The following is a 69,212-nucleotide window of genomic DNA, read 5'->3' as shown; positions in this document are numbered from 1 at the left end:
CCCCCCATTTACACTCGGCGCTCTGTTTTCAGTCCTCTCCTCCTCGGTGGGCGGCGTCTGCAGCACCACAGCAGACCCTCAAGACGGGTGAGCGGGTCGTGCCCACCAACGCCAGGTGTGCAGGCTCAGAGGCGAAATGCCGAGAAGCCCGTATCGAGCGGGACAACCTAGGGATCTGCGTTTGGGGAGCCCCGTGTCGCCCACACAGTGCTGCGTTGTTTACGCCGGAGATGCCGCCGGGATCGTGTAAAGGGGGGGGTTTGGTTTTTGCAAACCTCACATTTACAGCTAGCAGATTTCTGCAAGGCTCCGACCTCCCTTAGGATTCCTCCTGGCAACGACATGCACCTTCGGCGGGCGCTGAGCCTTAAAAGGCCCGTCTCCATCGCCCGTATGAAATCTCTTTGTGCTCTCACGTAATGCCTCCTGACCTCAGATTCCTCCCGCCGCCGAGCGGGCCAGGACCCTCCGAGGCGATAGCAGAGGCTCTGCGCTGGAGTCCTGCTTTTACCTTATCTTGGTAAACGCGCCTGTTATCTGATGAGCTTGCCTCTACTTGTTCAGCGTTCCGCAGGGAAAATGACCGTAGCCCTTCGAGAGAAGAGGTTTGCTTTGGCAGGTACATGCCATTACCGTCGCGCTCAGCGTTTTGCAAGAGCCGGCATCCAAGAACTGCAGATGCTTTGCAAAAGCACGAAACGTCCTAAACTTCTCCGCCGTACTGGCGCTTACCTATAGCCGTTCCATAGCGGCTCTCGCTTATTTTGCCCCGTGTTTCTAGAGCTCTCAGGCTGCACGTTTAATTCGGGTCCGTGTTTATGTCTTTTTTTTTTTTTTTTTGAAATTCAATCTGTAACAGGCGCTCGGTAAGACGCGGCAGCCCCCACCCCCGCTAAAACCTCTGCAGCCCATTCCGCACCCGCGGCACATTTGGAGGTCGAAGCTGCGCCGATCCCCCTCCTCCCTACCCGGGAGCGCGCTCCCGGCGGTGCCCACCCGCCTCCGCGCTCCCGCTGGGGACACCGGGCACGTCCGACACGGGGAGGGGGGAGAGGGAAAGGATCCCGCCGGGCTACACGTGCAGACGGGGCGGGGGGGGGGGGGCGCGGAAAGCAGCCCCCACCACTCTGCCCCCCGCCCACCCCACGGGGGTGCCCGGCGCGGCGCATCGCAGCCGGGGGGCGGCCGGGGGCGGCCCCGCCTCCCCCCCCCCCCACTTCCCCCCCCCTCCCCCGGCACGTTGCGCGGCGGCGGCGGCGCTGCCGACACGTGAGGCGCATGTGACGGGAGGGGGGAGCGGCGGGGGGGGGGGGGGCCAGCCCGGCGCGCCCGCCCCGGCGGCCGCCAGACGTGCCGGCAGTCACAGGGTAGCGCACGTCGCTCCCGTCCACCCACTCGCCCGCATTTAACCCGGCGCGCCGCCGCCCGCCGCTCCTCAGCCCGCGCGGCGCGGACGCGGCATGAGCAGCCCGCCCTGAGCCGCCTTCCCGCTCCGCACCCGCTCCGCAGCGCTCCGCACCCCACCGCCATGGAGCGGATCCCCAGCGCGCAGCCCCCGCCCGTCTGCCTGGGCAAGCTGCCCGCCCTGGAGAGCGGCGACGTGCCGGGGTAAGCGGCGGCGGCGGCGGACGGCGGACGGCGGCGGGCTCGGGGGGAGGAGTGGCCCCGCCGCGGCCCTCCGGGGGACAGGGATAATTTCGCTGCTTTCGTTTCGCCCGTGCAGGCTGGACTTCGCGCACATGTACCAAGTTTACAAGCCCAGGAGGGGGTTAAAGAGGAGCGAGGATAATAAGGTAAATTGGGGAGGGGGGGAAAAAGGATGTGGGGGGGCGGGCTGCGCGGTAGCCCGCCCGGGCAAGGCGAGTTTTCCCGGCGGAGGCTCCTGCGGGCTGCTCCCTGCTCCGGCGGGGCCGGGGGAGCGGGCGTGGGGCCGTTATCCGGGGGGGCGCACACGGGGACAGAAGCAGCGGGGAGCGACGGCCGTGCGGGGCGCGCCTCCCCCCCCCCCCCCCCCCCCCCCCCCGCAGCCGCGGAGCGCTGACCCGCTGCCGCTGGCTTTGCAGGAGACCTACAAGTTGCCCCACCGGCTGATAGAGAAGAAGAGGCGCGACAGGATTAACGAGTGCATCGCCCAGCTGAAGGACCTGCTGCCGGAGCATCTCAAGCTGACGGTAGGTGGGGGCGGCCCCGGGGACCCGGCGGGGCTGGACGGAGCCGGCGCCTTCCAGCAAAGGCGCCCGCGGCAGCGGTTCCTCCGCGCCTGCCAATTCAGCAGGGATTTGGGTGGGTTTTGGTTGGTTGGTTGGGTTTTTTTACCCCCGTCTTGTGTCCCCTGCCCCGTGGTGGCCGCACGCCCGAGGCGGGCTGCCAGCGCATCCCAAACTTTCCCCGGAGCGGAGTCCTCCAGTGGCTTCGGGAGCTGCCGGGTTCCTGCGGGAGCTGCCCGCGGGGTTCGCCCCCTCCCCGCTGCCGGCCGAGGGGAGCCCCCGGCCGGATTCCCCTGCGCTAAGGTCCCGGTGCCAGCAGGGGCAGCAGAAGAGATAAATGAAATAATTCCCTTTGAGCCGTGCGGCTGGTCCGAAAATACCCGTAGGATTCTGTGATAGCCTTTTCCGCAGCCTGCTTTTTAACTTCTTTTCATGGAATACTGCCCTTCGTAGTCCTGTACTGCTCAGGGATGACTCTTTAAGTCTTTTCTCCAAACTGCATCGGTCCTTCCTCTGTTATTTGGGAAACGTTGGCAGCCCCGTCAGGCTGCTGCGTGCGTGGCCGACCCCGTGGCAGATGCCAACCTGTCCCTTTGCTTGCAGACTCTGGGTCACCTGGAGAAGGCTGTGGTTCTCGAGCTCACCTTGAAGCATGTGAAGGCACTCACCAATCTCATTGAGCAGCAGCAGCAGAAAATCATTGCGTTGCAGAATGGTTTACAAGCGGGTGAGTATTCAGATGGCATCGTGTGAGAACCTGCGTGCGCTTGATGGACTTTCTCTCGGAGTCTTTGAAATGCAGTTGTGACATTTCGTTCCTGAGAAGGGAGGAGGCAGGAAGGAGTTCTTGCTTTTCATCGCTGTCGTTTTCTCTCGCTTTGCTTATGAGCTTTCGCAAAAAAAGACGCGTTTCTCAATACGGCCAATGTAGAGCGCCCTGTGGAGTTGTTTTGAAATTAAATTGGATTTTAAGTAGTTTTATTTGAAGCCCAGATTTGCTGTGAGGTTCTCTCCAAAGCCATTCGAACCTTTCCATTTGTGTTTGTGAGCTTTGGATCAAAGTCAGTTTTGTCTGGGGTGTTTTTCTGAAGGTACGGGTGAATCTGCTTTCTATCCACACCTCTCTATAAACGAGCGAGCCTGTGTTCTGCAGGCGAAGAGGGGACCTGGTGTATCAGCTTATCCTGCTTTAGATGTACTTCCTCCTTCTGTTTCACATGTGGCACTCACGTGAATCTGATAAAGTAAAATTTACTTGTTCTGGAGAGCCTTCCCCTGCTCTGACAGCCACGGGGAGTGCAATAGAGCTTTAAGCTGAAGCAGAACCGTCCCAGGTCGGCGGAGCTGCTGGCAGTGGCCGTGCTCCAGGGGCTCCCTGCCTGGAGGTGAAGGCGAGGTGCAATCCGCCGTCCCCGGGGTGTTTCCCGGAGAAGGCACCACCTTGACTCACTCCTCTCTCTGCTCCTTGCGTCAGCACCTGTTGAAGGTGGCATATACGGTACATAGAGAGCTAAAAATTAAGTTTAAAGGTGTTGCATAAAAGTGGGCGGATGAATGTTCAAATAAAAATGAACGCTCGTGCAGGAATCGGGGGAACGGATGCAAACTTCAGGTTGACCATCAAGTTGCTGTGCCGTAACTGAAGTTTAATGTTGCCTCCAACCCGCCTCGGTGGTGGTAATGGAACGATTTAGCACATTGTTAATTTTTAATTTCTTTCTGTTAATGTTTCCTCAGGTGACCTGTCATCAAGAAACCTTGATTCCAGCCAGGAAATGTTTCGATCCGGTTTCCAGATGTGTGCCAAGGAAATGCTGCAATACCTGGCAAAGCAGGAGAACTGCAAGGACCTGAAGTCGTCCCAGCTGGTCAGCCATCTGCACCGCATGGCCTCCGAGGTGCTCCAGGGCGGAGCCGGCCGCAAATCCGTAGACATCCCTCCTAAAATGGTGGACTTGAAAGAGAAACCTGGCTCCTTGACCAAAGCAGCGGAGGGACATGGGAAAAACTGCGTGCCTGTGATCCAGAGGACATTTGCTCACTCCAGCGGGGAGCAGAGCGGCAGCGACACAGACACGGACAGTGGGTACGGGGGAGAGCTGGAGAAAAGTGACTCCAAATCCGAACAGCAGTATTTCAAAAAGGATACCGAACTCAAGTACGCTGTCCAGGAGAGAATAAGCTCTATTAAGCAAGAGACTGAGGACCCGCCGGCCAAAAGGAGCCGGCTGGAGTCACCGGAGGACGAGGGCCCTTTTGGCAGCGACATGATGGGCTCTTCCAGCAGCTTCCTGGGCCCCCACGCTCACCAGCCTCCCTTGTGCCTGCCCTTCTATTTGATCCCACCATCCGCAACAGCCTATCTGCCCATGCTGGAGAAGTGCTGGTACCCGGCGTCCGTCCCTGTCCTGTACCCCAGCCTGCCAGCCTCGGCCGCGGCACTTACGGGGTTCATGAACCCCGATAAAATCTCCCCACCTCTGCTGATGCCCCAGAGACTCCCTTCTCCCGTACCAGCCCATTCCCCTATCGACTCCTCAGCTCTGCTTCAAGCTTTGAAGCAGATTCCTCCGTTGAACTTGGAAACCAAAGACTAAGCGGTGTGACTTTTTTTCCTTTTTTTTTTTTTTTTTTTTTTTTTTTAGTTTGAGACCGTTTCACTTTTTATATATTGGCTGGACTGAGGTGTGGGGATAAGGTTCACTGCACATAGGAAGCTCAGTCCCCTTTTCTCTGACTTGTCAGGTAGCTTGGAGAAGGATGAAGGATGCGCCCAGGGTAGTGATTCAGAACTACTTCCAAAAGGAAAAAAAAAAAAAAGGGTTTTGTGCTTTACCCCTTACTTTCTTCCCTCTCCACATCTACAGAACAACAGCTGACTCGGTCAGCTGCGACTATATTGCAAAGCTGTGAAAAAAAATTCCAGTAGGCAGACTTGGGTTTAGGGTCTGTAAATATAAAAAAATACGGTACTTTTCATAAGGGCTTTTGAGGCAATGGCCCCACTGCCGGTAGTTTGAGCTGAACCGAGCTGGTGCCCCATCAGTCGCCAGCGTCTGAGTGATGGGCGCAGCCGCCCCGAGCGCGGTGCGGCGGTGGCGGCGGTGCCACCGAGAGCGGAGGAGGAGCAGAGCGGCGGTCACTGCTTGGTCATGCACAGTCAGGTAGACTTGAGACGGGTTTCTCTCCACACCTTTGCTGATATATATATATATATATTTTTTAAGAAATAAAAACGTAGATGCTGCTTGGAAGCTTTACATGGCGTACATCTAATAAATAAATTAACACGCGCCCCTTCCTGTAACTTGAGCTGCTAGTTTGGGCCGGGTAGGGGAGAAAATATCCCGAGGATCACTTTGCTTGTTGCACCTGACTCCGGGCCTCTCTCCCGCTGCTGCTGCTGCTGCAGGGTTCCGCCAGGTCTGGTCTATCGGAAATCAAAAGGGTTTTACGAGTCCCGTCGGCGACGGCCCGGCCGGAGAGCAGCCGCTTCCCGACGCGGGGACGAGTCGAGGGCTCCGTGCAAGAGGGAGCAGTTCAGCCGGAGTCGATGGCATGACGCCCGCTGGATGTGCCCCTGTCAGTGCCTTTGAAAAATGAAAAGGCTGGGATTTTCAAAGGAGTCTAATCCCGGTGGGGTTTGAGCATCTGAATTCCTTTAGTCTCCTTGGCAAACCCTGGCCCACGTTGCTGTAGGAAAGGATGAGGGTTTGGGGGTTGAGACTTGTCCCATTAACTCCCAGACCTGCGGAGGTCCTTCTCCGCAGAGGAACATCTTGTCCAATTTGGCTTTTTTTTTTTAATTAAAACCAAACTTCACTGCAAAATGCAGTGCTGGGGTTTTTTTCCTTACTGGTTTTGAGAACTCGTGTCCAGAAACCCCTTTGTATGGATTTTCATTTCGCCCTCCCATTGCACCAGCTGTTGAGATGCACTATGCTTGATTGCAGATTGTGTTCTGACGTTTATTTTGTTGTTGTTTTTGGGGTTTTTTTTTTTGGTATACAGTTGTTGCCTTTATTTGTAAAATCCCGTTATAAATATATATATATTATATAAATATATTAAAAGGTAAAATGTTTCAGATGTCTATTATTTGTATAACTACTTGAGCATAAAGAAGTGAGAAATATGAATGTATTCTTGTTTCTGGGTTGTCTTTTTTTTTTTTTGAAGAGAAGATTTTTTTGGTTTTCTCTAGGGAGAGGTACAGTGTTTATATTTTGGAGCCTTCTTCAAGGTGGGATATTGTACATATTTTTATCTTGAGTAAATGTTAAGTAGTTGTTTAAAAATACTTAATAAAATAATTCTTTTCCTGTGGAAGATAAGGGTTTGCCTCCTGTGCTTTTAAATGTTTGAGCAGGGTCATTGCGTGCGGTCGGATCCGGCAGTTGATGGTGAGTAGGGCCATCAGTGCAGCTCCGGCCCCGTTACCCGTGTCCCCAGGGACAGTTAGTTAGTTCAACTCCCTTGGCACCTTCCCGACCCGAGGGAGGTGCCAGGACACCCTGCCTGGCTTTTCTGTTTTCTCCTTATTTCACGTCGTGCTCCCTGTGCCTGGCCGTTTGGCTCAGCTGCCCCAAGCTCAGCAGGGAGGAGGAAGAGGAGGAGGAGGCAGCCTCTCGCCTTGGAGGATGCACCTTCTCCGCTGGCTTCGCTGTTATCTGGAGGCAAAACGGGCTTTTTACAAAGAGGGGCTTCTCTTTGCCACTGCCACCCCGGGGGGACGAGGGGCACGAGGGGCGTGCGGGGTGGCTCCTTGCACAAGGGCTGTCTTTCTCCTTTCTGCCAGGGGAAGCCCCGGATGCCTCCGTGATGGGCCCGCTCAGCTGGGAGGGATGGTCAAGGGCTGGATTCTGCCTCTGCCAGGAACAAACCTGTGCCACCCTCCTGCATGCCCCGACGCGCTGCCGTGTGCTCCTGTCACTTTTCTGCTGGGTTGGGACTCACACCGGGTGCTGCGGGCGGTGGCGAGCAGCCCGGTGCCTCTTCTCTCCCGCTGCCGCGGAACGGGCTTGGGGACATGGGATGCACCCCAACACGGGTCTCCGGCAGCAACACACCGTTTCCAGCCTCCGTGCCAAATGGAGGGGACCCCAAACCTCTCCCCAGATGGGTGAAGTGGGGAGATGTGGGAGGACTCGATGTCCCCGCACGGCGTGGATGGGGGTTGGAACTGGACGCTCTTTAAGGTCCCTTCCAACCCAAACCATCCCGTGATTCGACGGGGCCCGGGCACTTCGGTGGGATATTTCTGATTTTTCGCAACGCAAATGACTCACTAAAACGTGGTGAGAGGTGAAATGCCCGAGTGGGACCATCCGGGGCCGCAGCACCCCTGGGACCCCGCTGGAGGAGCAGCTGGTGCCGGGGGCTGCTCTTAGGCTGCGGTTAGCGTTGGCTTCAAGTAGCGTGAGTCGAAGCAATGCCAGGCAAAAATCCAGGGCTGCCTGGATTAAATTATTTGGGGCCTCCATACCCCCTGATGTTTATGTTGTGTTTGTTTTAATTAGGGCTAAATATTGATCTCGCTGAAGATGGCTGTAAGTAACCCCATTCCGGCGTTCCGACGGGATCCCTGGCTCGCTTCCACGGGTCTCGCGCCCCTTCGCTCTCCATCTCCTGACCCACCTCGTCGTAGGGTGGGAGGACCCCCAGAAGCTCCAGATCCTCAGTCACGGAGCAGGGGAAGGAAAAAAAGAATTGTGGGGGGGAAAAAGGAAAAAAAAAAAAGTGGAAGAGAGAAAGTTTCTATAGGAAGCGACGGCTAATTAGGGGCCTTTGGGGATTTTCTCTGCCACCCTGGCCTGGCGCCAGCGGGACAGGTGAGTTCTCCGGGGCGGAGCGGGGTCTGGCAGCCCACGGTCGTGCCCGGCTGGCAGCGGACTTTGAGCAGCCCCCTGCCCTACCACCGTGGTGCCCGCCTGGCACAGCCGACCCGCTCCGAAGGGGAGATGGGGGCAACGCGGGCGACCGAGGGAGGAAGGCGACGGAGGGGCCGACCCCCGGCGCGGTGCCAGGTCACGGCAGCCCGTGCCGCGCCGCGGCGGCGGGTGTGCTGAGTTCCCCGGACTTGTTTTCATGGTCTCACCCAGCTCTGACCTGCCTCGAATGTTGACACAATGTCACGTTTCCGACTGCAGCCTTTCATGTGCAGCCGGAGGCTAAATACGGCTGCTGGTTCCTGGAAAAAGACGTGCCTGGCACCCTTTCAGCAGAAACCCGAGCTCCGTGCAGGCTTGGCACAACAGCTGAATAACATGGCAATAACTCTTTCAGCAGCATTTAAACCCATAAATAGGGCTTCCCGAGCGACTCCTTGAAGTCAGGCAAGGAAGACAGGGCGATTTTTTGAGAAAAAGGTGACAAATAAAGCGGGCGCGCGGGAAAAGTGGGTGCGAGGAGGCAGCGGGGTTGGGAGCGGATGGCAGGAGAGCGTGGGGACGCCGAGCGCGGCGCGGGCAGCGCGAGCGCAGGATTGCCTCAAAAGGAAAGAAACGCTCTTGAGTTTTTGGGTGTCTCAGTCCCGCTTCGTACCAGCCCTGCGGAGGTAGGGCAAGAGCTTCCTGAAAGCCAAGGCCCTTCCTAACCCCGGCGAGGACACGGAGACACACCAGTTTAGCTCTTCGCCACCTGTTTGGAACGCTCCTATAACCCAGTGCTGTGGGACCGGATGGTTTTTACAGGCATGAACCCTGGGAGCTGCTTATTTGCATTATGCATGGACCGGGGCCTAAAATAATCTGCAGTGACGCACATTTTTTGCTGTGATTTTTTTTTTTCCCCCTCTCCTTTTTTTTTTTTTTTTTTTTTTTTTTTCTCTTTTCCAGGACTCCATTTTTCTGAACGTGCCGTGACTTTGAGGACCACGCATGGTTAAGCAGCCCCAGGGCTCCGGCGTCCCTGAATCAGCACGTCCGGCTGCAGACGCCGCCGGAGCGGAGAGGAGGGGGAACGCTCCCCCCGGCCCCGACACGGCCATGGCAGCGGGGAGAAGTGCCCTTCTGCTCTGCCCTGGCTTTCATCTGCAAAGCGTGTAGCTGCAAGTGCCGCGTGTTTACAAATGCAGGCATTGCAAGATCCCTTGAACTGTGTCCTAGTACAAAAGAGGCTTTGAAACAAGAAACACGTTGTCATGGCATGTTCCAGGCCAGCAGCACCAGACTGAACCAGATAATTGCTGTTTCTGCTTTAGCTGCTTCGTCGTGGAAAAAGCAGCGGGTCTTGAGCAAGTCTTTTTTTTTCCCTTTAGCCATTCGGTGTGATGCTCGGGATGGAAGGGGACGGTCGGGAGTGCCCAGGCAGAGGTGGGATGAGCCCAGCGGTGCTGTGCACCGCTCCGGAGCTCCGGCTCCGCAGGGCTGGAGGTGAAACGGCTCTGCTGGGCTCAGCTCACGTAACCACGGCCAGCGGAGCCATGGCACGGGGTGCTCCTGGTTTGTAACCCCGACTCGCAGCGTGCTGCTGGAGCCAGGCGATGCGGCTCTCGCAGCTCCCCCAGCGCTCCGGACCTTTCCCACCACCCTTCTCCGGGTGCTTCACAGCGCTTGAGAACTATCCAAATATTGGCCGTGGCAGCCGGCCAGGTAAAATCTGCTAATTAGCCCCTGTGCTGAATGTGTCCATTACTGCCCCGGGCTCGTCGGCCGGGAAGCAGCACCTCTGCATGGTTAGGGATGGCAGGGGGTGCCAGCACTCCCGTGCCCATGCTGCCAGGGCACCCCACTCCCACGCTAGGCTTTTAAGAAACGGGATAATACATCTACCTGGCATTTTGAAATAATTTATTTCTTATACCTCTCTCTTTCTCCTGGGTGTGTTTTTGCTCCGGGCACGTCACTCCATGGAGCCAGCCCTTGCCATCATGCCCAGTGCCTTTGGAAATGGCAAAAGAGTGAAGCTCTGGGAAGGGCTTTTCACTGCGTGTGCCTCGTTAGAAGCTGGGGGAGGCTGGGTAACACCTCGCAGCTGAGGGAAAACAGAGCAGTTTGGGATGGTTTGCAGGAACCACCACCAGGAATGCCTGAAAATAACCAGGCAGATCCCCCAGCTGACCTCTGGTTTTATTCCGTTCCCCAGGACAGGATGCCACTGTATTGTGTTCTGAACAACAGCTCAGGCCAAAAAACGGTGGCAGCCGTCCGTCGTCGCCAGAGCTGTCACCCAAGAAGGAATAATTAGCTTTCTCTCTGCAATACAGCTTTCCCTTTCCTTCAGCCCGTGGTGCTGCTGGAAGTGTTGCAGCGTTCCCTTCTCCCGCGCGGGGCCCTCCCGGTGGCCTCGCTGCCTGCCTCCTTTTAGCAGCAGCTAGGAAAGAAGGCAAAGATGTATCCTGCTTTGAAAGTACTGATGAATATGCAAACAGGCCTGAAATATTCCTTATCCTTGTCACGGGGCGTGCACCGAGTTCGTATTTGCACTTTTGCCTGAGGATGTACACAACGCGAACGTGGAGCTGAGCAGCTTATGGAAGATTTAACTCTTATTTCTATTCTTGAGCTGAATCATTAATAAGGTTATGCCCACGTTGAGGGCCTTTCCCAGTGCTCTCCGCCCGCTGCGGCCGGGCTTTGGGAACGTGCCGGCAGAGTTTCGCTGCAGCTATCGATCGGTGCGCAGCGGGGGTAATATTTCATCCCGAATGGAAGCCGTCGCCGACGATTATCGCACGATATTAGCGCGTGGCGTGGGGAAATCGCTGTGATTTGAGATGAAATTCGACCTGTGGGCACAAGTGACCATGTTCTAACGTATTCCGGCTGCGCTACGCCGCGCGGGTGGCGCCGGGGCTCAATGAGCTGCTCCTGCCACTGGTACCACGCGGATTGCAAACCCCTGCTCGCCCCTGCCCCGGCTCCCACCGAGCTCGGCCGGAGGTCCGTCGCTGCCGTCGGTGAGTGCTGGACCGGATCCAGGTTTCCCTTCATAGTATGCATTATTTTGTAGGATTGAAGAGGAGCAGGGAGTGGGATTCCTCTCCCTTGCCCATCTCTACCGCTTAGACGTTTGCCTTGGAGCTGGCCAGGACGTGCAGAACCCAGCCTGGTTTCGGTGCCTACCCAGGTTGCAGATGAGCGGGGTTTTCTCCACGGCAGCTCCAAGAGCATCGGCGGTGCCAAAACATCCCATTCTCGAAGGTGACCCAAGGCTGGGGTACTGCTCTGGGGGGTGCAGGTTAAACAGGAGGTGCTGGGCAACCCACCCTTGAAGGGTGGCACGGGGACAACTCGCCGTTGTAAGGCAGGGAACGCCGCACAGTCAAAGCGTTCGACCCCACTGGATCCGCGCAAACGGAGAAGCCCGAGCGTGCCGCCGGAGCCCCGGAGGAGCTGCCCAGGAGTCAGTTGGGGAGGGGGTTTTTGCTGGTTCTTGATTTCAAACAAGTGTTTGACCTCAAAGCCGTACTGGCTGCCGTGGGGCTGAATTCCCCCTGTGGTGTGGGAGGGCTCCGCAGGGCACCCCAGTGCCCGCCAGCGCGGGTCCCGCCACGGCCCTGCCGGCCCCGCGGCTGTGCCAAGACCGAGCCTTCGGGTGGAGGATGAGTCAGGGCCCTGGGCAGGAAGGGCTGCAGAGGGAGGAGATGGCGGTGGTGGTGGTGGTGGTGACCCTCCCCAGTGCTGCTGGGGAACTGAAGCAATCTGTTTATGGTGGAAAAACTGCTCTTTGCAGCAATTCAAACGGAAACTTCCCCGAATGACTGTTGCAGCTTTCCCCTTGAATCACCGCACCTCCCAAGAGCCGCTTTCTAAGACGGTGCCCTCGGGAAGGCTGGCACCGGCTCCCTCCCTGCAGCACGGCCGGTTTCGGTCTCTCCTCAGGCCCCCCCAGGAGGGACAGGTAAGTGACCACCAGCACCGAGGTGTCCCCTGAGCCACACCGCTCAGCTTCGGAGGGTGAAAGGCCGGAGGATGCCGGTCCGTCCTGCTACCCCACGCCAAGTGCTGGGAGGCTCTAGGGGTGATGGGCACCATCCTCGCCCCAGCTCGGGCACCGCTGTGGGGTGGAAGCTCTGAGTCAGCATCCACTGCCATCTCACAAAGACCGTTTGCCCATTTTCCCTGCCCACTGGCCGCCCGTCACCCTTTCCATGGTTTAAATGAGTGTCCAAAGGTCAGGGAGAATTCAGCCTCTGCCCGGTGGCTCGCGGCGCTGAGCGGAGAAGTGAGTGTGTGGTGCCTGACTCAATCCGCTCCCGCGTACGAACCCGTCGGGCGCTTGGCACCCCATGCTGACACGGCCGCTGCGAAGCCTCTGCTGGCAGAGAGCACAGAGCACGCACGTTGCCCGCCGTGCTGTGCCCGCAGCCCGCGTGTCTTGCACGAGGGCCGTCACCCGGCATCCCTGCGGGATGCTCCTGGGCAGGCGGGGTGGCCAGTCCTCGACAGTGGGCAGGGCAGCGGGCAGGGCAGCGGGCACGCCGCCTCCGCCGCCAGGCATTTCCAGGCCAGCGTAACCACAACTGCGTGTAAAGCTCTGAGTCGCAAATCGGGAAAAGATACGAAAGGGACCGGGTGTCGCAAGGGGTGGGCAGCCACGGAGCCAGGCGGGGGGTGGGAAGGGAGGGCAGGCTGTGGCACCCCAGTGACCCACGCTGCCGCCCTCGGAGCAAAGCTGCCGGGGATTTTTCTGTGTTTATTCCTGTCCTCCCCGCAGTGCTCGTCCCCATAGTAACGGAGCAGCCTGACTCCGCGGTGCTCCGTGACATCCCTGGTCCCACGGCAGGAACTGAGGACCTGCGAGACCCGTGCCGTACCCCAACACCTCGGTGGGGCACACAGCCCAGGGACGGCTTTCCTGCACTTCAGAGCATGTCAGCATTTCACCGTGTCTCTGCAGCCCTGGAAAAGCAAACGAGCTGCCAGCCAAGGGCATGGCACAGCCAGGTAGCCAAGGGGCTACCCAGGACCTGGTAGGAGCTTGCCCAGAGTGGGGGACAGCTGGTGGCAGATGCTCATCTCCAGGGCTGGTGGCAGAGGCTCATCCCCAGTGCCCACAGCAAGTGGCCGTGCACCGAGGCTCATTGGGTGTGCTAATGGGAACACCGTGCCGGCGGTCAGCTGGGCACCTGCTCTGGCAAAGCCGGGCACTGCCATGTGTGCGACAGGCACAAGCCCCGGCCGTTGTGTGCCGGTGAGGCATCAACCACAGAGGGGTTTTCCAGCTGCAGCCAGGCTCGGGCAAACACCTGGGCACTTGAGGTCAGGAGGCGTTCGCAACACGAGTGTTTTGAACCCAGGAGGGAGGCAAAGGTGTTTTTAAGGAGACTGGTGAGACCGAGATCTCCGTGCAGATCCCGGAGCCACTCAGAAGATGAGTCAAAAGGTTCCCGAAACAATTACGGCCGCGAGGTGCAGAAGCACCGACACATCCACCCTCGGCACCGCTGCCAGGTTCCCTCGGCCAGCTGCTCGCGCTTTCCGTTTCAGAAGACATATTAGGCAATTTCCCGTGAAAAATGTTTACGGGAATATCGAAATATTCACTTATATAGAATTTGCCCGGCCCTTTGCGCACGGAGCGGTGGCGAGAGTGACCTGAATTGTTATAAATCTATTAAGAAAGCTTGAGATGGAGCTTGCTGCATGTCCTGGAGTCTTGCTGGGGGATGAGGTCTCCCATCCCGGTGCCCGGAGGACCTCGCTCGGAGGGACGTGGCAGCAGGACGAGGCCACCACGGGACCTGCGTCACGTCCCTGGGTACGCCCAGCCCGCAGGCAGCGTGGGCTGAGTTTTCCCTCGTGTGATTTCCCGATGGCCGCAGGAAGAGCATGCACAGACCCGATCTGGATTAAATCAAAGGAATTTTTTTTTCTTTTTTAACATTTGCTGTCTTACTCGCTGACCACCAAACCACATCCTTCGAGCCCGAGCCCAGCGCAGTGAAACTAAAACTAGGCCAGGTTTTTTGGGTTTTTTTTTTTTTCATCTTTTTTTTTTTTTTTTTCTTTTCCCTTAGTGCATCAGTTCGGTGCAAAGCTGGCACACGCCTCTCCTCCAGCCAGCCCCTCACGAGCCCAGTGCATCCCCACAGGACAACCCACTCCCAGTTCTCCCAGAGCAAACCACTTGCAGCTCTACATGAAACCCGGGAACTATCCAGATTATGGCCCCTGAGCACAGCATCAGTGGGGAGCAAACAGAGAGGAATAAGAAGACATGACATCCTGGCAGATCGCGTTGCCGGGACCCAGTAAGACGCAACGTGGGGATTGTACTTATCTCCCACCCGACGGCGTTAAGCAGCCGAGTGTTTTACAGCCGGACCGCGGGATCAGGGCAAACAGGAGGGAACCCGTCGGCAAAGAGCCCCCCTGCTGCTGGCAGGAGCGGTGGCCGTGCTGTGCCACTGGTCCCCGGGCAACATCTCGAAAGCAGGGCTTGCATCAGTCGCGATCCGCCTGCACGGAGAAGTTCTCACGTTCACAGAACAGAGAGCAGCTTTATTGTTTTATTTTGCAAACCAAAACCAGCCGGGAGTTTCTGAAGCGTCTGCCATCCCCGCAGAGAGCTGTTTAGTCATGCCTGGTGTTGTATGCATGTGAGACGGAGCGTAGGGGAGGGAGTCTCTAGGACTTTGCAAAGATTAAAGATTTATGCTGACCCTTGAATCTGATCCAAGGCTACTAATCTCCCCTGATCCTATCGTCTGCGCAGGGTGGATCTATTTCACTTTCCTTTATGGTAGTCCTGACTCACTCCACTCCCACTCCGGGCCAGCCCAGTGGGAATGGGAAGCACTACCACATATTTGTTTGGGTTTGCATTTAAAGCTCTGGACCTGTCGTGGGTGCAGCTCATAAAGGAAACCAGTGTGGATAAGATATGGGTGAGCTGAATGCTTGGAAACCACTCCCAAGCACAAGCCGAAGTGGTTTGAAATCAAGGTGGAGTGATGTACAGGAGGCACAATACTTGGCAGCTACGCCCAACGGGTGAGAAAGGCATTTAAATCCAAGGTGGTGAGGGAGGCAGGGCATCCGACCTGCTTCCGAGGGAGACAGCTCCTGCCTTCCAGGGTCTGTAACCTCTCCAGCAGAGAACTGGGACCCCCTCCATCTGCCCACCCACCCTCTCCGACTCCATGGGCCTGCGGGAAGCCGTGCTGGGGGTACTGCTCAAGTCCCGGCACCGCTCCACCTGGGAAATGGCTTGCTTGTGCTCCATCCCTCTCCTGATGGCTGCTGGGGATTTAGTGTGAAAAACAAAGCGGAGAGGAAAACACAGACCTGATTTTGTTGAGGGCAGAATAAATCTCCTCTGCCCTTGCAGAGAAAGGTGTGGCAGAAAGAGGAATAGGAGCTTCCCACTCTCCCCCCGCTCCCCCCAGCCCTCCTCTGCCTCAGCCCCACGTGTCAGGCTCAGTCTGGAGGCTGGCCAGGGATGCCAGGGCAGCTCGGCCCGCGTGCCAGCCGGGCTGCGGACGGATAACACCGCCGGCGGTGCTGGAGCCATGGGCAGACAAGCAAACAGGATCAGTCATACGGAGCTGGCCCGTGGCTGAACTGACCAGGAGCTGGAGAGCGTGGTGTATCCTATTTCAGATCCCCTGGGACATCCTGTTCTCCTGATAACTGATGATATGTAAATATAGCAAATGCAAAGCGAGGCACTTTCCTACCGTGCCTTGCTCAGGCTGCAGATAGAGAAGGGCTGAAACCTCGCGGCGCAGTTGGAAACACCCATCTGCAACCGCGGAATAGGCATCCCACTTTATTTTTAGTTTAAATTCAAGTTCCTGTTTGTAAGGCCAGAGGGTTACAGGAAAAAAAAAAAACAAACACCAACGATGAAGTGGGATCATTTACTGCTATTTTGCTTTTCACGTGCCCTTCCTTCCTTCCTCCCTCCTGAGAAATAGGATGTAGCACATCGCTATTCCGGGCTGCGATGCTCGCTCCCAGCAACGCTGGTTCCGGCTCCCTCCGGAGGGGCCCATCGCTCCGGGTGCACCAAAAGCCACCGCTCTCCCAGCCACGCCAGTTACTCTGGATTTCTAGTTGCTACATGCAGGTGCTTATCTCATGTAAATGAAACGCCGCGTCTTCACGCCGCCTCGCACTTCCTTTCTCTTCCGTCAGAGTTTTGGGCCGCCCCTGCCCCAGGGGTGAAGGGCAGGTCAAGGGCAGGTGGCGGCACTGGGCATCCCTCCTCATCCCACCAGCCGGACCCCCCGTGGTCCCGGACAGTGGTCAGACCCAGCGGCGGCGGCGTAGACTGAAAGATTTGGTCAGGTCAACCAAACGAGTCTTTTTAACTAGCACTAATTAGTCCGGGGTGGAATTCCCTGCCCCGGCACCCAGGCTGAGCGTTTCTGCTCCGGGCGGGAGTCACCCCGACGCGGGGGAAGGAGGGCTGCAGGGATGCCATTCGGCAGGTGCCCAGGCGTTTTTCTCCTTCCCCTGCCCCAGAAGGGAAAGAAAGGGAACTGGGAGGTGGCAGGAGGGAGGCTGCGGGGTGCTGGTGGGAATTCCCAGCTGAGGGGTTTCAAGAGCGGTGGGAGCTTTGGCGTATGGATTAGGTTGCTTATATCTACTATAGTGTGAAGGAAACAGGCGGTTTTGCTAATTCCCCTGCACTTTAGTTTCATAAAGTAGGATTTGTCTGGTGGGAAAGTGTAATGGTGGGATTTAAGCTGTGTGAGTCTCATGACTGGTGCTCGCCTAGCAGGGTGGGAAGGAGGGACGCACCGCTGGCGTTCTCTCTCTCCCATGCTCTTGTGGTTTTAAACATGATTTCTGAGTGCCCACAGCTTCGGACGAGCTTTGTTTGGGATTAGGTTTATTTTAAAAAAATCCATATGCAGATACTCACGCTCAATTCTGTATCCCAGTTTTTCAGAAACCGGAGTGCCCCATGCCTCGGGAGAGCCAAGACCGCTTGGTTTGTAAGTGCCTTATGTCAGAATTCACATTAACTGGAAAAGGATAAAGAAGGGGATAGAGAGTACACAGAGGGAGAAGGGGCAAATCAATACCTGGCACAGCCTCTGTAGGGAAACTGGATCCTTCTGGTTTTAATGAGAAAAGCCCCAGTGGAAATTCTAAATCTGGATCTGCATCAAATCCTCAAAGTTCAGGGAGTTTAGAACGAGGAGTCTGGTCCAGTCCGTCATGCATCAGAGCTATCTGCAAAAGTCCCAGCCGAACATTTTTTTCCAGTGATGAATTCTGCCAAAGATCTGTGCTTGGATGTGTGGTATTTTTCTTCTTTTTCATCCCTTTTGCTAATTTAATTCCCAGATGCAAATAAAATTTTTCTGTCTCAGACTTTCAAGAGGCGGGATGATGGTTTGCAATGACGAAGCCCTTAGGGCTTTGCCATGCCCTGCGTTGCAGGTCGGGATGTCGGAGGTGCCCACAGCAGCACCCACCAAGGGCAGGGGAGGCCTCAAGATTGGGCTCTGGGTTCCTTTCTTGCCAAATGGAGTCAAAGCTTTCTGATGTGATGATAGTGAGCAAATCGTTACACTGCTCCTGCGCCTCGTTTCCTCATTATCAAAAGAGGATAAAAGAACTGATTACTGGGACACATGGCACAAATACGCCATCGGTGAGGACCCCGAGCAACCAGGCAGTTTTCCGAGGAGCCTTGAAGCAGCAAGGCACAGAAGCCACATGCTGGGCTCTCCCTTATTTTGATTCTTTCTTGTTTTCTCGGTTGTAGAGTAAGAGCTAATCAGAGTGATGCTCTCCAGTAGGCTTTTGTGTATGGCGTTACAGTAAAATCCTAAATTCCCTTTCCTGCTCATGCATATAAAGCAGGAAGAACTAGGTTGGCTGCAGACTATTTCTATTTTCAGATGATTTAGCCAAGGAGAAAATAACTGGATAGCTGGAAGAACGAGCATTTGTTGGGAAACAACCTTGGAGTGCAGCTCTCTGACCGGCGTGCGACATGCCCAGCTTCCTGAGATGACTGTGCTCCATAAAATGCCAACGGGGAACCTAACATCCAGCAGAGACGACAAAGGACAATAAAGACAACCAGAGTACGCAGAATCCAATGTCTCTGCCTCAGTTTCCCCGACTGTATGACGCTTTATGCAGGACTATGAATTTCACTCGTTAAAAAGCAATAAATGAGATGGTCTTGTCCTTCTGGCTTCACGCACGTTACACAGCCGCTGTGGTTGGGAATAATCCCTCTGTTTCCCTCATTTCAGAGTGACAGTTCCCAGGATTCTCTCTCCCCTTGTCGTGACAACACCGGGGAAACAAAATCAGACGTTCACGCCGCGGAGGCCGGGGCTGACACGTGGACATCGCGGCGCGGTGGTGCTCATTCATCTCTCCTTGACGGCTTCCCGCAGGTCAAATCCCTGGCTTTGGATTGATTACATGTAATAAAGCCAGAAGATTCCCGGGTGAGGGCGAGGATACAGGTGCGGGTGAGGCTGAAGGTGAGGGCATGTCTGAAGGCTTTGGGCGAGGGAGACAATTTTGGTGAGGTTGCATCCCCCTCTGCTGGAAAAGCCAAGCAAAGACAGAAGAGCATCCGCTGGCCGGGGGGAAAACGGGTGAGAAAAAGAGGAAATAAACGTGCAAAGAGCAGGTGAGCCCCGGGGTGTGCGGGGGAACAGCGAGGGGCACAGGGTGGGCAGCAGCCCAGGCTGAACCTGGGGGAGGGCTCTTGCTGGGGACAACCAGACCCTCTGCAGAAATGGGGACTGTGTCTTCTTTGTGCCAGGTGCAATCCCACTCCCCGTCATGGGAATGGGCAAGTGGGGCCGGGGCAGCGATGCCAGGGGCTGGCAAACACACACAGCCGCCGGTCAGCAAGAGGGGAGCTGGACGGAGAGGAGCTGGGCACCGGGTGTGCCCACAAGGCTGACCTGCTCAGGGGTCTGGGGCACCGCACTGGGCGGCACGGGGAGGGGGTTTCATTTCCAGGCGCGGCTGTGTGGAGGCATTTTGGCATAAGGGCCTGGCACCCTCTCCCACCTGGCTGCGAGGGCAGGCAGCTCCCCAGTCCCGAGCACTGCTGCTGGAGCTTGGTGTTCCTCCCCAGCAGCCCAGGTGGGCTGGGACGCAGGGCTCGTGGTAGCCCCAAGCAGGGCAGGTGGCTGTGGCAGCAGCAGGGGCTCATCACCACGGCCCCACGGGCACGGTGCCACTGCGGCTCCGTGTGCCCAGTGCCTGGGTGGGTGGCTCATGGCTCAGCCTAACCGAGGACCTCTAAGAAGCTGCTGCCACGGGTTTCCCCTTGGTGTTGGCTTCCCCTAAATTTGGTAGCGCACGTGTCTGCACAGAGCTGGAGGGTCAGGGCTCCGTGCCCTTCTTTCAGAGGCTCACTTGGAGACTGTTTGTGCTTCGACTTCACGCTGGAAGAATGGGTCCGTTTCTTTTTGGATTTAAAATCGGAATTACGGAAAGGGCGAAACGCGGTGACTGAGCTGGCGAGGGCCCTGACTGTGCAATAAATCTGCAAGCATGGGACCGGCTTTCGCGCAGGGGCCTGTGCAAGTGCCAAGGTCTCTGCTAATAAATCTGACTGGAGGACTAGGAGGAAACTTTTTTTTTTTAACTTACTGCTAACAGCAGGCTCTTTTTTAACCATCATTTTTTCCCCACTCCCTTCTGCTGATTCATGCTCCTGCTGCTTCGCCACGGGAGACGCCAGCATTCCTGAAGGTCATCACTTGCATGCAGCAGCTCACGTTGCCAAGTGTTTGCCAGCATCTGCCAGATCGAAATGCTAAAACGACTCCGATCATTTATATTTTCACTGTCAGTGACGGAAAATCTCACAGCTTGCCAGCCTCGTAGCTGCCACGTTTCCAGTCTGCTAGACTCCTAGAAGGTAACGGAGGTGCATGAAAGGCAATGCCTCCCCACAAACCCAGCACCGGGGCATCTCAGCGGCACGAGGATTTTCACCCGGGCTCACCTACGGGCAGTGCTCTTAGGGATGTGGGCAACCTGGGCTCTCTGAGCACGCACCCCTGTGACATACCAGTCTGTCTGTCGGACGGACACGCCAGACGTTGGGAAATGAGATACTTTCTGCTCACGTCAGGTTTCACGCAGGAGTCACACCGCTGCCTGCAGCCCCGGGGTCCCTGGGGAAGCCAGGCTGTGCTTCCCTCACCGGCACCTCCCTCCTGGCTGTGTCGCTCCTCCAAACAGGCAAACAGCTCTAAGAAAATGAGAGTGATATTTTAATTTTCGAGGCATGTCTCCCTCTTAACGGCAAAGAAATATTTCTGGTTTAGCTCAAGCAGTAACAGCACAACAGACTTTTTTCTTTTTCAGGAAAGCTGTGGGGAATACAAAGTGAAATCCTTGCTTCCCTTCTTCAGGTTCTCTAGTGAGTATTTATATCGTGGCAGTACTCAAAAATCTTGCAAAAGAGCAAGCCCTGAGTACAACTACAGGAAGACACAGTGTTTTCAGGCGGTGTGGTAGATTTGGGAACCACCAGAGGGGACTGCTGACCTTATCCTCACATTCACCACCGTATGCCCCTGTGTCTTCTGCTAATACTTTAAGTGGGACTTGAAAATGCAGAGCTGGAAAGGGCCCCCGCCTGCCGGGGCTGCGGAGCGAGACTCCCAGCCAGGGCCAGTTTGTACGCACAGGTCCCCCCCACCTTCCCCAGCTCGGAGCTTCTTCCTCCCTCGACAAGGGAGGATGCCGGACCTGGAAGGCACCCACAGTTTCTAAGATGTTTTACAAACGTCTGGCTCAATCCTTCTCGAAAGAAAAGCATTGTCAAAGCCAACCGATGGCACAAACAGGGCACGTGTATTTGCCTCCTTAAAGTACCAAACATAGAATCACAGAATTATTTTGTTTGGAAAAGACCTGGAAGATAATCAAGTCCAGCTGTTAACCCAGCGCTGCCAAGTCCACCACTGAGCCATGTCCCTAAGCACCACATCTTCACATCTTTCAAATCCCTCCAGGGATGGTGATGCCACCACTTCTCTGGGCAGCCTGTGCCAAGGCTTGACCAGCCTTTTGGTGAAGAAATTTTTCCTGATATGAAATCTAAACCTTCTCTGGTGCAACGTGAAGCCGTTTCCTCTCATCCTGTCACTTGTTACCTGGGAAAAGAGACCGGCACTCATCTCGCTACAACCTCCTTTCAGGTAGTTGTAGGGAACGATGAGGTCTCCCCTGAGTCTGCTTTCCTCCAAATTAAACCCAAGTTCCCTCAGCTGCTCCTCATCAGACTCGTGCTCCAGACCCTTCACATGAACAAGCAGAAATGCAAAACCTCAGAGCAAGATTGCCACTATTATTTCGCCGTGGTTCCTTGCTCAGCAGCAGGGGAAGGTGCCACACAGCAGGGTTCTGTAACTCATCAAATCAATTAGTTTCTTTGTTTGCATCAGCTGGTGGGAGTAGTCTTTAGCCGAAGACAAATGAAAGAAACGTCCAGCAAGATTCTCTGTTTTGAGAGGGGCTGTCCTATTTTCTCATGCCAACGACAGACTCAGAAACCTGTGCACAATTTAGCTCATTATTAGAACTAATTGGTGCCAGGCATTCCATCCTCTTTGATACAGCTAACCATGGGTATGAAATTTTCTGAGTTAATGAACCAAAAAATGGATTAAGAACTTTCACAGTGCCGTGCATATCACAGCTTAATTGGAAGGAGTATTTTCGTCAGATTTTTATGGATACAAAGGAAAGCCATGTTTTGGGGTGGAAAAGCACATGCACAGCCGCCTTCCCTGCCACTGGGGAGCTGGGAAAATTCTAATTTTGGCAGCACAGAGCAGTGTCATTTGACGGCAGGCACCTTCCACAAACGCTCCACAGCAGCCGTGAAGGACAGAAATGGTTTTTTTTTCTCTGTGTGCAGTACTTAACCATTCCTCCTGCATAATGCCCTACGGAGAGAAACCAATTAGTACAGCTCTCCCAGCAAGGTCAGGGGAGCTGCCAGCAGACAAAGGGCCACTCAGGGCAGTGTGGATCCTCCCAATGTGGCCGGCGTAGCTGATGCCAGACTATCGTGCGCCCGTGTGCAGTCCCAGGGGTTTTATAACCATTTCAGTCTAGTTGCTTTTTTGCACCTGTTTGAAACCAGTGAGCAGATTTGTGTGTGTGTCTGTCCCTTTTCTTACCCATTGGCTCAGAAAAATAATGCAGTGGGATTTAGAAAATGTCCTTCTGGCAGTGATGGAGAAGGAGAACCCTTTGCAGGTGTCTCAGGGGTGGCATGTAGCAGTGGGTCGCAGCATCCCCATGACAAAGAGCTCACTGCGATGACTGGGGACCTGAAGGTTACCAGGTGAAACAGAATATCCCCAGATATACACACACTCATGCACCTCTCACTGGTCAGTGCTGGTTTGGCACTGTATAACACTGATTAAATACTCTCTACTGCATTTGTGAAGTCAGTATTCTCCTGAACAGGCATGGAAAAATCTGAAGCTTTTGTCCTCTGCAGCAGTAACACAGTCTTTTTCTTTCATTATCCAAACATTCTAAACTTTTATGTTTCATCCGAGGATACAGCAAAATACCATTTCATGTTATTACAGAACTTCGGTAATTGAGGTCATTTGCAATTTCAACAAATGCCAAACAAACTCTGTACCCATAGTCCTGTTGACTGTTCCACACAGGGAAAATCAAAATTCAAAATATATTTGGAAGGATGTATTGTATCACTGGGTGAACCCAGTGGTTCTCCTCTTGTGTTGTGCAACCTCCAAGCTCCAGAGAATTTCCAGAAAACGTCTAGACACAGAAAGTGATGATCTGATCCTGGTTTTATGCACTCTTTTCTTCTGATGTGGCCATGCACAGACTGGTCCTCCTCAGATGCCAGAAATACCCTGCATCGGTAATTGCATCGCTGTAAGTGCTCTGCACTGCCGCACTAATGAGGGCAAAGATTCCCAGGGTGCGTACACAGACAGCTGATGGCGGAAATGGGAAGCCGAGTCGAAACCTAAAGGTCTGAGAAACCCTGTGTGGAACAGTCAACAGAACTATGTACCCAGCTCAGTGCTCAGCGCTGCCTTTCTGACCACAGTGAAAGGCATGTCGGAGAGTCCCATAATTTGGGGGGAATGCCAAGAGCCTACTATGAACTTAATCAGTTTTATCATTCCTTGGAGTTTAGACACACAGAGCTTTTGTTATGCTACACATTACAGCAGGATTTACTGGGAGAAATATTCATGGTGTTCCAACACGGACATATGAGAACCTGAAATACTCTGCGACTTCACCAGGCTCGAGAGAACGGACGCAGCATCCCCGTTTGCTGGCTCTGGAAGTGGTGGATAGAAAATCACAAGTCTGCTGCCTGAGAACGAGCCACACACGAGGAGAGTCTTCCTCTGTGCAGAATTTGCAGCCCCTGTCGAAAGCGTCTGTGATATCTTTGCAATACAGGCGAGAGGGCATCATGTTGTTGTTGCCAGCTACAAACGTGCTCGGTACCTCTCACACGGTTTTGTTCCAGTGGGTGAATTGGCAAATTGGATTTGCTCCCAGGAGTGAAATACTCATTTATCATTTCATGGAAAACATGACTGCTGTGTAAGATGTGCTGTTGCCTGTTCCATGTCTGTTTGCAGTGAGCTCCAATGTGTACCTTAGGAAGCTTTTATCTCGGAAATAATGATGGACGTGCAGAAGCAACTGACGACACAAGCTGGCTCCTGTGATCTGAGCGCCTCGGCATAGCTTCTGCCTTCCATGAAATCTCAAACAAGTGCAAACCACAATCAGAAAGGGACTATTCTCCCGTGCAATTGTGTAACAAACAACTAGTAAAAAATATTACGGGCTGCCAGGTTCTCGGACGAGGAATGAAATATACGCAACAAGCCGTTATTTTGCCTCCTGCTGCAAGCCCATGAGTGCCCTCATCTTTTCAGATGAGCTCTGTGTCAACAATGATCATTAGTGAGGACTGCACTGGGATACGCCGACATGTTTCTTGCATGTTTTATCCGTCCTCTTCTGCATGTCTGTGCTAAAATCCACGCTTGTGATGTGCAAGTATTATGGCTGGATTCCCCATATTAACGCTGGCAACGCAGGAGTGCAATCCAGAGGAGGAGAGCCATGCAGGACCCGCGTCCCCGGACTGATTCTACCTTGAAAAACGGTTGGTTTTAGCTATTAACGTGTTATTCTCATGTGTTCGGGGTGAACCGTGATCTCGAGGCACTAGAGGGGAGAGCAGAGCCACGCTGCCGCAGGGGAGCCCGGGGAGGGCTGCGCGGCAGCACCTGCCTGCCCAAAATCCATCAGCTGCACACGCTGCTGCTCTTCGTCCAGGAGCAGAAAGACTATCTGCTAGTTGCGTTCGTTACAGCGTGGCCTGTCATGTTAAAAGCAGCTCCTACATGTGATTTTTATCAGCCAGGGACTAGGCTAGCTAAGCTGTAGCATTCCTCTGAAGAAAAGGAAAAGGCCTGCGACTTTCTGCTGGCGCTGGGTTATACCCAGTGCTGTATTTGCTGCTGTTTGCAAATACAAGAGATGCCAAACAATGCCAAAATTCCCAGATACTGATCGTACTGCTTCCTCATGTGCTCTTCTGCATCATCTGAGCTGCCTGGCCTCTCTCTTCATTATTCAGCCTCCGTAAAACTACTTAACCTGCTTTCCCAGCTCCCCTTGGAGCTGGGATCTCCATAACCAGGTAGCTTGGCCAGGGGCGAGGGGAGTACGGAACCCAGTCCATGCTGGTCCTTCCTCTCCCAGCGCAGCGCTGGGGTGGGGAGGACTGGCCTCCGGGTGAGTCCTTCAGCGTTATGGAGGCTGCGGGGTTGGGGCTGGGGTCCCCAACAGCTGTGGAGCGAGTGGGTGTCTGGAGGCGGAAAGTTTTTAGCTTTGCCAGGGCTACTTTGCACTTCAGTTCTCACTAGGGAGGAAAGTTTTGCTCAGCCTGATCGCTGTGCCCTGAAAAATGCTGCAGAATTAACAAAGCACAGCAAACTAATAAAGCATGGCAGAGAGTCCTGACTCTGTTTCCACTCTTTACGCAGCACTGGGTAGTGGCTTAGGTCCTTAGTAAATATTTTGAACATCACTGCAGACAACGGCAGCTTGTTTTCTATTCTGTGACCTATTGACAACCTCCAAATCCTGTTTAATATCCATTAACATCCCTTAATGGAGATGATTCATTTGAGTTGTGAAAGTTTTTCTGCAACATCACATGAAATCCTAAGGAAAAAGATTGCACTTCGGGTGAAGGGAAACATTCTTGTTCCCTGGGCATCTTGCAGACCCTTCACGATTTTTTTTCAGCTACATCTTCATTTGCTGAGCTCACGTCCCTCCTGCCTTGGCCTCACGCTGCAAAAGTCACCATTTACCTACCCGGAGAGCTGGAGCGACACGATTTGTGAAGGATACGAACGCTGGAATCCTTGCCAGTCTCCCTCTGGAGGACAGATATTTAGAGGTGCGGAATTTATTATGTAAATGAAGATGTCTAATGCTGTATCACCCCAATCACCTTGCCTTTTACAAAACATGCAGGCATGCTTGTTGCTTTGCTTTCTCACGCTGCTGTTCTTTGAAGTTGAGGGATTTCTAATCTCCGCCTGCTGTTGGCTTTTAGTTTTGTACAGAACTAGGCTTAACGTGGCCGGGAATGAAAACAACCAGTCCCAGTTACCCGACTGGCACAGCGGCCAAGTCCCCAGTAAACCACCTGGAAAAGCCCGTGCAAAACGCACGGATTCCTGGCAGAAACTTCTAGTGGCTGGCTATGGAAAAAAAAAAAAAAAAGAGGATAAGGAGGTGGCAAAAAAAAAAAAGAGGATAAAGAGGTGGCGTGGTCTGACCCTCAGTTTTCAGTAGTTCTGAGAGCACGTGAGGTTTTACAAGGTACTTCACTTGCTTAAAAAACACTCTGCATTTGTCACGTGAAACTATTAGTTAATATTTCGTAATTCCTAGCGCTCTGCCAGCCCGGGATGCGCCTGCGGGCCGGCTCCCAGCTCCGCGGTGATGACACACCGGCGCTCCCCGAGCCGAGACTAACGGACCGGGAGGTGCACCACGGAGAGCCCCCGCAATCCATCCATGTCCTCCGAACCGGCGCTTCAGCCCACCGCGCAGCCCCGGAGGGGTCCCGCGTTCCCCCCCGCGGGGCGACACAGCGGCGGGGGCGGCCTCGCCGCGGGGCCGGTGGAGGGGGAGGCTGACGGGGTGCGCGCTGAGAGCGCGGCTCCGCCGCCGGGGGATCACCGGCATGGAGCGCGGCGGGAGCCGCGGTACCGAACCGTGCCCGGGCAGCGCTGAGGGGGCGCGGCGCCCGCTCGCCCGCCCCCGCCCAAGATGGTGACGCTGAGAGTGTGTGACCGGACCCCCCTTCCACCGGCTCCCGCCCATGATGGCGGCGCTGAGGGGGTGCGAGCGGACCCCGGCCCCCGCCCAAGATGGCGGCGCTGAGAGTGTGTGACCGGCCGCCGCCGCCGCCGCCGGCTCCCGCCCAAGAAGGCGGGGCCTCAGCGCTCGCGCCAGCCGCTCCGCCCCGCCCTCCCGCCGCCGCCGCCGGTCCTCCCGGGGCGCCGCGCGGGCGGTTGCCGGCAGGGGGCGATGCGAAGCGGCGCGGCGCGGGGGCCGGCGGGCCGCGCCGAGGCGTCATATGACCGCGGCGCGGGGGCGAGCCGGGCCGTGTGGGAACGCGCGGGTGCCCGAGAGCCGCCGCCGCCAGTGCCCGGGCCTGCCAGTGCCTCCGGCCCGCTTGCCGTCACCGCCACCATGCTGGCGCTGCTCTCCCGGCTGCTGGACTGGTTCCGCTCGCTCTTCTGGAAGGAGGAGATGGAGCTCACCCTGGTGGGGCTGCAGTACTCGGGCAAGACCACCTTCGTCAACGTCATCGCGGTGAGCGGGCCGCGCCGGGCCGCGGGGAGGGGGCTCGGCGGCCCGGCGGGACCCGGGGGGGGCGCCGCGGCCTGCGGGGGCCCGGCGGGAGGGGGCTCCGCCGAGGCAGCGGCCGCGCCGGGCCGGGAGCGGCCTGGTGGGCAGCCCCGCTCTGAGCAGCCCGGGGCGGGCGCCGGGCCGGGCTCCCCCGGTGCGCGGTGGTGTCTCGCCCGCGCTGTGAGCTGAGCCGAGCCGCGGGGATGAAGCTGTTCGGCTGGGTGCGTTCTCCCGTTTGTCTCTTTCTCAGTAAACTTCAGTAAATGATTTAAACGTTTCCCACTCGTGAGCCTTCTCTCAGATTTTTGTTCATCCCGACGGCCGGAACCTGAATCAAATAACCTCCTTTCTCTCGAGGTGCGCAGTGAGAAGCACAACTTGCAAGCCTAGCAGCAGCCGGCTGCTGAGCTTGGGCCTACTGATCTGACGATCTGCCTGGAGCAGGTGAAGGAAGGGTGTGGGAATCCTCCCACATGAAGCTTTTCCATTGTTGAACAAGATAAAGAGTGGCTTGCTTAAATTCGGCTTCGGCAGTGTCCTGTTCTGCAGATGCATGGGGCAGAAAACGTTCAAAGAGACGAGCTGGGATTTGGAGGCCCTCGTAGGCAAACCCAAATGGGAAACTGGAGTACCTTTTGGTTTTGCAGGGAGCATGACTGACTTGAGTCTATTGCACTTAGAATGAGAAAGCTGGTGTCTTCAACCTCAGATCAAGCAGATCTTCAAGTGGTTTTTTTTAGATTGCCTCATTAATGCTACTGCATATTTTTATGAATGTATTTATTTAAGTGTCAGTCGAACGATTTACTGGACAGGGAAAGGACTGTACATAATCGTTGTTGCACTGACTAGCTGTCAAAACATAACCAAGTTCTTGTGTAGCTGAGGATGTTAGTACTTCGTGGGCTTCATGATAATCACGTGAAGTGGGTCTGTGCTCGTAAAAGGTAACTCCTCCTCTGCCTAGTTGTGTTAAGTGATTGTCGCTGGACTGACTCAAGAATGCCAGAAGCCTTTTCTTTCACACACGGTAGTGGCTGCCACTACCTCTGGGCTTTGACTTGTGAAAATGGAACTCTGGAGTCGTTGAACAACCTCAGTCTATGGCTGCTGAGCTGGTACTGATTGGTGTGTTCTTGCGACTTTGGACATTGAGGTTACTCTGCAGGTTTTTTGTGTTTTGGAGTCTTGGGTGGTGGTGGCACTTGACAAAGTACTGCCGTGCCCTTCTGTCTGGATAGTACCAGCAGCACATCTCCTTCGGGGAGTCGTCTGCGAATCCGTAGCGCGGATAAGTGGAGTAGTACAGAATTGTTGTAGTGGTTTCATGTCGCTTTAGTCGATCTAAGTTGTCTCCAACGGTAAATGTACTGCTAAGTAAAGCTGATATCTGCATCCAGCTTGCTTTGCTAGGGGTTCAATCTCGCAAGGTTTCAACCACACGTTAGGATCACACCCAGAAATTTATCTGAGTAAGTGTCATTCAAATAGCCTTGCAAAACTGAGTGAAATAAGGAAGTTGTTATGCATAACGACCCAGCCTGGTTAGCTGTTTTATGTTTGGAAGCAGCAAGTCACATTCCTGAAGTTTTAAATTAGGGAATCTAGTGACTCTTTACAAAAAAAAAAAAAAGAGTAAGGAGACTTGCTCAGATGTTTATTATTGATTTAAAAAAAAAATAACAGCATGAGCTTCAGTTATCAGCACAATATTACTTCTTACAGAAGGAGTAGTGCCGTCCATGGCATAAAGAGCTACCTTCTTGTTAGTTGCTTCATTGACTGACTTCAGTTCAGAGCTCGCCTTTGGAAATAAGTGCTGGAGAAGAGCAACTGCTTTCTGCAGACCAGTTAATGGTTTGGATGGATGTAGCTGTCAAGTGTTGGGATTCCATAAGACTAAAATGAAAGGAATGACACAGCAAGATGTTAGTCCTATAGAGTAACTATGAAAGCTGCATACCAGGAGCTTGGTGTGGCTTATAAGGCTGCGTTCGGTCTGACAAACGGCTGTTGCCAGCCTCTTGCCAACAGTGAGTTTAACCTAATATAAATCTCTAATGTAATCTATGCCAATCAAATCAGGCATATGTAACTAGAGGAAGAACTCAAGCCAATTACACAGGAGGCTCCATACAATGCCTCACTGCCACTGAAGTGGAAAGGCCATGAAAGGCAGAGGGTCTAGTTCTAGAATAATCTTTTTCTAGGTTGCTAGCTGGTTTGGGCCATATTTATTCTTCTAGTGTAAACAAGCACTTAGTTTGTAATCAGACCAAGCTTAGTTTGACTAGAAGGTTTAAAAAAACAAGCTTAGCAGTGAAATCTAGTTATAGCTGGATACAACCAATGCAGCTTCTGCTTTGCTGAGGCTCTGTATTAGTCACTGTCTCTAATTAGATATTAAGCGTAAGTTTTCCGTATGCGTGAGTAAACTTGCTCACAAGGGAGGATATAATTTCTTCCTGGTCCTAATTTCCATAATGTAGATGGCCTATGGCTCTCGTTCAGAGAAACTGCATGTCATCCCAGTATTGCATCTTGAATTGTTAGCAGGGCTCGAAATGCCCATTATTTACTGGAGTCTGCAGCATCTTCTGTTGTTTGCATCTCTGCAGCTCCTGTCTGTTGAGCAGGCTTTCATCATGCTCGCTGCCCAAGCTGTGGGTCCCGGCCACGCTGGTGTGGGGACGTACGAGAGGCTCCACGGAGCTCTGCTCCGTGTGATGCAACTGAAACATGACTCAAGTAAACTGACTCCGCTCCCGGCTGCGGGCAGCGCGTGCTGGTGAACGATGGGACACTTGTTCCCTTTCTAAAACGCGCTTCGTGGAAGAGTGGCGTTTCCTACTGCGAAGTCTTGCTTAAAGCCTGGCAGATTGATCCTTGATCCAGGCGTTTGGCACTGGAACACGGAAGCTCGATAGCCTGATTGGCAGCAGGCAGGAGAAGGGAACTGCAGGGGTGGGAAGGAGTCACTTTTTCCTGATAGGAAAACTTGCCAGGTTTAAGAGTTAAACTCAACCTGTTCTGTTTGTGGTGATAGGATAAATAGGATCCATTTTTAGGATTTGTGTCAAAGCCTGAATTAGTATGGTTTGTTTTTTAACTTTGGAATACCTGACAAGCCTTTGAATGAGGCCTCGGTTTCTGTAGAGAGGCAATTTTTGAAATGCCTCTTGATAAAAGATTCCTTTGGCCAGGTGAAAGCTGTGACTTCGTTCTGTCCTCATGACTGTTAGAAGTAACTTTGACTCAGAGCAGTCACACCGGAGAAGTGTGGAAAACAGGTTGTTCCAAGAGCTTTGCTGCTCCTTTAGTGCCTTCTGAAACACGCAGGTAGGTCACAAACAGCCTCTTGTCACTGCAGACACATGGTAGTTAGGTGAGAAGGTTGATACGTTTTTAAGCAAAGTGTTTCTTAATCGCAGAAGTCTCCTGAAATGGATTGCCTCACTTTATTAGGTAATAAAGCTAATATGAGGTGACTCATGCTCCAGTTAATACTTTTTTTTTTTGAGGTCCTGCTTGCTCTACCCCAGGTGGTCTGAAACAGGTGGTTGAGATTGGGATCTGTGTTTTCCTTTGTGGTCTTAAGTTCCTGTGTGGCACTCTTTAAGCAACAGAAGAGCTTTAAGCCGTAACACCTGGAGAAAAACTATGAGGCGTGAAATGTCCAAAGCTCTTACATGACCGACTTCTAGATAAAAATATGCCTTTTTAGGTCTTGTTTCACTGCTATGTGGTAGTTACATGACAAGCAGTCCATGTCCTTTTAAATATTCCATTGAAGTCAGGACTGGGGAAATGAAAATGCGTTTTCCTGTCAGATTAAGCTATTTTGCTCTCTGCAGCAATCATTCATAGAAGTTCTGTTGTAAAGCCTTTCAGGGGGCTGTTAGATCACAAGCGTGGAAGCTTCTAAACTGGAGTTCAAGCTTCGAAATGTGATTGCAGCAAGTAGCTGAAACACTGGACTATTTCAGGAACGAAGCTAGACTACAGAAACTAGAGAACTGATTTGCCCATATATGATGGATGCACTTACTGGTTGAGGCTATGAAAGTTGCAGAGGAGGCTTAGTGTAGGGGTAGCTTTATATAGTGGAAAAATGACTCTGCTTTTTTTTTAAAGATATTTCTGAGATATGCAACTTTTTTTTTATTTTAGTGTGAAAAGAAAAATTTAGGGCTGAACAGCAGAGCTTAAGGTAGGGCGTTAGTTCAGCTGGACTGGAAATATCCTGACTGGAATCTGTACCCCAATGATGTTGTCTCTTAGTCAGCTAAGCTTGTTTGTGATCTGTCCAGATGGATGAAAAAAAATGAGTAAAGATAAAAATCTTTGTTGTGTAGTAACAAAGCATATATGAAGAAGTTTGTCCTGTAACAGTAATGAATCATGTTAGCTTTGTGACATGCAAGCTAAAGGCTGCCCTGACCTTGAAGAATCTCCTTGTGCAGGCTGTGGGGTCCAAATCTGGTAGCTGTGAACTGGTGGTTGAGGACCTGATGGAGGGACAGGTGTGGGCAGGGTGCTTTCTGGTGCCAGCAAGAGAGAGTTACTGCTCTAGCTGGAAGGAAAGAACACCAGTTCTACTGCTGCAGTTTGAGTTCTGCATTTAATGGTTCCTTTAATGTACTGAAATGAATTTTTAAGGAAGATACAGGAAGCAGGAATTCCAGTATTACGCTCAATTACTTGATGAAGCTGCTTAGGTCTTGGTGCCGACAGTCTGGTAAGCATAACTCCCTGGAAGTTGGCAGGCTTCTGGTTGTAGCTTATGGCTAAAGAGAGGCAGAAGTAATAGCCAGAATGTGGTTTGTTCTAGTTTGTTTGGTTTTTTTTTTTGGCTCAAGACAACTGGAATGATAGGTTTAGCAAGCAGCTTGTATTAACTAAGTATTAAAAAAGGCTAAACTTGCATCCTTTGTACGCTTCTGGAATGTTACTTGATGGCGAGTTAAACGCTTGTCTGAAGTCTTCTGATCCTCTTCTCTGGGAAATGAACTGTACCTGTAACTGGGTGCTGCTGGCTCATTCCTGAGGCAAGGAATCTGCGGGTGCTGGTTGGCGAAGCTGCCCCTGGGCACTTGGTGGGCTCAGGGAGAGCAGAGGGGCAGTATGCCAGAGGGATGGGTAAGAGCAGTGCTTCTGAACGGTGGTGTTGGAGAGCACACCAAAGCCAGCATTAGCTGGTGTGAGAGAGGTGGGCCAGCCTTGGATCTGGTAGTGGGATGGAGAGTGCAGTTCATGGATGCTACAGCCTGTGCAGGAGTTAGTGCTAATACTAGATAGAGTGAGCTGAATCCAGACTGATTCGTGCAGGTGGATGTCGACCCTGTTCTGGAATACAGTGCAGGGAACTGCAGTCTGGAAGCAGTTTTGCTCCTCTGAATAATCCTTATCCAACCTAAGTAGTCAGGCAGGTAAATGAGTTCGTGTTGCACTAAAATCATGTGCTTGGGTTCTCCAGAAGCTTGAGAGTATTGAAAAGGGAGCATCTCTTAAACCAGGAGGCTTAAAGACTAGTCCTGCAGGTTCTTTCTGTGTGCAGAAATTCGGTCTGTTTAGTCTCCTTCTTTCTTATCTTTCACATATGGCCTAGAGTTAACTTTGTTTTGTGACCTTCAGCAAACAGTTTGTGTTAATGCTGTATGGTCTGTATGACCTCAGAGCTGTGGCTTAATTCATAATCACTTGTACACAAGACTGATCTTCCAGGGGGCGTGGATGGAGAACAGTGTCTGCCTGTCGGAATATTCCCAAGTGCTGAAAGCAGATGCTATTGCTGGGTTTGTAAGTAACTACTCCTGCTGTCCTTGATGAGTGTTTGAGCAGTGGTGCTGTGCATGACAAGGGCCAAGCACTCTCAGAGCGGGAGTTGAAAATATTTCTGTGCTTATCAAGCCTGTTGTAAAGCTGGTGTCTATTTTAGGTGGAGAAAGCATTGTATTGTGAACACACAGTGATGGGGCTGAGTAATCTGCTCTAGGGGGACAGAGGGAGGTCTGATTCAAACAGAACTGCCTACTAATAAAAGCATGTTCTTCTTGTTCTGCTGTTCCAGTAGCTTTTGCGTATGAATACTCGAAGATGCTGCTGAATTCCTGTCTTTTTTTCCTCTGTAGAGCTAGTAAACAAAAGCCCTCTAAATTCTGGGTTTAGAGAGCTGTTTCTGGGCCAAGGCAGTTGGATACATTAGCAGAACCTGTCAAAGCAGATTTCTGCCTGCTAGCAAAATCCACTACAGTTGGTTTAACCATTTTTCGACTTGTCTTAAAAGATAAGGTGACTGCCAGTAGCTTTCTTTAGGCACACTGACTGTGAACAGAGGAACACCCACACTTCTATCAGAGTAAGGTCTTTCAAATGAAGATCTGAGTCGATCAATATGCTTGAAACCTGCTGTCAGGTGTGCCTCCCAAAGGTGTAAAGTGTCTGCCTCACCTCCGAATCCACAGCCTCCAAACTTCCTACAGAGAGAAAGGATGTGCTTGTGTTTTGGAGGCAGCTCAGTGAAGGCACCTGCTACCCTTTCCTGCTGGTTCTGACAGTTCAGAAAGGATGTCAGTGCTGGTTTGTCTCACCTACAAAACAGAGTACAGAAAGCTGAAACTCAAGTTGTGACTGAGCGACTCTGTAGTGTGGTTTTTAAGCAAGACACAACAAGTTTTTATGCCACCTGGACGTGTGGCGTGGGTAGAGGGTACTTGGAAAGTAGTATAAGGTGCAGCAGCTTTTCTGAAGGCTCTGTAAAAGCTTTCTTGTGGTGGATTACAGAAATGTCTTCAACGTTATGTTAAACACATGGCAAATGAGGTGCTGCTCCAATCTGAAGTAATCTGTATCCTAAAAGAGTGGTGAAAGAGCATGAACTATTGATAGGAACAGCGCTCCAGTGAAGAAGCTGGAAGTATCTGAGTGGGAACAGCTGACAGCATATGGGGTAATACGAAGCAGCACAGAGATAGAGGTTCAGGGAGTGCTTGGGAGACGTTTGGTTAGAAGATGTGGGTGTAAGGTGTGACTGTGGAGGCAGGAACGCAGTGGTTCTTGAGCAGCCCTGTTGTGCTGACCCTTCAAAGGCAAGGCTGGCTTTAGGAATGGAACTAAACTGCAGCAGGCACAGGAAGCACAGTTACCCAGCTGCTGCTGAGCTGCATGTAGTCAAACTGGTTGAAATGGACAACTCGTACGCTGGGCTTTCAGGGCAGGAATGGGAAGCTGAGGAACAGACGTTCCGGTGGTGCACCTGCCTTGCAGAGTTAGCAGAAAGGTTGGAGTAGTTTCTGAAACAGCGCTGCATGAGATTGGAACGTGCTCTTCTGTGTAGCTTAAATGGTTGGAACTTCTTTCAAATGAGAATGCAGAACACCTGCCTAATGAGGTTTAAGCTGTCCATTTTTCAGGTCACCACTGGTTTTACTGTTGCATTCCTTGGATTCAAGGGCTTTGGGTTTTTTTTCACTCCTTTTAGAAGGGCTGTTAGTCTGTATAGCCATGCATCTGGAAAGCAGATCTTAAACTTGAAAAGTCGCCACCTGTTCAGGGGACTGCTGGCTTCAAACCCAAGCAGTGGATGTATTTCTGTTTTGGAGGTCAACAGCAAGATCAACGTGCCATTTAACTGAAGGACTTGGCCAAATAAGACCAAATGAGGCTGCTATTGTCTGTGCATTTTCAGTTGATTTCTAATGTTTATCAGCATTATACTGTAGTCTGTATTGTATGAAGCTTGCAGCTTTGGTTTGCTAGTGGAAGATCACAGGTTTTTGGGGGGAGATGAGGTAGGGGAAGCAAGCTGAATAAAGTGTGGGCTTCTAGGCACAGCAGTGAATGACAGAGCGTTGGTATTACAAACTGATCATTTTCTGGCTGCAGACTCTGAGCAGCATGTACTCAAAGCATGTCAGTCAGACTCTAGTTACTACTTCCAGCTGTGAGCAGCTGGGCCCTGCCTCTGTAGGGTGATGTGGTGTCTGCTTCGTAGATCTTTTAACTTGGACTGGCTTCTCTGGGCAACATCAGGGGAGAGTATCAGCCTTCCTGCTGCTATGATATCGAGCCCTTATTAAACAACTGAATGCGTGCGAGTCAGCCTTTTTTTTCCAAATCTGGTTGACTGTCTGGTTCTATTACACTTAATGGATGTAGTGAGATATATAATGATGGCTGTGGCTGAGATTCAGCTTCTGCCAAATAGCCAAGGGAGCATGGGAGAGATCTGTACTATGGTTGATAAGACTTGTTATGGCTCCTGGGTTAGCTACAGGAGATAGCTGTGACCTTGGCTTTCAAGCTGTTATGGATAAAAGTGTAATAGACGGTGAAACATCTGCCACTAGAGAACCTCTTTAATGCAACGCTGTTTTGAAGCAGTTATGTCAGAGCTTAGAGTAATGCTGAACTTCTGGTGGAAATGGGCTGCAATACTCTCCGGTTGCGTTTTGATTGCCTCTTCCACTGCCAAACAAAGTTGGACACTGTGTAGCCTAGCAGGAAGCAGACCTGTCAGGTCCTTCCACTTTCCAGCCCTTTAAAACTCCTCAGGGAGTTAACCCATACCTGTGGGCTGGAGGCTTACTCCACAAGAGTGATTTATTACTCTAAATGTCCATAGAGTAGCTTGCGTCGGAGGAAAATCTTCTGGGTGTTTCCAGTGTCCAGGTAACTAGGAGGTCCTGACACAGAGCTTGGCTCCAGCAGAAAGAGATGAATGGCTCTTTTCCTATACTTGCCCTGGTCGTCCATCTGTTAAGCTATGCACAGCTTCTCCCCATGTAATTTTGCTTCCCTGACTGCCTCAAGGCTTGAAAAATTATTTAAGTGCTTGTAAGAAATGCCCTGACTGACTTCACACAAGCTTAAATACACAGGAATATAATATCTACGACTTCTTGACTGTAGAGCCTTCAGTTGGAAGGCAAATGGTTAGAAGAAGCTTATGGTATTTTACTATGTAAACTACTTGCATCAGATAAGCACTAAATTTAACTTTCTTTTTTTTTTTTTCCAGTCAGGTCAATTCAGTGAAGATATGATTCCTACTGTGGGCTTCAACATGAGAAAAGTTACGAAGGGTAACGTTACAATAAAGGTATGCTACCATGGTCGACTGTCTCTTTTTAAACCCGTGCAAAGCTGTCTTCAGCTTCTAGTTTAGAATTGGTGTGTTTGCTCTGTTTTGCTCCCACCACTGGGACAAATATAGGAAACCGGAGAGGCTCAGCTAAATCCGTCAAATAGCTGAAGAATACACTTGTTTTTATTTATAGAGTTTCTTAAATGAGAATCTGTGTGTGATTTCCAGGTTCCTGGACTAGTTAAAGCAATGTTGTGATAATGCCGTCTGCCTTCAATCTGAGTTAATTTTCACAAGTTTAGGGCCCAGAGATCCTCCTCTTCTGCTCCTTAATATTGCTGAAGAGAAGGCTTCCTGTGCGAGGGATTATTTCCGTTCTAATGCGTGAGAGGTCCTGCAGCTGGCCTAAGGAGAAGTTAAAAACTGTGTTTTGATTTCTTGTTTTATCTTTGTGTGACATGTTTAAACATAGTGTGTGGCTAAATTGTCTTTTTCCCCTTGCCTTAAGATTTGGGATATAGGAGGGCAACCACGATTCCGAAGCATGTGGGAGCGATATTGCAGAGGAGTTAATGCTATTGTGTAAGTGTCATCTTCCTTCAGTTAGCACTTAACTTCAGATTTGCTTCTCTCTTATGTGTCTGGCCTTTCTAACAGTGCATGCTCGACTCAGTAGTGTTCATTTTAATTTTGAAACTGTACTGCAACCATATTGACCTTTTCTTACTCTTAAGTTCAGGGCTTATTTTCTAATCGGTGTCTGATGTGGAGTGCTAACTATTTCCTGTCTCTACTGGTTGGCAGTGCTGTCTAACTGAAAGAATCCTCTGATCCTCAAGGATTTTTTTTTTTTAAAGAACGAAATTCTTTACTCTGAAGACCTAACTTTGTTTAAAGCCTTGTTGAATGTGCTCAAGACTGACAGTGTAAAGGAAACACTGCTGTTTCTGAAGTAGTCTCACTGACCTGACCTTCAATTCTCTTTAAAGCTACATGGTAGATGCTGCAGATCGTGAAAAAATAGAAGCCTCTCGAAATGAGCTGCACAATCTTCTAGATAAGCCACAGTTACAAGGAATCCCTGTAAGTAATATTGCCTTACACAGTATTAAACTTGTTTGAGGAATGTGCATAACTTCAGCAGCTCTGAATTCTGGCGTGAACTCTGAAGTGAAGCATAAGGCCTAACCTTACTGGTTAATATAAGCATGAACAATACCTGCCCTTAGTGCCTTAGATCAAATTATTGACCTCAGTCAATCCTTGAGTGATCTTATTCTTGTTTAGTGGCCACAAAAAAAAAAACCAACTCAAAAAAAAACCCACCCAGTAGTTTAGAGCAGAGTGTTCCACAGTATGAATTTGTGCTCTCTTCTAGAGTCTGCTGTAGTACAGAAGTATAGAGTGTGTTTGGGGAATATCAGCTGAAAGTTTACTGTGATGGTTCTCAGTTTTATCAGCTGATGTGTTCCCATGCTCGCTTTTTGCACATAACTGTTTGGAACCCCTCTTTCCCTGTGACTAGGTCAGTCTTCCTTCTTGATCTGCTTTAATAGTGAATGTCTTATTCTGTTAGATTTAATAGCCTAGTGCAGACTGCTGCTCAGACTCCCCTGAAATGATCTGTTGGATTTTTCTGAAATAAAAAACAAAACTGCAACCGTCTCTTTCTGCTCTGGATTTCAGGTTCTAGTACTCGGAAATAAGAGAGACCTTCCTAATGCTTTGGATGAGAAACAGCTAATTGAAAAGATGTAAGTGTAACCCTTCCTAAGAAGTGCTACTTTAACTCAGTACATGAATTCACATACGTAGGGATGTTAGATCAAGAAGCTTTTGTTTGCAAGTAGAAAACACAGCAACGGGAGCCAGCTGAAAGGCTATACAGAAACAAGTTGCATGGAGAAGATGAAGGGGAACAGTTTAGATTCTCAGTATAAGAGTCCTTGTTGTAAGTGAAGTGTATGTTGAAATGTTCTCTCTTTCACAGGAACCTTGCTGCTATTCAGGACAGAGAAATCTGCTGCTACTCAATTTCTTGCAAAGAGAAAGATAATATAGGTAACTATTAACCTAAAACGCTGAGCATTACGAAGAGCTATCGGAGGGTGGATTGGGGGATTGTAACTTTTTAAACACAAGCTTCCTGGCTTCAGGAAACTGGTGACAGATCAAAGAACAATGTGTAAGTGCGCAGGTTGAATTTGGTGTAACTCCTGATGGCAGTGAGGAAGCTTGACTGGTAGGAGTTGCAGTTATCAAAACATATGTCAGTCTCCTGTGAAATCTGCTGCCTTTCTTTAGTTAGTTTGCAGCAAACAGCTGACTGGTCTCACTGTTATCTTGGCCTAAATGGTTTTTATACTTATATCAGGTACTCTCACAGTACTTGACAACGCTTGCCATCCTTCTCCTGATGCCTTCTGTGGCATTAACAGAGATTAACACTGGTTCGTTTGTGGGCTAACATGAGTTTGCTGAGAAGGGAAAGGACATAAGCTACAGAGTGTAGCAGAACTGCTTTATATTAAGGACTCAACTTCTTTCCAGGAAACACAAACAGCCTGTGGAAAAATTCTGGCTTGATTTCTTATCCAAGAAGCCCCTGTCACCTTACCAGCAGCTAAAGATTCAAACGTGGTGGATAAGAGAAGCAGATACTCCAATCTATCGTATCTCTCACACAACACTCACAGCGCTGCTGAGCATAACTGATGCTATAGGAGAGGTTCTCCTGGAATTGTTGGGCTGGTATGCTAGTGTGTTTAACTTCCTTAGGAGACTCTCTCTCAAGCATGTAGGAGCTGGACACCTTGTACTGTAGGGCTAGACTCACTTTGTTCTCATCGGGTGAGGAGAGGCAGACTGGCTAAATAGAGCAGTGTTGGCCTAAAACTCATTATGTGAGCCATACCAAAGTATCAGATTAAGGGATGGCTTTTTCCTAGAAGTGTAGTTGTCTGAGGAACCTGGATATCTGGGGCAGTAACTTTAAATGTTACTTTTAAAGGATGCTGGGCGGTTACCAGTTACCAAGGCAGAGACAGCAAGCACTGCAAGAAATCATTCTGTTGATCTCTCTTGGACCGTCCTCTAGAGAAGGGCTGGGTGTTCCCGTCACGTGTTTGAGGACACTGGCATACCAAAGAGATGCCATTTATACGAATAGACACCTAAATGTGGAACTTCTCTTCTCTCTCTCTTCAGATATCACGCTTCAGTGGCTTATTCAGCATTCAAAATCTAGAAGAAGCTGAAGTCTTCCTGGAATCTCCAGTACCAGTTGGCCATAATCTCAATTGTCCACTTCCCTCCATAATGAGATATTACCCAAAACCCCTGTATCAAGAATCTGCCTTTTCACGGTTCATTTCTCATGTGCACTGCTGAAGACTTGTATTCCTATTCTGTCACAAAACAACTAGAGTTGTCATGATAAAGTCAGCACAAATATTTATTTTACAACCATGTATGGCGGGAGGGTTGTGGGGGGGCTTTTTAAAAAAAAAAAATCTCTCTACCATGTTAACTATGATGGTACACTCTGTTCTGGTTTTTCAGGGCCAGGTTTTTATATGATTTTCAGCAAGTGTTTTATTTCTAGCGTTTAGTGGCTTTTGAAGATGCTGATGCTTGACAGCATTAAGATTCTGTAAGATGCCACATACAGTAGTTAGAAAACATTTAAGCGTGAGTTGTGGGATTCTGATTTATCTCACAAATGCATGTGATGTGTGTATGTAAGCAGAGAAATGGAAACTGTTTGCAGAGGGGAGCACAAGGCATAGATCAGCATCACTAATCTCCAGCTGGGATCTTATCCTGTCACTTGAAAAAGAAAACTCTCATGATGAATTAGGAAAGAGTCAGCTCTTTAAAATAATTTTGTTGCTTCTGTTTAACATTTATGTGGGGGATGGGAATGGACTGTTTTGTCAAGCTTTCAAAAATTGGAGTATTCCAGCATGAAAACAAATTGCTAGGAACATCAGACTTTGTTCAATACATTTTTCTATCTACAGATACTAGCGGTCTCTATCTGAAACCAGAACACGCATTCTGAGCAGCTGCATGACACTTAAATTCCTGATGTTTTTGTACAGAGCCAGTTGTTGACCTTCAGCACAATATCCGTGTAGTTGTCCGGTGTCTCTCCTGCTCATGAAATGGCTGGGCACAGTTTCACCTGGTGCTACGGAACATCTGGGCTATTGTGACAACTCTAGACCTGCCTGCTTTCTTGACGTAACCATGTGCAAGCTGCCAGATGCAACGTTCTGCTGTGTCAAAGCACAAGAGAGCCCACGAATTGATCCTGTTTCTTGACTAGCTCCTGCGGTGTAGGGAAGTACGTGTAAACTGAAGATGGTAATGTTTTTGCAGCTTTACTTTCTCAACAAATTCAGTGTATTTAAAGGGACAGACTCGTTAAGACTGGTTTGTTCATGCAGTAATGTCAGTGTAGCTTACTAGCGTATGCAAATACATGGTACACCTGCTTGTGTTGTCTCACACCGTGTGTGATTCTTCACCTAAATGTAGAGTTTGCATTGTGTCGGAGTCTTTGGTTGGAAACACTGTGTAGGTCCATATCAGTTAAAACAAGCCAGTTTTAATTTCGACTGCCATGGCCTTACTGTCCTGTACCAACGATCGCACTGTTGCACAGACACTACATGCTGCCTGCGTTCAGTCTGAACTTGCATTTTAACTTTTTTGTCCCCTTTCAGTTCTCTGAAGCATGATTTCAGTTAATTCATACTCTGGTGCTGTAGAGGAGAGGGTATATTAACTTGCTACTGTAGTCCCTAGTTCACCAGGAACTGCTGCAGTTACCTTTATTTAGCAAATTTGCTTGTGCCTAAAATAAGGAAACTAAACTAGAATGTGTGAATCTCTGTGGGGGACCAGGTCACTGTTTAGTTAACTGGCCTATAGCTAAACTTGATGTGTTTGGTGTTGATATACTTCACTGCTTTCAGCATTTATGGCATCCAAACACTACCAATTGTTAACCTGTGCATTACTCTCTGCATGTGAACAACTTATACAATTACTGAACTTTGTAAATACGTGAATTTTTTTATTTAGGTGGATGCATATGTTGGTTTACTGCTCTTCAGCTTTATTCAATAAACTTATGTTTTGAGGGTTGTATTGACACTTAACTGACTGACTTGAGTTGATGTGGCTTAACTCATGGCAATACGTTATGGGATGTCCGTCTTCTCTCCCACAAGACCACAGTGGGGGAAGAGGGCTCGGTGAATACCTGAGCTTCTTTATGTTCTGTGGTTCAACTATTCAAGTGAAATGCTTATTAAACTACCTTTCAGGCCTGGGGCTTTCTCAGTTTACAGGAGCAAGCTTAGCTAGTCAGTCTCAGCAGACTTCAATGCTTTTTTGTGTTTATGCAAAGCACTAGTCAACTGAAGGGTCTTAAGTAGGGGCAGCCTTCTGGAGCTCTGTTTTCAGGAGGAAAATACGTGTATCTACAAGCTTGTTTCTTGTCACCGAGCATAGAGTAAAACCTTTGCTGTTCTAGCCTAAGTGTCAGGTCTAGCAGTGCCTGATCTTCCGCTGCCAATGAAAGCATAATGATTCTTATCTCTTTGGAAAGTGAGGCTTTTGTTGACTGAGGTCTCGAACAAAGTCTTGGTTGTGGTTTTAATCTGAAGGTACGCTGACTGCTCTTCCCAAATGCTTTGTTGCATTAAATTCTCTTAGGTCACTGATTAACTTGTAGTACCGTATGTCAGCATCTTCCAAGTAATGGTGGCAAGATGGATGTCTTCTGTTCACAACCTGCCTCCGTGTAAGCTTTCAAACTTGCTGAGCTGTAACAGGTTAGTTTTTTGGCCTGAGTACTGGTCAGCATCTTTCACATGTAACTGCTGGCGGGAAGGACTAAGGAACTGTTGAGTAAAAGATCGTGTGCATATTTCTTCAGTTGATGGGAGTTTCCTGCTTGCAAAACAAGCTACCTGGAGTTAACATTCAAAGCAAAATCCCTCTAGATGCAAATTCTGAAAACAGTATTACTGCTGTAAGATTTGTCACCCTGGTTGGTCTGATACCAATACTAATCACTTAAATCTGCTGTGGTGTCAACTTGGCCAACAGCTGATTGCTTGAGGTGGTATTTAAGTAAGAATTTCTCCTAAATGTAAGTAGCAATGAGAGCTACGCTGGCCACCTATGATGTGCATACTCTAAAAAGTACATTTGTATTATTTCATGAAATGACTCCACCTAGGTTTTTGCAGCCATTGTTGTACTGTTCTTCCAGTTAGTTACTCGCATGGCAGAAATGTCGTCCTTGCAGAGGCTAGCAGAATCCAGTGCAGAGGATTACACTTTTTCTGTTTCAGGGCTTGGTTAACTCACCAACTGCCTTCATTCTGAAACAGGAGGGAAATGTAGTAAGTCTTTCCAGAGAAGCGAGGCTGTTCTTGCCACCTTTCAGCCTTGGACTGAAAAAACTACTCGCTGATTTGGCACAGTTAAGTCCAAGGTTAAACTTTTTCTCTTCTAATAAAGGTGTGGAGCCTAAGATAGGTATTAGCAGTGTTGTCTGCTGAACTTGGATGCTGTAGCTGTGCTCTGCTTCTAGAAATCTCTTGGGCCAGTCTAATCTCTCATGGTGATTACTGTAGTGAGCCTGCGCAGTAAAAAGAGGCTGATTAAATTTCCCATTCTCTTAAGAAAAGTTGCTTTTGGGGATGTGTTTTAGTAACATAAATTATTGTACTTCAGGTCAATAGCTGTAGCTCTGAAACTCCCTTTGGATGTATCTGCAGTAGGCCTTGACCATTAGCATGTTAAGAAACCAGAGTCTTGTGAAAAGGCAAATACTGAGCCAGGGAGAACCCTTGGTCATGAATATGCATGCGAGTTAGACACCAGTCATACCTTTATGACCTCGTGATGTGTTGATATTTTTAACTGTCAACTCTACATACTTGTTGGTTTTGTTCAGCACAAGTGATTGCTCTTACTGGTCCCAGAGCAGCGTATCTCTAGACTAGACTGGGAAGAAACGTTTTTGCACCACCCACAGCACCGGGCTGTGTGAAAGCTTTCCTTGGAGTGTTAATGTCCTGTCAAGGTTTGTGTGGATGGTGGTTTCTTCAAGTGCCATTTCAGTGCAGTGTGATCCTCATCCTCACCCAAGTACAGCTGAGTGTCTTAGCAGTTGCGCAGAGCAGTTCTGTCCTTCCACTTGGCAGCATGAAAGATGCACAAACGTGGAGCTGCTTCATGATCTGTGGAACTAATAATCTAGTTTCTTACCCGTTTGTGTTTCCTCTGCATCTTTATGGGAACAGGTTGGAAAGACAGTCCTTTTTGGATGCTGACATGTGAAACTGCATAATCTTCACTTTCTGGTAGAAGCGAGAAAGCCAAAGAAAATGCCTTAAACAGTCTCTCTGGTTAAATTAATAGGCGAATGTTGTGCAGGGATCTATAATAACTTAAGTATGGCTTAGCTGGATTGTCAAGCTTTTAACTTTTCTAATGTTTAATTTTATAGTTCCTGTGGCTGCGCAGTGGCGTGTTGTGATTTGCTTTGTGCCTATTTACTGAACGTGGAAGAAACGCGCTTCCTCCCGGTAGCATGCCCCAGCACAGCTCCCTGCTGGCTTTGCTTTTCACTGACCCTGACTCGAGCGAGCTGTGTGGATTCCGAATGGGGGTAGGGGGTGTAAATCAGGTTATTTAAGGGATCTTGCCGAGAGCCGTGCGTTGCTGATCACGCCAACAGCAAAGCAATGAATCGTGTTAAAGGAGAAGTGATGTGTGAATGCCTGAGACTGGTGTGTACTTAGGACTTTTATTCCCAAAACTTGAATGTAGAATGACTTGTCTCACTAAATCCTGAACCTTTGAGTAGCCTGTTGCTTTAGGACTACAGATGCTGAACGTTAAAGCATGCCTTGGTGAAACATGGAGGGATTTCTTTGACGTGTCACTTGAATGCCAAATGTGGAATGGCACTCAAAGGGGGTATGCACATGGTCTTTTAAAGAAGTAAAATATTTGATGTTTTTATTTCCGTCACAATGGAAGGTGGGTAAGTAGACCCCTCTGCCAGGATTAGTGCCTTTTAATTATGACATGACAGGTTTTACTCTGTTAAAGGCAACATCTATCATTGTGATCGTTTGGAAGTGCTTCAATAAAGTGTTGTTGAAAACCTTTCTTTTGCACATTCATCTGTGGCAGCACAGCTGCTTTTACTGCTGCTAGAAATCTGTAGGAAGCTCTCCTTACCAAATTGTGGGAAACTTTGTTACGCTCAAGCTAAACTAAACGCATCTGTGCTAAAATTGAATTTTTTTAGCTGGCCTGTGAGAGAAGCAAGCACTGACTCTTCGAAGCACTCTTCTAACCATGAAGGGAGTAGGTGGTACTGCTTCCACCTAGGCAGGTGCAGTCAAGTAGTAAACTCAAGAATTCTTTCCTGACCTAATTAGGAAACTTATGTTTTAAACACTGCCATAAAACAGTGATCTCGAGTATATGAATGAGACTAATTCTAAATTTCATGTTGTTGTTTGGAGTGAAAACCAAGAGTAGCTAAATGCTGTTGCGGGGTTGATGCTTAGTCAGCGTGTGCTGTGTGTTGGCAGAGCGGTTTCTCTGGAAACCGGGAGCGTTCTACTGTAAAAAACGTTAGAATTAAAATTTAGTCGTTTTCTAACGTAACCAGGGTGTTAACTACATAACTTCATCTCGAGAGAGCGACTGCAATAAGCCTTGAGCTCGGGGGGGGGCAACTTTCTGATAGCTGGTCTGTGAAACTCCATCGCTTCTGGTCACGGCTTTGCTTCAGATGCTGAAGGCGTCTGTTGGTCTCGTTTGTGGTTCCCTCTGAAAAGACCCATTGGGTAGAAATTCATAAACCACGTTATCCAACAGACAAAGAAAATACGTGAGCAGAGAAAGAAAAAGCTGTTGTGATGTGCGAAATGTCAAGCTAAACTTGATTCTCACAGAGTCTCGGAATGAAATCTTTATAAATGCGTTAACTCGGGATGTGGAAAGCTAGGTCAGTTCTTGCAACAATGAGGAATTTCCCTATTTTTTTTTTTTTAGAATCAGTAAATGAATCCTCTTCTTGGTGTGAATAGTAACATTTCTGGTGCGTGATGGGAAAAACTTGGAAAAGATGTATGAATTCCACAGGTTGAGGAAAGGAACTGAAGGAGCAACCTCAGGCTGCTGGTTTGGACAGGGTGGAGGCTTTTAGCAGGAGTCAGCAGGCAGAAGTCTTGGTGGACCACTGAATTGTGATTGCTTTTTTTATTTTTTTTTAAGGTTTATTTGGTCTACTGTTGCAATGAGTGGAATGCAAAGAGCAGGATCTTATTTCAGAGAGAAAGTATGAAACGCAGGCTGGAGACAAATCCTTAATGTCTGGTTGTCTGTCAATGTGTTATAACAGTCCGAATGTTTTTTTTTCCCTGCATAAGGATTTTTCGTATTATTTCTATCAAACTTATTTGTAACAAATCGTGCACTTTCTTGCGGAGGGAGTGCCACACTGGGGTGGGCACCAGTCCTTAGTTCAGCGATGAAGCAACATGCAGTTGCTGGCGATGCTGTGAAGGTTTCTGGGGCAGCTCAGAGATGTCTCCTCTTCACCCCCCCCACCTGTCGTGTCTTTCCTGACTTTTCTGTTCTTTTTGACTGTCTTTGAGGGGTTTCGGTTTTGCCAGCACTGCCGGACTCGGTTTTCACTTTCACATCTGGCACTCATCACTTATTTGTGCTGCTTTCCCAGAACTCCAGCTGCCGTGGAGCCTGTGCTCCGTTTGCCATCCCGTTGCTCCGTTTGCCATCCCGTTGCTCCGTTTGCCATCCCGTTGCTCCGTTTGCCATCCCGTTGCTCCGTTTGCCATCCCGTTGCTCCGTTTGCCATCCCGTTGCTCCGTTTGCCATCCCGTTGCTCCGTTTGCCATCCCGTTGCTCCGTTTGCCATCCCAGTCCTGGAGCACTGGGGCTGTCGGTTCCGCGCTGTGCGACTGGAAGCCCTGCGTGCGTCCATCTCCCCAGCTTTTCCTGGCCTCCTCCGAGCTGCTGCCCTCGGCCCCCCCTCGCACGGAGCCGTCTGCGGGGTAAGGGGCCCCGGGAGGCGCTGGTGGTGGGAGGGACTGGTTACGAGCTTCCCTGGACTGGTTGAGGTTTGGGTTTTCGGTTGGGCTTTTGTTTGTTTGCCTCTTTTAAACCCCGTTTCTCGGCCCCGCTGGGCACAGGTGCGCCGGGTCTCCGCCTCCGGTGAGGCCGCGGGTGCCACGACAGCCCGGCACGCCCCCCGCGCCCCGCCCCGCACTGGCCCTTTAAGGCGCGCCGGGGTGCGGCCCTTGAGTGACGTCACCTTGCTCCCCGTGACCGCGGCTGGTCCCGCCTCCCCATCGGCTCGGCCAATAGGAGCCGGGGGGGCGGGCCCCGCGGCGGCCGCGCTCCCGCCTTCCCCTTCCGCTGTTAAAGGCGACGCGTCGCGGAGGAGCGCGGCGGGGGCTGCGGAGCGGGCGGCCCCTTTAAACTATGCGCGCGGCGCGCGGGCGACCATGCAATGGCGGTCGCTGCTGCTGGGGCTGCTGCTGCTGAGGCTGGGGCTGCAGGCGCTGCTGGCGCTGCTGCCCGCGCTGGCGCCCGGCCTCTGCCTGCGCCGCCGCTTCCCCTTCCCCTTCCCGCCGCCGCCCGCCGCCGCCCCCCCCGGCTCCGCGCACTGGGGCTCGCTGCTGCGGCGGGGGGGGCGGCGGCGGAGGCGGCGGCGGGGCGGCGGGGGGGGACGAGTACGAGCGGCGGTACAGCGGCGCGTTCCCGCCGCAGCTGCGCGCCCGGCTGCGCGACGCCGCCCGCGGCATGTTCGCCTTCGGCTACGACAGCTACATGCAGCACGCCTTCCCGCGGGACGAGCTCGACCCGCTGCACTGCCGCGGCCGCGGGCCCGACCGCCGCGACCCGTGAGTCGCCGCCGGGGGTGGGTGGGGGGTGGCGGGGCCCGGGCGCGGCCGCGCCTGACGCGCGGTTCTTCTCTTCCAGCTCCAACCTCAACATCAACGACGTGCTGGGAAACTACTCGCTGACGCTGATCGACGCGCTGGACACGCTGGCGGTGAGTCCGCGGTCGGTGGTCCCGCGGTGGGGGGGGGGGGGGGGGGGGGGTGAGGGGGGCTGCGGGCCGGCCGGTCGCGGCGCCCCGTTCGGGTAAATTTAATCCGGAGGTTCAGCTGGAGCGAACAAACCGTATTTTAGAATCATAGATTGAATCATGGAATGGTTTGGGTTGGAAGGGACCTCGAAGATCATCTAGTTCCAACCCCCCTGCCACAGGCAGGGACACCCTCCACTACACCAGGTTGCTCAAAGCCTCGTCCAGCCTGGCCTTGAACACTTCCAGGGATGGGGCAGCCACAGCTTCTCTGGGCAACCTGTGCCAGTGCCTCACCACCCTCAGAGGGAAGAATTTCTTCCTTATATCCCATCGAAATCTCCCCTCTTTCAGTTTAAAGCCATTGCCCCTTGTCCTGTCACTACACACCCTTGTAAAAAGCCCCTCTCCAGCTTTCCTGTAGCCCCTTTAGGTACTGGGAGGCTGCAATAAGATCACCCCGGAGCCTTCTCTTCTCCAGGCTGAACAGCCCCAACTCTCCCAGCCTGTCTCCGTAGCAGAGGTGTGAATTAGTTTTGCGAAATAGTTCCCAGATGCGTTAACATAGCCAGGATGCATTGGCAAAGAGTAATTCTTCCACTAATTAAACTCCGAAGGCAATGTCCCGGCAGGATACGGATGTTAATGTCGGAAAGGCTGAGGTTGGATGAGGTGGGAAACCCCAGATGCTCTTGAACGCATGTGGGTCTGGCCCGCTCTGTGCTGCTGGTCCGGCTGTTAGCAGCGGAGCGGGAGCCCGTTGCAGTTCACCAGGGGGTTCATTCCCAACCCGGTGTAGAAAACCTGGAGTCAAAGCTACTCTTGGGCACAGAACTTAGGCTGTGAAACTGAGGTCTTGGTGGTGGGAGTGTGGTCCTGAGCTGTCACCTTGACAGCAGGCAGTGTGCTGGAACGGACTCTGAAGGAAAGAGTTAAAGAGGAAAACGAGGATGTAGTATGGTGTTCGTTCTTTCAGTGTTCTGTTGAAGATGGGTCTTTCCAGGTTCATCTGCCCCGGTACTGAATGCCACCGATGATGTCCCTTACTCCGAGGTTGAATTTAACACCACAGTAGGTCTAATATCTCGAGTCAGCTCCGTGATGAAAAGAAAAAAAACAAAAAACAAACAAACACACACGCTAGTGGAGCTGAAGAGGGGTGAATGTAGAGAAACTTGGTGAGAAGTTGAAGGAGATGGCAACAGAAAGCTTCAAACTGGAGGAATTTACTCCATGGTGTTTTTCCAAGGACCTGTTATGGGACAAGCGCTGTTGAGTCTTTGTGCATTAATGTTGTTAATGCAAAAAGTGCTGATGTTTCATGCAGAGCTGCTGATAGAGATCCATTCTTAACATGAAGAGAAGGTGAGATGACTTCGTGAGAGACCAATTTAAAGTTGTAATGAACTCCAGCAATACAAAGTAAAAGGTCTGATAGTTTGTAAGTGGGAAGTTGTGAAATCCTTTGCTTCTGAGGAGAAGGTTGTATGTCAGCTGACAGCCGGATCGCGAGCTAGCAAGTGTTACACGTGCAGGGAAGGGTTAAGAGTACGTGGGGATGTTTCTGGAGAGTCTTCCAGAAGAGACAGAGGAAGTTTCAGAGATCTTCCCCACGGCTCAAGCGAGATCTCTTTTGGAACGCTGTCATTGCTCTGGTGTTCAGGAAGGGTGGATTTCAGCTGGAATCTGCATGCGTTGCTGAGAGATACATCAGGAGGAGAGGTCATCTTATTGAAGATGACTGAAAGAGCTCTGATTGTTTTGCTTGGCGGAGAGAGGCCCGATTGACACGTAAATCTGTATGAAGAGTGGTGGAAAGAAGGAAGGGAAAAGCTGTACAGCTGCTTCTCGCCTGCTAAAATTGTCCATCATATGTGTTTCTGATAAAATTTGAAGTTAATGAGAAGCAACTCGTTTTTACGTTAGTAGTACCAGTAGCATGGTATCATGGAGAAGAGCCCTGTCCTAGAACTCCTTATGCATGTTTAGAAACCCCCATATGTTTTGTAGTCTCGTTTTTGCAGCTGGGGCAGCTTCTTGACCTTCTGGCCTGTGGTCAGGGCCCCTCAATGCCCAGGATCCATAGTGGGTTTCTCCATTCTTGTGGAGAAGGTGGTGCGTGCAAGGACTATGCTTGTGCTCCAGGTCGTAAAATACTTCCCACTGCTCCAACGGAGTCGCAGCTCTGCGGTGAGGGGATGAACGTGGCAGTGGTGAACAGAACTGAAAGCAGGAAGCGAGGAAGACGTTGGGTTTAACTGAAACAGCAGTTAGGGATCCGTGCTGCGTGGCTGACGGTGCGGTGGCCTTCCTGTCCCCATTCACCGGTGGCTCAGCGTCCCTTCCCTACCTTTTGGGGCAGCGTGTCACACTTTTTTTTTCTCAAATATAAAACTTCTGGTTCTTAGAGTCTCTTGTGTTTCAGAAGCTGCTGGGTGATGGAAGCCTGTTTTGCTCTTCATCCGCTCAGATCCATGTGAATGCTTTCCCACTAGGTCTGGGTATCGGAAAGAGCAGACTGGCTGGTGCGTGGTGTTTGATGGTTGGAGAGCCAGATAGGTTCCCTGTACACCCAGCCTTGTTGTGGACTCAGGAAAAGCTGTAACCTGTGTTTTCCTTCCGTGCTCCTGCTCCCTTGAAGCTGGGGCTGAATTTACGTCCGTCTCTGGATATAGTGGAAACCCATCGCTCAGGTACCTATAGAAGACTGGCATGAGGTTGCTCCTGGGCACGGTGTGCAGTGTTGAGTCGAAAGCCTGAGAGGCTGGACTGCCCTGGTCAAATAAATGTCAAATCAGACTTTATTGTTCTGCAAGTTGTGTTACCTTTTAAGCTAAACTTAACTCTTCAACGGGTAGTTTAAGCAGTTAAAACACTTAGGGTGCTAATCTTAAGAGTTTTAGACTCCTGCTCTAAGAGATCACCCACAGTGCTGATGGTGGGGGTAGATGAGTCCATGAGTGCATAGATTAGTAAAACAGACAAAAATATGTGGATTTCCCTGTTTTAACATACTTTTAAAAACATGCACTATTACACGTCAGTAGGATGGGTACCTTTCCAGAAAGTCTTGGTAGCAGGAGCTTGGAGCACTCTGTTCTGTGTCTAGTTAACGTGACTGTTGGTCTAAAATGTGAACTTGCCAGTCTCTTCCCCACCCTGTTCTGAAGCAACAATTCCACAAAATAGCTTTTTTTTTTATGTCAAAGGTAATGGGAAACTCCTCAGAATTCCAGAAAGCAGTGAAGTTGGTGATTGACACAGTTTCATTTGATAAAGACTCAACAGTCCAGGTTTTCGAGGCAACAATCAGGTACGTCGCTGTAAGTTTCTGTCTTTAAAACAGTGCCAAGGTTAAAGACTTGGTGGGCATATGTGGGAGAACTGGAGTAAAATCATCAATAAGGATGTCTTTGGTAGGCTTTATTCCATAATTGCTCCTTGGGTAAGTTGTGTTTTAACCTTTTATGAAAGTATTCTTTGATGTCTAAGGTCTTTTCCAACATAGAAATCTATGAATCTATACAAATACTTGAGAAAAGATGGTGGGGAGGTAGGGGAAGGGCTCTTTACATTAGTGATGGGTGATAGAACAAGAGGAAATGGGCATAAGCTTAGTCAGGGGAGATTCAGGTTGGATGTTAGGAAGTATTTCTTCTCTGAAAGGGTTGTCAGCCACTGGAATAGGCTGCCCAGGGAGGTGGTTGAGTCCCCATCCCTGGATGTGTTTAAGAATAGGGTGGATGATCTTAGCGATATGGTTTAATGGGGATTAGGGACGGTGGGACTGGATGATCTCTAAGGTCTTTTCCAACCTAGAAATCTATGAATCTATGAATCTATTCCATCCTTTCGTAATTAAAACCGTTTTAGGAATCCCATTAGGCTTGAAGCAGGGATGCAGTGGTGGTCTCAGCTGGCTTTGGCTTGCAGACTGCTACTTTTGCAGCAGCAGATCAGATGTGTGCACAGCAAACAACCCTGCTGACAGGTTTTCCCTGTTTTGCTTTTCTTCCACGGGCCTTCTGCTCGCTTTCGCTTTCGTTTTACATGAAAAACAGGCCTGTCTGTCTGGGAGATGAGTTTAAAATACTGTCTGATTTTAAGTGGCTGCATTTTCTGAATGTCATAAACAGCGTGCGTTCAGTTGCTGCTTAACTTGGCTAGGTTTCTTTTTTCTGAGTATTAAGTTTATATGACAACCTACTACCATTTGCAGCAGCAAAAACGTGGGGCAAGGAGGTCTTCGCTCAATTATAGACTTGTTATGTTGTGAGGATCTCCTGGGCTGGGTAAATTTTGCAGGACTGGCTTTTGGGATTACTGTGGGTGACAAGCAATGTGACTTCTAGATGTTTGCACTACTGGTGGGGAAAAAAGCAGATCTTTCTGTAGTGCCCGTAGGGTGCACAAAGTAATATTTCTGTTAAATGTCACACTGGTAAGGGTGTGGCTGAAGAAGAGATTTAAAAGCTGAAGATCTTCCCCTTTTCCCTTAGGGTTTTGGGAAGCCTGCTTTCTGCCCACATAATAATTACAGATACCAAACAGCCTTTTGGTGATATGACCATCAAGGATTATGACAATGAACTGTTGCACATGGCTCATGACCTGGCAGTGAGACTGCTTCCAGCCTTTGAGAACACCAAAACTGGAATTCCATACCCCCGGGTAAGTGAGTGCATCAGCACAGCAGCGAAATAATCCCAAAGTAGGAACACGTCCATCCTACAGCTCGAGTTCTGTGCCTCGTTTGTGCCTTCATGTGTGCACTTGGGGGGTTAAACCTGCTCTAAGGTCCACTAAAACGGCGTGGGGGGGAAACTCTGCTGAGTTACGGTGACGTGGACGATATATAAATTGCTCCTTCTGTCTAGTGAATGTTTTCTTCAGGCAGTTTTTTCACTGTGTACGTTCTGTTCCTTATGGGTCAGTGGTCTTTTGTGTGCTGCTTGGCTGGGACGTGCCCTGCCCCATACTTTCTTCCTGCATATCATGCAGCAACAAGCAGTGCTGTCAATTAAGAAGGTTAACAAGAAATACTTTAAAGGCAAATAATCTAGGAAAGTAACTTTATTGGTGACTTGGTATTAAGATAATTTTAATAAAATAAACTCATCTGAAATATTTGTCGTACTGGGCTTGGAATTTGTAATTTTCTTGACTACTGCTCCATGAGTACTCAAGGATTCTGCGTCCTCTTGTTTTAAGCAGATGCAGTTTGCAAGGAGAAGGATGTCAGTTCTAGTGGAAGAACTCTCAACCATAAAACTAATTAGCCTTTGCCTGACTACTTTTAATTCCTGAGAACAGCAGCGCTGCTTTTCCTCCAGACCCATCAGGCTGTAGAAACATAAATTTTCACTTCTGTTCAGAGCCTGGTAAAGCAGTTGAGGGTGGTTTAACTTCCCTTCAGCGTTTTGTTCCGTGGGGAAGTTGAGGAGCGTTGGCTGGGGAAACGCGTGGTTTCAAGGGAGCTGAATGAGGGGAAGCAGCACTTGCACCACCCTTGGAAGAACCCGAATGTTTAGTAGAAACGATGAAAAAGCAGACTGAAATTTGGAAGGATTAGGAAGTATAAGAGCAGCAAAATTAGGATTTCCCACCTTGAGCATGATGTTATAAAGTTGGAAGATGAATTTCAGGAAATTTTTGACCAAGCAGTGTTACGCTGGCTTTTACATAAGCATTGCATGCTAGATATTGGAAAAACTAATTAAAAGGCTTAATAATAAATAGTGGACTGCAGATGAGAGCCCAGCTGAATGAGCTGCAGCCCGTCTTCTTGCTGTTAACTCTTTCTCTACCTGCTTCACAGGTCAATCTGAAGAAGGGAGTGCCTCCAGACAGCAATAATGAAACTTGCACTGCAGGAGCCGGTTCCTTGCTGGTGGAGTTTGGCATCCTTAGCAGGCTGCTCGGCGATTCCACGTTTGAATGGGTGGCCAGGAGAGCTGTCAAAGCGCTCTGGAGTCTCAGGAGCAATAACACCGGACTGCTAGGTAACCTCCTCTGAGGTGATGCTGTATTGACTGGCTCCGTGTTTCAGCCTCCCTCGGTCTCCTAGAGCAGAATGCCATCACGCTCCAGGTTTCTTTCAGGCATCGTGAACTTTGTCAGTCTGCTGCCTCCGTAGCTGTGAAGTCGTGCTCTCCTTGTGTGCTCGTGGTTTCTGTTGACCAAACAGCACCTTGTAATTTTGCAAGAAAAGTGGAGTCTCTGAATGACTTCTTAGGGCACAGGTTTCCAAAGACACATTTTTCGTGAAACTGGGAAGTGAAACTGAAGTTCTTACATTTCTATTAATATAATTTAGATAGGCAGATGACTGAAATTATTTAAAACAACTACGTGTGTGTGCTAGTTCTTGGATGAATGCACTGTAACGCTTTATTTTGATAGCGGTCTTTGCTCATGCCTCCTTAAGACTTTTTGAAGATGGAATATTTCTAAGTTCTGGTTCTTGATTATTTTTCTCAGATGTATTTGGCAACTTTAGACTAAACTTTTTGTCTGTTCTGAAAGGAAATGTTGTGAATATTCAAACTGGCCATTGGGTTGGAAAGCAAAGTGGCTTGGGAGCAGGGTCGGATTCATTCTATGAGTACCTTCTGAAGTCTTACATCCTCTTTGGAGAAAAGGAAGACTTGGAGATGTTCAATGATGCTTATCGGAACATTCAGAACCACTTAAGAAGAGGGTATGTTTTTTCAAATGAGTATCAATTCCCGAAGCAATGAGTACTCCAGCCAGATACGAGAGATTGTATAGTGCTTTGTGTCATGCTCTAGAAAATCTGCCTTCTCTTTTTGTCTGCAAAAAAGAAAATCTAATTTCTGTGGTAGTCACCGTGGAAATAAGTTTTAGTGTTCCCGTCACTCCTTAGTCAACTGATCTGTATGGCATTACTGGTGCAAAGAAGCTAAACTGGTTACTGTCCAAGTTAGTAAACATTAGACTGAGAGACGGCTGTAGAACTGCAAAGGAAGTGTATTCAATTGGCTGGTTCAGTGCTTCTTAAGGCCTGGTCTTACCTAGCATGACTTTTGGGTAGAGATTCTGCTGACATAACTTTAAGATATGATGTACAAACCTTTATGAGTTAATTTTTCTGAGAGCCTGACCGACATTTTGGTTCTTTTCAAGAAGGCTTTGAGCCTAGCACGACAAACGTGTGGCTCGTCCTCTTTGCCCGTGGCAGTGCTGTGAAATGAAACTTGAATTGTGTTCTTCTAAAATGGGGAATATTTACACATGCCTGTTGTTCCTTGGCAGTCGAGAAGCGTGCAACGAAGGTGAAGGTGACCCTCCTTTGTATGTTAACGTAAACATGTTCACAGGACAGCTGATGAACACGTGGATTGACTCTTTGCAAGCCTTTTTTCCTGGACTACAGGTAAACTTTCAGTTAAAGACCAAAGGGCACAGTAGAGGGGTGTCAGAAAGGCTCATCCTAATGACACTATTGGAAGGCTTGGCCTGCTCTCTGCTAGGTTTGAGATATTTCAAATTTTTCTCGTTTAACCTCAGCATTTGTATGCCATGCTGTGGGGCTGAGCTCCACAAAGCTTTTCATAGATTTCATAGATTTCTAGGTTGGAAAAGACCTTAGAGATCATCGAGTCCAACCATCCCTAATCCCCATTAAACCATATCCTCAAGTAGCTCATCCACCCTATTCTTAAACACATCCAGGGATGGGGACTCAACCACCTCCCTGGGCAGCTTATTCCAGTGGCTGACAACCCTTTCAGAGAAGAAATACTTCCTAACATCCAACCTGAATCTCCCCTGACTAAGCTTATGCCCATTTCCTCTTGTTCTATCACCCATCACTAATGTAAAGAGCCCTTCCCCTAACTCCCCACCATCTTCACATTTTGGTGTGAAGGAGTTGATACATTAGATTTTTTTGGGGAGGGGATTGGGGGTTTTTTTGTCTCTCCTTGCGAGGGGAGCGTTTTATTATATGGCATCTTCTTACACAGAGCAGAAAGCAGTTTGCTGGCCTGCAGTATTAAGCGTGTTTATGGCTGTCGTTATGCTCAGGTGTTGATAGGGGATGTGGAAGATGCTATTTGTCTCCATGCTTTTTATTATGCCATATGGAAACGATACGGGGCTCTCCCAGAGAGATACAACTGGCAGCTGCAAGCACCGGATGTTCCCTTTTATCCCCTGAGGCCGGAGTTAGTGGAATCCACATATCTTCTTTATCAGGTACTTGACTTTTCTGAGCTAACTGCTTATGTTTTGGCAAAAATAGTTTTGTTTAGAAAGTTACTTTTACTACCCATAACCTCTAGCCTGCTAAAATGTGGTGCCTCTGGATCTGCCTGTTCTTACACAGAGGTCTCTGTTTAGGCACTAGGTTGTTACACAATGTAGGTGCTGTGTTGTTTGCTTAAAAATAGCCTTTTTTATAAGACAAAAATGAGACAAAACGACCTTTTTAAAAAAAAATAACTGGTAGTTTTTTTACAGGGTAGAGACTTGTGACTTCTTAACAGAAATTGTTGAAATAAATGTAGTAGCTTTCCTTGCTGTATCATCCTAGCACAGTTTCTGACTAGCAGAAGATCCAGTAAACTAAAATGACCTTCTGGCTCAAGAAAGCTATCAAAGAGTTTGAATTTACTACAAGTTTTATTAGGATTTGCACTAAAGTAAATGTGAGGAGCTTGCACAGAGTAATCTAAGTCATGTTCCTATAAAGATAAGTTTACTGTATTAGGGATCTGATACTAGTAGGCCTTTGTTGTAAGTGTTATTTTTACAAGATTTCAAAATTGCTGACTCTGACTCTTGTCTATCTTTCTTACTTAGGCCACAAAGAACCCATTTTACCTTCATGTGGGAATGGATATTCTGCAGAGTTTGGAAAAATACACAAAAGCAAAGTCAGTCTTCAATGTTTATTATCTTCTCTCACTGCTACATACATGTATTTTACTATATAGAATCCAGTCTGCCCAATGTAGGTAAAACAGAAAACCCAACCCTCCATGAGAGCCACAAGTGGTGATTTGTTTATTGAGCAATTATTTCTTTCTCATCTGAAGATGAAATTATAGTCCAGTCACAACTTTATGCCTTCAGAATTTTATAACTACCTTTCAGAATGCATTGTTGGTGATCAGTTGCTGAAAACTGATAAAATTAGCAGGCTTTTTTTTCCCTGTGGATCCTGCAAGAATAGTTAAGGAATATCTGGGGAGTGCTTTGAGATCAGAATGCGTGGGAACTAAACCCAAACTAATCTTAAATCCTGCAGGTGTGGGTATGCCACGTTACACCACGTTGTAGAGAAGACAAAGGAGGATCGGATGGAGAGCTTTTTTCTTAGTGAAACGTGTAAATATTTGTACCTGGTACGTATACGTTCTTCATCTCAAAAATACTCTCTTGCATGTGCTGGGCACAAACGTGGCGCAGCGAGGAGGCACGACGTTGTTGATTAGAAACCATGCTGGGCTCTGGGGAGGAGAGGTGTTCAGGTATCAGGAAATGTGCTGCTCTTTCTTTGACCCTACCCTAATCTTGGAGGTCTGGGCAGCTGCTGGCTGGAGAGGTGGTGGATCTTTTGGGGATGAGCTGGAAAGGAGAGGAAGCAAAGAGTGAAGGAAGCTGCTGCTCAGCTCTGAGCTGAATTGCTGCTGGTAGCTCTTGCCTGCCTCGCAGCAGCCTCCCATTTCTCCTCATCAGGCTTTGGCAGTCGTAGGAGAAAGTGTTTGAGCCAACACTGCTTAAGCTACTGTTCTCCATCTCCTTTAGTGTTGAAAATCAAATAAATCTGTAACTGAGTAGAAACAGTGGGTGCCAGCCTAGAAATAGTATGGCTTATAAGGGCAGTTGGAAGTTGTGTGAATTTTTTCTTTTACTCTCCCCTTTTAACTGTTAAAATAAATCTCTTGCATTAAAACTATTTATTTCCATTTGCTCTAACAGTAGTAACCTGTTCAGCCCTAAAAGGTATGCCTTTGGTGTGATCTTTGAATGCATGAGTGGGTTTTTTTTTTTTGCTTACTTTTTAACTTATTGTTGATGGGACATGAAGAATGTTGCACACATACTATAGATGTCTCTCTCATCTCTTGTTTAGCTGTTTGATGAAGAGAATCCCCTGCATAAATCTGGAAATAAGTATATGTTTACTACTGAGGGACATGTTGTGTCCGTGGATGAACGTTTCCGTAACTCGCTGTGGCAAGACATCCTCCCTGGAGAAGAGGACAGCACAGAAAAAATTAAACCTAATGAATTTAAGGCAGTCAACTTCAGTTCTAATGTAAGGAATACACGGAGTGTTCCTGGTTGTGCTACTGGAGAAGGGATGTATGTTGGACTGGGTGAGGCAGTAGAAAAAGCCATTTGGAAGTGTTCCCTTAGGGCTCTGCAGTGTTTCCTTTGTAAATGTCAAATATCTGAGAAAACTCCCTTGTGAAAAACACTTTCAGTAGTGGAATGGATGGAAGGGATAATGGGAGAGTGATTGTGTTGAAGGTGAAACCTGACCCCTTTTAAGTATTTTGCAGCAATTAGTTTGTTCTTTGTTAATTTATTTCCAATTATTTTTCCCTTCTCCTTTTCTTTGCCCTTAAAATCTTCCAGTGTTGCTGTGATGGGGAAAGAGAAAAGCAGAGGGTCATTTAAACAGAGTTTTTAAAGGGTGACCTTTCTTAGCTACATCACCTGAGTAGAGAGCTGTGGATCCAGTGCCTATCACCACCCAAAACAGATATGTTTTTAATACAGAACAATTTTTTTTAAATCTCTGCTAGTAGGTTCTAGCGTGATTCCTTTCCTTCTCCCCCCAGTCCTGCAGAAAAAGAGCATTATTTAAAAAAAACCCATTCACAGTTGTCATAGTGAAGGAAAGGGTTGAATAACAAGCTGCAGTAGTTGGGGGTGTATTTGAAAGCTTGCAGCTGAGGAACACTTGCTGTTCACTTGTGTGGTTTGTGCTGGAAATTTGCAAAGAGGGAGGGAGAGTGGGGACCAGAAGCGCTTTTGGGCACAGTTGTCTGTCCTGGGAGGCCATCTGTGGTTACTGATGCTGAGATGCCTGCTAGATTACAGAGGGAATGGGATTGCCTGTTTCTGTGTTTGAGTTCCTAACGATGTTCTCGTTTTGTTAACAGTGCAACAGAGTTCCTGATGAGAGGAGGTACTTACTGCCCTTGAAGAGTAACTACATGAGACAGATCGATCGAATGGTGGGCTTGATCTGAATGATTCTTCAGAGTAACTTTTATTGTATGTCAGGAGGAGCATGGGATTTGGCTGTAGACATTCCTCTCCTTCAGCTACACGCCTGCATATGCTGAGTCACTTGGGTACCCCCCGTGCTTGTTAGTTTTCAGTTATGGACATGAAGGGAGATGAAGTTCTCTTACGAGTTCCGTCTTCTGAACTGTGGTAACTCCACGTGCCACCTGAATAGAGATTTCTTGTTTTAAGACTTCCTATGAAAAATGTTGCAAATGAAGGCTGAATATACTTCAAAAAGAAAAAGGAAAAAAAAAAAAAAGGCAAGAAAATTGGCATGTGCCACTTAGCTACCTCTTTGTAGCTGTAGTACAAGTGTCCCTTTAGAAAAGGGTCTAGTATTTAATTTGAAATGATCTTGGGGTTGGGGGAGGAATGGGAAAGTGCAATTTCTTACACCACGTTTAATCATGGAATTTTTCTGACTAGCAATACGCAACCTTATGTACTACTCAGGTAGGAACCCACTGGTAGTGGGTTTTGCTGAAAGAAAAATGCTGTATCTAGAATAGTGTTTTGAAAAGATAACTCCTGATCGTATAAGAAGCTATCAGTATAGTCATGATACCCCTTATATACACAGTTGTATAGAACTGCACGGTCACAAGATCCTGTGGCTCCAGAAACCAGTAATAAAACAAAACAGGTGCCTTTTTTTGTAAGGGAATGGGGGGGAGGGAAAGGGAAATTGTAAAGCCACTCAGCTGTCCAAGCAGCTGACTTTATATAGCTTAGCTGAGCAGAAGTTCCAAAAAGTCTCGGTTTTTACCGTGTATCTAGTGCCTTTTCAGGAGAGATGCTGCTAAGAACTGGTATAACAGTACATGAAGATCAAACTATTTCACATTCCTGACAGCATTAATATGTTAGTGCCTTAAGTATTCTTCACTAGCAGGACAAACTGAGCTTGCTTGGGAAGGTGGATAAAGTATTTCTGAGCAGCTGGTTACAAAATACAGTGGACCCCAAAGTAACTTAAAAAGTAACCGATGTGAGAGGTGACTTTTTTTGTTTGTTTTTCAAAGATACTGGAAGAATATCAACTGCTGTGCCCATCCCAAAGAACACTCGTGGGCTGGATTTATTCTCAGTGTCAGTTCAGTTAGTAACGGGGCTGCCTCTGCGTCCCCCTGGGGATGGGGTTGGCAGGAGGCTGATCCTTCCCCCTGCCACGAGACAGTCGGGTCCGTGCCATCGATGCCCACCGTAGTGCCACACTGCACCTGCAAACTGTGCCTTTTGGGTCCAGCAAGGGATGGTGAAAAAAATGCTGTTTCTTCATCCCACCGCCTTGAAATACAGCTGGGAAACATTTGAGCAATAATTGTGAACTTTCAGGAAGAAAGCAGTTAAATTCAGGCCAGGCTGTTGAGGGATGAAAAAAAGTGAGGCCAAAACAACTTATTCTAAATACAACAGCTGTTTTTTTAAAATTTTTTTCAGTGGCTCCCCTTTGCCTACATGCTTTTTACTTTTGACTACAGTTGGTGTAGTTGAATGTTCCTTGCTGGGTTAATTGTTTTTAAGGTAAGGCTTAAATACAAGGGTAAATGTTATCTGCTGTATTTTCACCTTCTTATAACAACATTGGTTTTCATAAACCTTACGTTGCAACTCAAAACGTTTCTAATAAATATGAAGTTAGTGCTGAAGAGGTTATTGTTTGAATCTTTTTAGCATACAGATGCATCTCAGGGACTTTGGTGTAGAATCTTCTATTCCATGGTATTCTATTCCATGGATCTCTTATTCAGGCAAAAAAAAAGTAATGATCCTGTCTTCTTAGTATTATTGTGTGTATTTTAAGGGGAGGGAGGGTTGGAGGGGAGAGAGGGAAATACGTTTAGATTTCCCAAAATATTGCCATAGAATTGGTTGCCTTGATATTTGAGACAGCTGGTGATTCCAACCCCTGTGAATTGGCTTTGCAAACCTGTTACTGGAATGACTTAGTTGCCTGTTTCAAAGCAAAGCCTAAATTCAAGGTGTTATGATCCAAAGAGGTACTGGGAGAGGTTTGAGGTGTAGCTTCGTCACCAGTGTGCGTTGCCTGGGCGTGCAGGCGTGCTCCAGTTGGCCAAGTGTGAAAAACCAGGGGAGGACGTGGAAAGGCAGCACTTTCTGCGGACCGAGGGAGGCAGAAAGCAAAAACGTTTGGGCTTTCTGAAACGGGGCATCTAGGCCAGACCATTTCATTGTGGCTTTGGAAGGAGAAGCACCTGGTAGGGTGGCAGCCCAACGCTTCACAAGTGGCCGTTGGGAATCACGGCGTGGGAGATGCCAGGACATGCCCACGGTGTGCTGGTGGCTGCGTCTGGGCACGATTCTTCCCTGACCCCCGAGCCTGCCCTCCATACCCTGCAGTTGCCTCTGTGTTTTGTGTCTTCTGAAGCACCCAGACCCTGCTGAGGGTTCCAGCCCAGTGTTAGGCACGGACATCTAGAGTTCTCACCGTGCTTCTCCCTCTTGTGTGCTGCCAGGAGCAGTGAGATGCAGCTGTGGAAGGGGAGCAGAGTGGGCAGGCGTTGCTGCCCGGGGTGCCTCGGACCGTTGGTTCCAGTGCCAAACAGTTCATGGTCAGCTGCCCGTTAGAAACTGCATGGAGGTTTGTGTTGCCAAGGTGATCTGACAGTCATCTTTCCGTAGGAACGATTTTTGTCTACGAGGAGACTGGTGCTGACTACGTGGGGAAGGGCTTTGTGTTCTTTAAGGAACCAGTTTTTCTTCCTCTTTGTTTTAAAAACGCTTTGATACGTTTTTACTCTAACGACAGGGCACATGGCATGCACTAAAATTAAAACTTTTGTGTAAGTCGACGATGTCAAAATGAAACTGATAACACTGCTGGAATAACTTGCTGAAACAGACTTTTGTGTTTCTTGGTATAATGTGCAATATCAAATTTTCCTAATTAAAAATGCAATATGTGCTTAATTGTTGGTTTTTCCATGAAGTGTTTAATTGGGGATGGGAAATTTTGAGGAGGACCAAATGCTCTTTCGTGAAATGTCCTAAATTTTCAAAACTGAGCTTGAATTTTACAGATCTGCATTAAAAAATGGTGTGTTTGACCACTTTCATGTGTGTTTTTCTTATGGTGTAGTTCTTGTAAGGCCGTCATGAAGCTTCAGTCATCTTCTAAATGCAGGGAAAAAGATGAATTTGGGTATGTATACCTGATCTTTGCCATTTCTGACAGGAGACTTCACAGTTGAGGGTGACCTGGGAGTAGGGGTGAGTGAAGGGAAAACATCAGAAGTCTGTGTTTGAGCAGATTTGTGGCTCTGGTTCAAGTTCTCCATGACTTGGCCCATCTGAAGAGCTCAAGACCTTGGACTGCAGTAACAGAAATCCCCAGTGAGTTCTCTGGTCCTGTTGTAGGTGTCCATGGCAGTCTCGTGTGTGAAGAACACAAATCTCTGTGCCCCAGGGAGCATGGGCTGGGAATTGTTTGGGTTTTTTTACGAGCCAGCCTTAGTCATGAGCTTCACTGCCAAGAGCATCGCTGTCTGTTACAGCAGATACCACCTTACTCCGCTTTCCTGGAGGCTGGGCATGCTGCTGGGTGTTCTGGGGCGCAAGGAAGAGATTGCCTCAACCAGAACTTACCAGTTCTTTGTCTCCAAGGATAACTTGGCTCTTTGCCTTACACCAGGTTAGCTCGGGAACGCATGATTGAGGTGTGCAAGAAATAGCTTTTATTTTCCTGGGGAAAATGAGACTTCTCAACCATATCCTTGCAATAGCACATGAAATAAGGCAGTGGTTTGGAGAAGGGATTGCTTTCTGGTGAGGGCTTTCTTGCTAGCTTCATCTGCCTTGATAACTAGACATGAGATACCCTCTTATGTGTACTGGATTTTCATCTAATTAGAAGAAGGGATGGCTGCTTACTGCAGGAAAATAAAAAATCCCACTCTGCCTCCAAAACAAAAAGCTTTCTTTCTTCTGCCCCCATTCCCCTTGCATTTTCCCTGTGTAATGATTCGAGGGGCAGCCTGTGCTGAAAGCAGGGATTTGATGTGGAATGAAGGAATGGAGCGTGGTGGCATCAAGCTGGTGGCCTGGTGAGCAGGTAGCTGAGTCTGAGTAAGTACTGACCTACTCGCTGGTGTTTCCTAATACCGTGTTCTCCACGTTGGTCCTTGAGGAACCTAGTGCAGGTGGAAATTCTGCACCCAGAACCTTGATGGGCTCCTTCCAGTCCAAGATATCCCAGGATATCCATCCCAGGATAATTGCACCCTGGGAAATAGCTCATGCTGTGTTTAAAACTAGAAGAACGTGGACGCAAGTTGTCTGACCAGCACTTTGATGGTTTTTCCCTTTTTTTTTTTTTCCCCCCTTCTCCTGGATTTGTTTTCTCTTTGATTGGCATTATCTCTTCCGTTGTTTTCTGTTTTGTAGTCCTGATCCAAAGGCCATTGAAGCTGACCACGGTGCTTTCTGTTGTGACTGAACTCCAAGTTACAAGGAAACATCTACTGAACATGGGCGACTGGATTTTTGTAATGTTTTAAAGTTCCTCTGAATTTTTGGATGATGAGATTTTTACCCATCTGATGCTACTCCTGCTGGATTCAGACGTCTAAGTCTCAGTTCTAAAGTAAGAGTAAGTGGGCTGAAATTCTGATTTTGGGGAAAGAAACGGAGCTCTACCGTTTTTGCTGTGGTTGCACGTTTACTAGTGGTGTCACTGCCCCGAGCTGCTATTTACTGTCTTTCCTGATCTTGTCATCCTTCCCTGTCCTCCGTCAGACGGTTGGTTGGTCAACGTGTTACAGCTCTGAAGTGGGATGGAGGGTTTTGATTGCAGCTTCTCCGAAGTCCACGTTTAGGAAAATATCTCAGAAAAAACATTCTTCCCATTCCTGGATTTCTGGCAGATTTGAGTACAGTAAAATCGTACGTGATAAAAGATCTAAAGTTCAGAAGTGTGCGAGAGAACTTGGGGTTTTTTAGGGTATAACGCATCAGGCTAACTGGTGTTACAGCTAAAAAGGCTCCTGGTAGCTGTGGACAGAGGTCTTGGCGTGGGTTGCTGTGCGCCTGGTGGCCACGCTGTAGGTCTGGTCTGCTTCCACCAGAGACCACTCTTGTGCCACTGCTGGAAGGTTTCTGCCTGTTGCGCAGCAGCCACGTCTCGAAGGTGGAGTGTTGGAAAATGCAGTTTTACAGCTCCGGGCAGCTTCTCCTTTGGGAGAGCTGCAAAGAGAGGAGGACAGATGAGGGGTGTTGTGCTGCCAGCAGCTCGTCCCCCCGCGGATCCCTCCCCGGGCGTGCGGAAAAGTCGTCCCTTCTGGGTCCGACGGACCTTCACCTTGTCCTTGCTTGAAACTGCTTTTAGAGAGAAATTTTGTTTCACCACTCCTGTCGTTTTCTCACCTAAAAGAGATCAGCAAGTGTTTGCTGAAGGCCACTTTGTGCTGCTTCTGCCTTGTTTGTCCCCAACTTAACCTGTGCTGATGGAGAAGGCCGTTTGATAGGTAAGATCATATTGAAAAGCATCTTTTTTCTCCCCAAAAAAGATAATGCAATTTCTGTTGCCTTAAATTTTGCGTGGCTATAGAAGATGACAGCCTGGGAGAGCTGCTGGAGCCTCCTGAGCACAACGTGGTGTTCAGCAACAAGAGCTGGTTGCTCCTGTTTTCCAGGAGGAGATGGCAGGTTTGATTCTTAAAGTAGTACCTCCATGAAGTTCTGTGAAGTCGTTTTTTATTTAGATAGCGCTAATAAGGGTGGAAAACCAGCATGCCCCAGCCTGTAACTGGTGAGGATGCACCAGTCTCCTGGGAGCTGCCCACATCCCAGGCAGGAATGCTACCGCTGGCACTGGGAGACGGACCCGGGGTAGGAGCTGCTGATGGGTGAACCAGGAGAGCTGGGACCGTCCACGATCCATGCTTTTTGATCAGGTGTGGGTTTACTGGGTCAAGGAAGGAGCTGGAGGGGGTTTAGACCTTTCTTACTCCCTATCCATCTCTCTTCCCGCCCGGAGAGGCAGCTCTGCCCGGCTCAGTGTCAGCATTCATCAAGTGGATACTTAAATTCAAATTATTTGGAATGAAAAATACATGGAAAGAAGGTTCCGGAGCTCGCTGTGGCTGGGCACCGCGGTCCCGTCTCCGTGAGGAGCCGTTGGTGGGGCCGGGAGCACCCCAGGAGCCCCTGCCCCGGGGAGAGCGGGGCCGGTGCTGCGGGCACCCTGGGCAAACCTCTCCTCCCAGGGTGCTCCTGCACGTTTTTGGGGGCAGGTCACACAGTGCGGCGGCGTTCGCATGCCCGAGGCGGGCGCTCTGAAACGTGAAAAGCCAGATTAGAAACATGAGGGGGGAAAAAAATAAGAATTTTACTTTATTAATATTTTTGAATAATTGAAATTACTTGTCCTGTAAGGCCCAGAGGCTTTTGCAATAATGGCAATCTGCATACTATTAATTTTTTATAATGTTCATTTGGTGGAATAAGTAGTTCTTAACATTAATAGCTCTTGAAAAGTACCATGAATCAATTATCTTCATCACGCAGCGGCAGCGCTAGCGATCTGGCGTTAGGTGGTTTTGTCAAGGAGCTGTCTTTCGTCAACTTCAGATGAAATACAAAATTCCGTTTTGAAAAAAAATATTGCTTTTTCCTCCCCTTTTACAGAGGAGATTGATTTTTAAAGCAGCCTTCAGGAGGAAAAATTAACTCTAAAAGGAGTTTTTAACTAAGCATTTTAATAGAACAAATATCCCCTTGCTCTCGGATGCTGCTTAATGAAAAAACAAATTATGCAGTAGCTACAGATATTTATTTTTTTTTTTTGGCAAATGATTACTCCTCCTTTCCTTTGGCTTCCATAGCCGCAGTGAGTGCAGCACTGGTACGCCACAGCAGAGCCTGGATCTGCATTTTATGCACATCAACAGGCTTTTTGCCATTTTAATGTGCTGTCATTAAGCAGCGTGGTACTTTGCAGGCTGTAGTAAGAATAATTAGTCCATAATTCAGTGAAAGATAGAATCAACAAAGTTGGGATTGGGTTTTCCTTTTTTCCCCTTTCTTTCTCTTTTTTCCCCTTTCTTTCTCTTTTTTCCCCTTTCTTTCTCTTTTTCCCCTTTCTTTCTCTTTTTCCCCCTTTCTTTCTCTTTTTCCCCCTTTCTTTCTCTTTTCCCCCTTTCTTTCTCTTTTCCCCCTTTCTTTCTCTTTTTCCCCTTTCTTTCTTTCTTTTCCCCCTTTCTTTCTTTCTTTTCCCCCTCTCTTTCTTTCTTTTCCCCCTCTCTTTCTTTCTTTTCCCCCTCTCTTTCTTTCTTTTCCCCCTCTCTTTCTTTCTTTTCCCCCCTCTCTTTCTCTTTTTCCCCCTTTCTTTCTCTTTTTCCCCCTTTCTTTCTCTTTTTCCCCCTTTCTTTCTCTTTTTCCCCCTTTCTTTCTCTTTTTCCCCCTTTCTTTCTCATTTTCCCCCCCCTTTCTTTCTCTTTTTCCACCCCCCCTTTCTTTCTCTTTTTCCCCCCCTTTCTTTCTCTTTTTTCCCCCCTTTCTTTCTCTTTTTTCCCCCCTTTTCTCTTTTTTCCCCCCTTTTCTCTTTTTTCCCCCCTTTCTTTCTCTTTTTTCCCCCCTTTCTTTCTCTTTTTTCCCCCCTTTCTTTCTCTTTTTTCCCCCCTTTCTTTCTCTTTTTCCCCCCTTTTCTCTTTTTCCCCCCTTTTCTCTTTTTCCCCCCTTTCTTCTCTTTTTCCCCCCCTTTCTTTCTCTTTTTTCCCCCCCTTTCTTTCTCTTTTTCCCCCCCTTTCTTTCTCTTTTTCCCCCCCTTTCTTTCTCTTTTTTCCCCCCCCTTTCTTTCTCTTTTTTCCCCCCCTTTCTTTCTCTTTTTTCCCCCCTTTTCTCTTTTTTCCCCCCTTTTCTCTTTTTTCCCCCCTTTTCTCTTTTTTCCCCCCTTTTCTCTTTTTTCCCCCCTTTTCTCTTTTTTCCCCCTTTCTTTCTCTTTTTTTTCCCCCTTTCTTTCTCTTTTTTTTCCCCCTTTCTTTCTCTTTTTTTCCCTCTTTCTTTCTCTTTTTTTTTCCCTTTCTTTCCATTTTTTCCACTGTATAAGCCCCAGGCAGTGCATTTTGCACCCAATTGCACAATGATTGGAGTCTGACAGGCTGAAGTCCTTTGCTGCCCGCTGGGGCAGAGCAGGTTGCATGATATTATGCAAAGCTGTGATAATAGCCAGTGACAATTCCATGGCAGTTTTGTGCTCGCTGGGTCACTGGGGTTGGGCAGCTGCTCTCCCAGATAGCGAGGGATGGAGGTGCTAGCTGGAACACACTGGAAATGGGAAGCTTTAGTGTTACCACTTGCAGAGTGGGACGTGTGGCCGTGCCCCCCTCCTGTCCGTCCGCAGCTCCAGGCGTTTCTCGGGCTGCGTGGGAGCGATGTGCTGATCACTGCTCCCCACCATCCACAGCCAGTGGGCACTGACCTGCAAAAAAAACCCAGAGAAAAACTCCTTAAGGACACAGGAATTGATGCTTTTCGTTTCAAATGGGTGAAATTCCTGAAAATTAAATGGTATGGATGCGATTGTGCCTTGGAGTAGATGGAAGGTTCTCTCTGCTGCTTCTCTCACAGCTTGGCTTTCAGCTTCATCGTCCTTGTCCGCGGGGAGCTGGAAGGGCAGCCTTCCCAAAACCGCTCCTCAGACCTCAGCCGCTGCCAAACCCACGTGCAGCTCAAACTGTAGCAGCGTCCCAGTCTTTGATGAGAAGAAACCTTGGATAATACCAGTCCGGTCCGACCCTTGGTACCTGTCATCAGCCGGTGGGAGCAGGACACGGGGCGCCTTCATCAAACACTGACAAACTGGGGGCTGGAAACGCTCATCGATGTGAAAAATTCATTAGAAAATTTGAGTGAGTGCACGTCCCTTTTCTTCCTCTTGTGCTCCTGAGAAGATGATGCAAAAGAAGGTTTAAAATCCAGTGTGTGCAGCTGGGAGATCCCATGGGGCTGAACTTCCCGGAGCAAATCGATGGCATGAGTTAGGTCGGTTCTTTGCATGGATGCTTTGCACCTTCCTCCTCCTCTTTGGGCACAAGCACAGGTTGCCCGGAAAGGCTGTCAAGGCTCCATTGGTGGGGATGCTCAGAAGCATCTGGGCACGGTCCTGGGCAACCAGCTCTGAGTGGCCTTGCTTGAGCAGGGGAGCCCCAGAGGTGCCACCAGCCTTGGGCAGCCTGGGGGCTCTGTGGTGGGCACGCAGTGTGGGCACACAGGCTGTGCAGGAGGGCTTGGAGCTCAGCCTGGTGGTCTCCTCAGATGTGGGGTCAGCCCCAGGCACTGCAGCAGGACTGCAGCCCTCTGCATCCTTCAAAACCTGCTTTAATTGCAGAGATTGGCATAGTGGGTGTTGTGGCTCGGCAGCTGCTGTAAAGCAGCTCCTGATGGAGGATGCTCTGATAAGGTTAATGACTCCTCAGCTCCTGAAATGGCTCTGAAAACATCCTGAAATCTCAGCATCTGGTGCTGGTTGAAAACGTGCGATAAGGAGAAAGAAAGGAGGTCTGATGTTCATTCTGAGATGGCAGATCCTGTAGGAATGGAGGTCACCGTGATGTAAAAAAAGCTATAGGGTCCCCTGTGTTTTGGTGTGGTCTTGGTTTACCCGTTATCCACGGCTGCCTTCATCCTGGGGATGTGTTTGCACTGAGACATGGCACACAGGGGCAAAGCAAGGATGGGACCGTGGAGATGGTAACAGTTAAAGCTTCAGAAGTGAAAACACCATTAAAAATGCATTATTCATAGTGTGAAAAATGCAGCCTTTGGCTTCTGTTGACACACGGTTATCAGGTTCGGAGGATTCCTGCACCTGAATTTGTCTTGCTACTGGCACCACACAAACGAGCCCCAGAACTTTTTGAGCCAAGGAAGTGGTTTAGTAACCAGCACGATGGTGAAGATGAGCGGAGGGGCCGTGTCCGTTGGCACACGCTGGCCCCGAGACCACCCACCGGCCGTTTCAGGGTGACCTGTGCTGTAATGGGATCCTGACCATCCCCAACCCAATGTCTGGGTGCATGTTGATTTTTTTCTGCCCGTGAGCAAAACAAGTGGAGTTTGGGTTTGTCAGCTGAGCCGTCCCTGTTGGTCCGCTGTGGGTGATGCGAGACCTTTGTGCCATGGCAGAGGTGTGATGTCACACCCACGTCACACGTCCCGCTCGCTGCCGGAGCTGGGGCTTTGCCTTCTCCTCCCAGCTCCCCCCAAACCATGTCTTGGGGAGGAAAAGCGTGCTCAGGCCATCCTTTCCCTTTCTTTTTTCCATGGTCTCTCTAGCTTAACACCGGAAAGATTTCTCCTCAGCGAGTGAGGAATGTTTCAGTTTGGTGATTAATTAGTATTGCTATTAATACAAGATGCGATTCCATTAGATTAATCTATCTTATTGGTCAGGCTTTAATTAATTAGGTAATAAAAGCATCCCTAAAAAAAAAAGTCTTCAACACTGGTTAATGAAACCCATGGATCTACTTATCAAGAATTAAAACCTTTCTCCCTTTAATATTTTTCTGCATTATTAAACCCTGCTCGGTGTCTTTGTATGGTTTGTCCCATCAATAATGAGTCTTATTTCTGAATTGCTTTGTGTGAGCCAAGAAATCTAATAT

The 69,212-nt window shown here is 49.3% G+C and overlaps 3 protein-coding genes across 4 annotated transcripts; all 3 read left to right on the top strand.

The window, feature by feature from the left end:
* The first annotated feature begins 1,528 nt into the window (after positions 1-1,528).
* Positions 1,529-4,804, top strand: BHLHE40 (basic helix-loop-helix family member e40). Its single transcript, XM_086619150.1, has 5 exons — positions 1,529-1,608; positions 1,724-1,793; positions 2,064-2,171; positions 2,811-2,934; positions 3,945-4,804. Exons 1-5 carry the CDS (start codon positions 1,529-1,531, stop codon positions 4,802-4,804), a joined length of 1,242 nt encoding a protein of 413 aa, XP_086475276.1.
* A 22,078-nt stretch (positions 4,805-26,882) lies between these two features.
* ARL8B (ARF like GTPase 8B) lies at positions 26,883-42,520 on the top strand. Of its 2 annotated transcripts, XR_015222480.1 has the most exons (8): positions 26,883-27,034; positions 36,090-36,170; positions 36,664-36,737; positions 37,145-37,238; positions 37,842-37,909; positions 38,146-38,216; positions 38,706-38,906; positions 39,363-39,395. XR_015222480.1 is itself a non-coding variant. In XM_086619003.1 (7 exons), exons 1-7 carry the CDS (start codon positions 26,912-26,914, stop codon positions 39,410-39,412), a joined length of 561 nt encoding a protein of 186 aa, XP_086475129.1. In that variant the 5' UTR covers positions 26,883-26,911; the 3' UTR covers positions 39,413-42,520. The 2 variants fall into 2 exon arrangements, 1 of the variants encoding a protein (XP_086475129.1); XM_086619003.1 differs by lacking the exon at positions 38,706-38,906 and having other exon boundaries at positions 39,363-42,520.
* Positions 42,521-46,729: 4,209 nt separating this feature from the next.
* EDEM1 (ER degradation enhancing alpha-mannosidase like protein 1) lies at positions 46,730-58,856 on the top strand. The gene is given in 13 exon segments (XM_086619096.1): positions 46,730-46,924; positions 46,926-47,128; positions 47,208-47,280; positions 50,526-50,629; positions 51,816-51,987; positions 53,135-53,318; positions 53,842-54,016; positions 54,592-54,712; positions 55,366-55,536; positions 56,143-56,216; positions 56,591-56,687; positions 57,419-57,604; positions 58,458-58,856. Coding segments are annotated over 13 exon segments (1,845 nt in total). The 3' UTR covers positions 58,548-58,856.
* The last annotated feature ends 10,356 nt before the right edge of the window (positions 58,857-69,212 follow it).

The sequence above is a fragment of the Tauraco erythrolophus genome, chromosome 12 (genome assembly GCF_009769465.1).
Source record: "Tauraco erythrolophus isolate bTauEry1 chromosome 12, bTauEry1.pri, whole genome shotgun sequence".
Classification (NCBI taxonomy): domain Eukaryota; kingdom Metazoa; phylum Chordata; class Aves; order Musophagiformes; family Musophagidae; genus Tauraco; species Tauraco erythrolophus.
Note: the sequence above shows the minus strand (reverse complement) of the source record. Positions and strands in the feature narration are given on the sequence as shown.

Coding starts and splice junctions, on each gene's coding strand:
- BHLHE40 (XM_086619150.1), top strand. CDS start 1,529: ATGGAGCGGATCCCCAGCGCGCAGCCCCCGCCCGTCTGCCTGGGCAAG. Junction 2,172..2,810: donor CGGAGCATCTCAAGCTGACG/GTAGGTGGGGGC, acceptor CTTTGCTTGCAG/ACTCTGGGTCACCTGGAGAA. Junction 2,935..3,944: donor GCAGAATGGTTTACAAGCGG/GTGAGTATTCAG, acceptor ATGTTTCCTCAG/GTGACCTGTCATCAAGAAAC.
- ARL8B (XM_086619003.1), top strand. CDS start 26,912: ATGCTGGCGCTGCTCTCCCGGCTGCTGGACTGGTTCCGCTCGCTCTTC. Junction 27,035..36,089: donor CCTTCGTCAACGTCATCGCG/GTGAGCGGGCCG, acceptor TTTTTTTTCCAG/TCAGGTCAATTCAGTGAAGA. Junction 38,217..39,362: donor CAAAGAGAAAGATAATATAG/GTAACTATTAAC, acceptor CTCTCTCTTCAG/ATATCACGCTTCAGTGGCTT.